This window comes from Ruditapes philippinarum, unplaced genomic scaffold (genome assembly GCF_026571515.1).
Source record: "Ruditapes philippinarum isolate M1 unplaced genomic scaffold, ASM2657151v2 ctg603_1_1_1_1, whole genome shotgun sequence".
Taxonomy (NCBI): domain Eukaryota; kingdom Metazoa; phylum Mollusca; class Bivalvia; order Venerida; family Veneridae; genus Ruditapes; species Ruditapes philippinarum.
Window position 1 is genome coordinate 21,538 of NW_026866219.1, and position 72,089 is coordinate 93,626.

The window sequence follows — 72,089 nt, forward strand, 5'->3', positions numbered from 1 at the left end:
TGTTCCTTTAATCTGATTTTCATCATCATAATCGGGGGCGTCCGTGGCCGAGTGGTTAAAGTCTATGACTTCAAGCCACTTGCCCCTCACCGCTGCGGGTTCGAATCCCTTCATGTGAGGAAGCTATCCAGCTTGCTTACGGAATGTCGGTGATTCTACTCAGGTGCTCGTTTGTGCCTGAAAGAATGCACGGAAGGGCATCTGAGGTCTTCCTCCACCAGTAAAGCTTGAACGTCCACATTTGACCTAAACTGTGTCGGGGTGACGTAAAACTCAATTAAACAAACAAACAAACATTATAATCGTTTAATTCAGACTCAAACAAGATTGCGGTCATTGGAAGCAAGCCTGGCTGCGGCAGCTAGTGACAGAGATTCCATGCAGGTAAAGTGTCGTCTGCTAGAAAACATTGTAGAAGAACTGCAGTCTAAGTTATCAGACGAGAGTACTGGACGAAGACTGGCGGAACAATCTGTAGGAACACTCCGGTTACAGCTAGAGGATATGAAAAATGACAAGGTATGTACATTATGTGATATATTGAAATCTAGGTACTTTCTTTTTCTAACCCCTAGTTTTGTCAGCAACGAAATGTACAAATGTGACAAGCTACCTGATTATGGTCTGCACTGTTTTCTATTTGTCCATTCTTATTTTGATATTTTACCTAAAATTCATGAATGATTTTGTCCAGATTAAAGATATTAGATATTAAGCCTTGGTAGGGTTGAAAAATAAATCTTTGGTAGGGTTAAATAACAGATTTTGGAGATGAGGAACAGATTTTATTCATTGAAAATTTGTATTTCTTTGGGTAATTATTCCTTCAATTATTATTTATAGAACGTAATTGAAGCTCGCTTTGTTGAGATGAGGAACCAGGTTATGAAGGCAGAGGAGAAGTTGAGGATAGAAGAGGAGAAATGTGTGGCTACATCAGCACAACTTCAGGAACTAAACGCTATCTCTAATACCAACAAATCAACGGTTAAAGCCAAGTCAGAACAAGTAGAAATTTTACAGGTTCATATTTCAAGATGTTCAGAACTGTTCACTCTTTAGGGGAGAAGATGTGTATACGGCTGGATAGCTTAGTGGGTAGTGCCGCGGGACGGTGTTCAGAGGATCCGGCAAGCTGCACATTATTCTCCCCCAGTGACCTATTTTGGGCCATGACTGGATATAGTTTTGAGTTTAAAATTAACTATGCCCTGTAACTGTGACTGAATAAATCTTTGAGCCTTAAAACTCAGTAAAATTTGAGGACGAATTTCATTTGCATTTGATGATTAGATGATTCTGAAGTGTTCACTATTTTGGGCAGAAAGATATGTAAGTGGCTTCAAAGCTCAGTCCGTAGAGGTGCGGTACGGTAATCTTAAGCTCCCTGCATCAAGTCCCGGTTAGGCTGCACATCTTCGCCCCTAAATAGTGATCAATTCTGCACTGTGGCAAACTCCTCCAATCCGCTTTATATTCATCCTCGAATTTCTAAGTGTTACAGAGCAATGTGAAATTCTGAGGTATATGTAGTCACGGTGCCAAACACTGACCACCAATACTGTATGGTCAAAGTATAAATGAACCACTGAATAAGTCAAAAAGATACAGATTTCTGGCATAACCCATAGAAACCATATTTACTAAAGTGCAAATGCCTGAGATTGTTTGTCTGGCATGATTGTAAAAACTGAGGTCCAGCATGCAAATTACGTCTAAAAAATATCAGTAATTAGTTGATAGGATGTATAGGTGATGAATTGGAAATAATATAGGATGGTGACTTGTATATCGGACCTTAAAGAAATATATCACATATAAAATAACATGACAATTACACAAGATAACAAATACTAAGAAAAAATGTAACATAAGATGATACTTAATATAGAATCATATATCAAATACATGACACATGTTCATTTTAAATAATTTTTGACAGTTACAATTCATCTGTATGTCGCATTATTTACATAGAATACAAAAAGAGTTTCCTCCTCAGAATACCCTTGCTTAAACCCATAGTTAAATGTTTAACTTGATATTTATACATTTCAGAAGGAGATAAGTAATTTAAAACAGATTATAGAAACACAGATACAGAATCTTAATGGTAAAATCAAGAAGTCAGCTCTAGAATATAAACAACAAATTAAGTACCTAAGGTTGGAAGTAGCGATGTGGTTAAGTTGAGGATTTTAGATCGGAGCCTAAAGGTCAAAACCATCTTCCTTTTCTTTCCTTTTATGACATCATTACTGGCTAGTTTCAGTCAGTTCAAAATTTTACAGATTTCTATATCAAAATTTAAAAAAGTATAGTTACAAACAGTAAAGAGTTTGGTCACGGTACATTGATGTGCATGCTGGCCTGGCTCTTTGTCGATGACAAAGGCTATTCACTTTCATTTATTCTAAATATGTGTACTTACACCATGTATTTTATATATTACAGTGAAAACATTGAAGAAGAGAAAGATAAACTTCAGTTATTAAATCAACAATTATCTACAGATCTTGACTCATGCAGGAAACATATTGCCAGCAAAAATAAAGAAAATCTTAAGGTAATGATAAGTAACTGATTTTAAAATGTTTTCACAGCTATCAATGTTCACCTCCTGTCCTACTGCAAATATATCTTGACTATTAGCGAATTAGTTAATAATTTTATCATTGTCTGGTACAAAATTGATTAAACCCAAGCGAGGTTTAATGTTGTGAATTACTTCCCTCATGAGCTTGGTGTTCTGATTGTGCCATAAGTTGTTCAACTATTCACCACCCACTGATTTATATAAGCTTCAGTATTTTTTACAATTGAGATAAAAAAAACTTATGTTCAAAAACTATCGAATATGAGTTATTGCCTTTTGTAATGTTATTATCAATGTTATACTGTTTGTTACTATAGCTACAGGAAGAGATATTGGTGCTAGAGGATAATGTTAGAGAATGTAAGGTGAAACAGAAACATGCTGAGGATACATTAACGATAGAGGCAGATAAACAAATGGAGCTACATGCTAGGTACAGTCTTTTATTTCTTTGCTGTTCCTCTTACAACATGTCTACATGTATAAATATTTCATCTGACTTCATTGTCGTCTTTTTATGTTTAAAAGCTTTCCATGTAACATTAATGTCTGTTTTGTGTTTTATTATCAAAAAGCCAACACTGTGACTTGCTTCATTTCTAAAATGCATGTACAATTTTTTTGGTGTGTTTTATTTCTTTATAATTTTCACTTAATGGCGACTAAGGCCAAAATTTAATCATTTTGGTTAAATTATTTTTGACAATTGATGTAATTGGCCTCCTTGTGTTTCCTCAGTTATCATGTCTCTTATGTTGATAGTTTTCCTGTAATTTAGAATACCCGCTGGCTCTGATAATTGTAAGAATTTTGTCAATAAAACTATTTTTAAGATGGCAAATATAATGATTGCCATATTTGTGGAGGCTCCATGCATTTGATTTTAATGCACATTTTGAAATCATTTCTTGTTACTACAAATATATAGCTTGAAAGTCATATTTTGTTATATATCTAGCTTGGAAATGGTAGGAAAATGGTAAGCAATTAGCAACTGGGAATATCTGCCACTGCATTTTCTTTTTTTTTATAAATACAACAACTTGTTAGCTTTTCCAAGAGAATGGGTGTAATCAAATACAGTTTTTAGAACTTAGGTTTCTCATGATTTTAATTTAGTACGCAAGAAATAATCTTTCATGCTGACTGATAAATTGAATTGAATAACTATAATATAACCACGAAAAGATTAATGTTACTTTCTATTTACAAAATTTGTCTAATGTTAGAAGTGAAAATGGTATAAAAATCTTAGTTTTTAATGATATTTAGAAAAATTGACAAGAAATTAGCTGTTGTTTTACTACATGTATAATACAGGCTTCAGCTTGAAGAGAAGAGGTGAGGATTTAGAAATGTGGTGCTCAAATATAAAACATCACAAAGTTTTTTTACTGATTGAAGTCATACACATTAAACTAACCTGCACTTGTGTGGAACTTTCTTGTTTTTTGTTGACTCAATTTTTGGGTGTTCATATTTTTATAGAAAAAAAGTTCATTTTAGACAAAAATACACACCATTGCATTCATTATTATATATATTATATTATATAGAGTGTGGCTAAGATTGAAGTGTTACCAGTATTTTTTCTGTGTGTATATTATACATTTACAGGTATTAAAAGATTATGACAGAGAAAACTGATTTTGAAAAGATGGGTATAATTATGGATTCAAACCTGTACAAACTTTATAATTTATTCTGAACACAGTGTGCACTCACATGTCCGGATCATTGTGCCTGAAATAATGTTCAATACATTGCAGCCCTTCCTTGACCAGTAAAGAATGAAAACCTTTATACAACTGTGATAGAGGAAGTGTTACCTGAAACCTGAACCAAATATTTTACTTTTTTCAAAGGTTTTATAGCAATTTGTAAAGCTGTTCTGTAATTTTAGCTATAACTATAGTCATATTTTATGGACTAGGGATTTAGTTACTATGGTTGATCTTACAATTCCTTTCAATTTCTTATAATATCTAGCATCTTGTAATTAAAAAAGTCTTAAAATAACAATTGACTATTTCAAAATTTAAAGGAGCACTTTAACAATATTTAAACATATTTTTGAAAACCAGTTTTCAGTCCTGCAAAAAATATAACAAGAAATTCATGAAATAAATAGAAAATTTGTTTGTTTGGCATATCAAATAATATTTAGCTCACAAACACCAATATTAATATTTCATTTTTGGATATGCCACTTTATTAAATAATGCATCTGGTGTTCTAAACTTTGTTTTTCTTTATGCAAAACAAACAAAAATGTATATCTGTAGAATTTAATGTCATTTATTTTAATTATATACCTGTTAAAACATAATATTCAAAATATGTTTCACATGAACAGGTTTGAAGCACAGGAGGAAGAATTGAAAAGATTACGTAATTTTCTAGCTAGGAAAGTAGAACAGTCGGGTGACTCGGATAAAACCATGTGGTAAGTTACCTTGTGATTTGTATTTTAGTATTATACATTCAATTACATGATCATTTGTTTCTTAACGTGATACAAAATAGGAACATACACAGTATAAAACAATTGCAATATATATTCCATGGTCAGATTGAAGGTTTTTATATACTGAAATTTCAGAAACATTTACTGTTAAATGTATAGGTTACCATCGTTATTGTTAGATGTATTGGTAACCATTATTATTGTTAAATGTATGGGTAACCATTATTTCAGGCAGGAGATGAATCGAGTAATTCAAGATCTGAGTCGTCAAATGACTACACATCTAGACTCAACAAGGGTGGAGACAAAGAGAAGAGTCCCGAGTCCCTTGTATCTAGGTTACGTAAACAGGTAGCTGAAGTTCAGGTGAACTAAGTACAGAGAAATCCCTACATCAGATCACTAAGACGTCGTTGGTGGCGCTAGAAGAGATTGTCAAAGGTTACGTAAACAGTTACATCATTATCGGAGACGTGATCCACCTTCCGGAGAAAAGTAAGTAAAATATCTTGTCTACATAATATAAATTAAAACCTATGTTAAAATGAGGCTTTAAAATGCCTGCTTTATCAATTCTCCTCTTTGTAATATTAACTAAATCAACGTTAATATGAGGATTTAAAAATGTTTGCAATATAAATTTAAAGAGGAATATCTGTCTCTGTCTTTGAAAATTGTTTTTAACACTTTGGCTGACTTTCATCTACTTATTTTTATTTTTACTACTCTGGAGAAATCCTTGCATATCTAAAATAAGAGACCTTCTTTGCAGAGTGGTTTAAACATATAAGATATTTTAGGGGCAGACACCTGCCTTATCATTTTTTTAGGTTTAAATACCTTATGGAAGGTTGGTAGTTTCTATACTTTAAGTAATTCATATATTGACTCTGAAGTCTTCTCTCATCCATAAAGCTGGAAACTTACCATAATAGTGTATTAGTGTCAGTTTGACCTTAAAATAAAAATATTATTATATGAAATATTTCATTTCTTGGTTATGTTTATTAAGTTTAGAGAGTACACCAATTATGCCAGTTGTGAACAGGTAACAGAATAAATCACCTTGTTGTTAACATTTGTCTTATATTATATACCTGATGCAATAAACTAAAACATGACACAGTAGTTAAAGCATGGTCCTGTTTTATTAAAAGTTGATATTTAACAAAAAAAAACTCTAATTAAAAGTTGATAGTTTACATTAAAAAAATGCCTATTTAATCACATTTATAGCACATTTAATTGTAATGTTAATATGTAAAGCTAGTAATATGTAATTTAGACAGTTTTTGATGTATTTAATTTCTATAATTAATAACCTTTTGAGAGTAATTGATGGCACTAAGTTTTGTGTGGCCAGGAACATTTAGGAATTTCTTATTATCCATTATATACTGAACGCCACTTGTTTTCACTTTTAATGACATATTAATATTCACATGTTACATTGTTCATGTTATTTATTAAATGTAACTTAAACCCTAATCGTTATTATATAAAACTTAAAACTCACAATACTCACTTCGTAACAGATACTTTAACTTTTGTATTATTATAAGAAGTAAGTGAATAATATATTTATCTTAAAAAAGATACTTATAATGTTCTCTTTCATGAATTTGTTTTTAAAGATAAGTATATTTTTACAAAAATTACTTTGTTATGTAAAAATCACTTTGTTTCTTACGTTAATTATTTGTTAGTGAAAGTCAGTATATTTTATGAAAATAACTTTGTTATGTAAAAATCAGTATATTTTATTTAAATGACTTATTTATGTAAAAATCAGAATATTTATTTGAAATTTTCTTTAAGTTTATTATATCATAATTCTCAGCCATTATAGATTTGTGATGACTGAAACCCTGAAATCGTGCTACAAATTAATAAAAAATTCATTTTGAGTTAAAATATGTGTAACAGTTGCTTTGTTTTTCTTCTTCTTCTTTTTACAAGCTAGCCGAATCAACACATGTTTAAGTGATTTTTTTTTATATATTCACTAGAAATTATAGAATAAATTAAAATTATAATTAATTCTAAAAAAACATCTTTTATTTTCCACAGAAAACACAAAAACAGAATGGAATCAATAAATGCTATAATAGCCAGGTCACAGTCCCAGGCGCAAGCTCTTCTGTCTTCAGGCGGTTACTTTGATGACAGTATGGTCAGCCCTAGAGTCCGCACACACCAGGCCAGTACCAGAGTTGGATTTCACAGTCCACGTCATGCAGACTCCCCGGACAATTCCTACTGCGAAGATTTGTCAGTTGCTAGTTTACCACCAATGCATTATGGGCTTCCGTCTTCAAAATCATAGTAAAGCTTATGCATTTTGAACTGTATAGTAGCATATAGCTAGTACATACTGAATTGTACAGTAGAGTATAGCTAGTGCATACATGAACTGCACAGTATAGTATAGTAACTGTACAGTAATATGGTCATTAAGTTTAGTTAATGGATATTGAAATGTCTTGATTAATAAGTTATTTAGTTGGTGCATATAATACACAAGTATTACAGTTCAGTGTGTTTAATTAATTTTAGGCAAGACAAATACTGTGTACATTACCATTGTAGTTTTTCACAATTCATACAGTATAGACTTATCTCTATGGAATATTGTAAAAGTATAGCCTATACATACTGAACTGTCTTAAAACATTGTATCAAATCTTTCTATGCATTATTTATACGTTAGCTGATGATAAATTAGTATGATATTTTCAGAGAATATAACTGCCAGTATTTTATTTCGATATTGTCAGTAAGTATGATATTATATAGTTTAATAGTAACAGTAACTAGAAAAACATACCGAATATATAAATGATTATAACTTGTTATATGTTTTATATAATTATTTACTGTAGAAATTAGTCACAAACATTCCGTCCTTGATGCTTTACATGACTTAATTTTCATAATCATTAAATTATAATCAAAACCACAATACCAGGAGAAATTTATAGATTTAGTGATATATTGACTGTATTTTATGTTTGTTACCATGGCAATGTATTATTCCTATGATATGTTAGTTGTAGTTGTCCGTCCATGATATTAACTTTTATCTACATAATCATACATGTCTATATTATTGTATTTATCACAAATCTTGTATGTATAGATGATATTTGTTTTCATTGATGTGATATAGTTTATATCTCACTGAGGCTAGAAAATATTAAAATATTCTCAAATGATAAAAGTTATAGGGAGTATAAAGGGAGATGCAATATGAAAATGTGAAAACCAAACACATTTTTCTATTCATGCTATTATTTTGGCAACAAGTGTTCAATACACTTAACATGTATATTAAAAATGTAATTGCAAAAGGGTCATCATAATTATAGTTTTATTGCATTTCAACTGTTGGCCCTCCCTTTGATACCAGATTGAAATATTATTATTTTAACGAGGTACCTCTATGTTTGAGTTTACAAAACAGTTAAGTATTATTTTGAATAATAAAGGAATTTGAATTATAAATATTTATAAAGTTAGAAAACAGATGAATAATATTATAATAATAAAAGGAAGAAAACAATATAGAATTTAACCAAGCACTGCATAAATCACCTAACAATATCAAAACTCTTATTTTTAAAAGATTTAGGCCTACTCTTATATTTTTTATCATACGATATGATGTTATCTGCAATATTTGACTGTCTGAAGATTTACAGAGAAAATATCTGGGCATTTTTTGCAATATATTGAAATAAAGCAGTAATAAATATGTGTTCATTACCATTCAAGTCATTGTTATCATTCATTATCGGCAGCAATCAGGCTCATTCTAGTTGTACATTCCTGGGTCTGTCACAATCACAAACTTTTCCATGATGATTTGGTTCAAAATGATTATGTTCTAAATGATAATGTATAATTTGCATTAGTTTTTCACAGCCTTTACTCAATTACTTCCATGCTTTTATTTTTGGGGGGGGGGGGGGGGGGTGGGGTTGGGCGGGGGTTTAGTTTAGATTTCGAAAATTTGGCATTTACTTGCAGAAAACCAAAAAACAAAGTCTTATTTAAAAATAACTCGTAAGGAAATGGCCAACATGTTGATGACTTGTATAAAATTGTAATCAGACATAAAACCAAACAAACATTGTTATTACATTAGAATCTTTTTAATCTGAGCATATAAATCCAGCTAATTTGATGTATTATATGTATTTTTTATGTCTACACGTTTCTGTGATACATGTTTTAAGCACACACCAAAAATGCATTTGGATTATTTTAAAGATATGTTTTAAAACATATTTATTTTATTTTAATTGTATTATATTGTGATATATTTGTTATCTGTGAATTTGAATCTATTTTGTCTATTCATTTATAAACATTCAAGATGTTTATTGAATCAATATGTAGCCTTTTAAAAATTTCAAATTTTAAAAATAAAAAAATATTTTCAAGACCCCTGAAAAATTTTCTTTTTTTCAGGGGTTTTATCCCCAAAATATAATCCCTTAAAATTGGAAAGTTTTATAAATAAGTAAGTTAAAAAAAGCATTTTTTTTTAAAGTATTATTTTAAATTTTCATTTCTTTAAAATTTAAAGGGATGTACTGAAATTTAGAAATTTTATTTATTCTATAAATTTTCTTACCCAAAAATTTTCAATAAAAACGAATGCATATTTTAAAAAGTTTAAATTATTGCGAAAAAACTTTCCCATTTTTTAAACTTTATTCGGGATGTTTGAACTTGTTTTTTAAAGTTTTATCTTATTAAATTTAAAAGGGTCGTCACCCCTTTAAAATATTAATACGGGTTTTTTTAAGCTCCCAAATTTGCCGTGGGGAAAATAAGTCTATCCGGGTTCTTTGATCATTATTCAAGACTTTATTGTTAATTCCTCTTGTATCAAGGAGTGAGAAAAGTTGAGGACACTGTCTTCTTCATTAATCTTGTTTAAAAAGCTTGGTCATATTGAAATTCAAAAATTCAACATGCAAAAAATGTAATTGTAACATTTGTCATACAAAAGTTTTAGTAGGGTATAAGCATGTTGTAATTTGAGAACAGAATGATGTTGTATAGATGTTTTCTTCTTTTTAATGTTAGTATAAATGTTTTTTTTTTCGATTTTTTAAACTTAGTTCAACAGGGAAGTACAACAGTATAGTGGTTTGACTAGTAGAATCAAAATGAAATTTTTATTGTAATTTTGCTCGTCTGCTACTACATGAAGTAACAATTGTGGAAAACTCTTAAATTTGTCAAAGAAAATGTTACAGAATCCCAGTAAGTAAGCAAAGTTTACTTTAAGCCCTATTTAGATTGTATGGTAAAATGGTAACTTTATTTAAAACTTGTGCTTCACTCAAAACCATAATTTCTGAAACTCTCGTAGTAAGATTTAGTAACTCACAAATGAAAGCATTCTTTCTTACAGATTATATAAACCAATATCTATGTGATGTAACATTATTAATTATTTATATACAAATTACAATATCAGCATTCAACTGACTCAAATTCTTGCCAGTATGGTAGTTCTGTTAGTTGTTGTATGTATGTTGCTGGTTGTCTATTTTTCACATTGAAGATTTCAGCAAATTCTGAATCATTACATTTTCAAACGTATTTCCATATAATATAACAAATGGATTTTATAATATTTGTACCAATATATATGTTGCTGTTTGTCTATTTTCACATTTTAAATTACATCAAAATTCTGAACCATTCCATTTCTCAAAATCTATTTCCATATAGTATAACAAATGGATTTTATAATATTTGTAAAAGTTTATATGTTGCTCTTTGTCTATTTTCACATTTAAAATTATAGCAAAATGCTTAATCATTCCATTTTCATTTATTGCAAAACTCTTTTCCATATAGTAGATGTCAATTGTATTTTATAATAAATGTACCAGTATTTAACTGTAATTCTATTATGCGAAGCTGAATAAAGCATTAACTGAAAGAAATCTGTGTTGATATATTGTGATGTGGCCCAAAACTGAAAACAGAAATCTACTTATTTGTCATTTAGCGACAGTCGAGCTTTACTGGTGGAAGAAGACCAAATGCAGTGACCCTTCTGTGCATTATTTCAGGCACAAAAGGATATTTACTAAGATTTTATGATAGGCCACTAAAGATCTTCAGTGACATGCCAAACAATTTGAATAGCAGTGTCAAACTAATTAAACAAGCCCTGTATCAAAGTTTTGGGGTCAAAGGTCAAGATTGCAACAATGAATATTGTTTGTACCTTTATATTAAGAAAGACCTGGCATACTGCTTCCAATATTTTAACGATCTCATATGGTAAGCAAGAAAATCATTGTGGGATCAATAAGTAATAGATGAAGAAAATATTTCTTGTAGTTCTTCCAATCTTAGTATAACAAATCAGGAAAGATGATTTTGGCTAACGTTGGGTGTAACAAACTTGAAGAAAGCAATACCAGGGGATGAAATCATATCACTTAATGGGGCTAAGAGGTGCATATACTCCAGTAATTTGAACCCATTTAGCCGCCACTTATGATCCTGCAGGGTTAAACATTGGCCGCAATTCTGATTCCCAAACCCATTAAGGCAAATTCTCAGCCACACAGGACACAAACATTTTCATTATAATGGTACTAGTGTTGTTGACAACTGAATGGTTGCTGACAACTCTGTTAATTTTATGTTACACTTTCATAATGATCATAATCTTTTTTACATAGTGACCATGCAAGATCTAGAATAAACACAGTACGTGTGTCTCTTCTTTGGACGTATATTATTACCTGTATCATACTACTTGAGAATGGCATCTTAATACAAGAGTCCCCATCTAACTGACCCCTTCTACTAAACAAAAATCTACTAATGCCAATTAAAGCTCCCACGGTTAAACGTTTAAACGGATTCGTTTCGATTTTCATTCCTAAACGTTTACGATATCTTTTACCGTTTAATCGAAATAACCATATTGTCTTACGGAATATCTTAATCATTGCCTGTAATCACGGCTTTTATCAATTCCAATTGGTTTATTCCAAAGTAAAAATGAAAAATGGGTGTTTTACAACCCTCCGAACAGCATCACCGTTCAATAATCGCTTGTGGCATAATATATTTTTGGTAAAGTTGATTTTCCTTTGATCTTTCAAAAGAGCGAAATTGGGACACAATGCAGAAAATGTGTGCCGACACAATCGTGATGAGCCCTGGACATTATTTATTTGTATATGTATTAAAAATAGAAAGGATGTCATCATTTGCCGACTCGAATACATGGTGTAGTATAGTACATAGAAGTACCACCGTTTAAACGGTATCGTTTCGGTTCTTAGCAATCGTGTAAACGTTTACAGAAAATTGTAAACGTGGGAGCCTTAATGCCAATGTGCCAATGCCAATGTGCTTGGCAAAACAGATGAAATACTGATTCCATCAACAGAACAAAACCTTTATTTCATGTGAACAAAATTGGAACAAAATAAAATAACAGGCATCTTTTCCATATTGCAATTTATGCTTAATGGAAGTTTCATTGTATTAGATGGAGATATTCCTTGTAATTTAAATCTGATTAAATAATCATCAAAGGAACCAATTATTTCGTACTAACCATTGTTCATGTACGAACTAACATGGTACGAATGCCTATCAGTTGTCCCCCTTTCAGTAACCAGCCATTTGCAATGTGCTTTTTACCGTTTTAGAATTTTCATACAAAAAACATGCGAATAAAGGCTCAAAAAGGTAAGTTTAAACACTAATAACGTAAATAATTATTATTAAGGTTTTCCTAATTATGTGTCACCAATCACTGATTGGTGTATTTTACGAATCTTAAGAGATTTTATTTGTGTCATGTATATTCGCGATTTTATTGAATTTGAACTCGAACTGGTAAAAGGTCAACTCGGCCCTATACCAACTCGGCACGGGTCAACTCGGTACAGGTCAACTCAGCGCTGTATTAAAAACCTAGTTCATAACAATTTTAAGGAGTAAATTACTATAAAAGTATTCAGATATATGATCACTAAAAAATAGAAAATGAAAAAGTTGGCAGTGAATTGTATACATGTACGTATTCACGGTAATAGGACATTTCGGACCATGGACGTTTCGGACCAGACATTTCGGACCAGATTTTGGGACACTTCGGACCATTTTTAGGGACATTTCGGACCAGATTTTTGGACATTTCGGACCATGTGTTGGACATTTCGGATCATGCGTTAGACACTTCGGACCATTGTTTTGGACATTTCGGACCATGCGTTGGACATTTGGGATCATGTGTTAGACACTTCGGACCATTATTTTGGACGTTTCGGACCAGAATAAATATTTTTTATATGTTATGCATCAATTATTCTATAAACTAAAGTGTAACTTTAGAATATATGAGACACCATAGAACGATTTACACCTATCCCGATTTAGATATAATATATTTTACACTATAAATGAAGAAAATTATAAAAAAAAACACAAACAAACAACGTTTTAATGACACGTTTGCAAAAAAAAATATCAATTTTTTTTACAATTATAATCAGTTTGGTTATTGTTAATTTAAACTGTACTTTAATTGCATTCCAATCAAATCCAATCAATTTAAATATTTGTTGTCAAATTAGGTGAAAATTGCATACATATGCTTCTTTAATTGAGTGAAACTTGTGAAAAACTGCATTGACAAGGATGTCGTTGTTCTTTAATACCCGCTAGAACACGATTTAATTTGGTTAAAATTGACTTTAAATAGGTATATTCTGCGTGTGTATGTGTGTGTACTTATTGAACATATTATCAAATAGTTGATGAAACAGGTATGTATATCAATTTCAATTCCCTTAGATAAATTAAACATAGCGTATCATTATCTCTATATTTTGTATGAATATATCCTACGCTTACCAATATAGTTCTAAAGGTATTCTATTATTTTTTTTTTTAAATTCAATATTAAAAAATTGTCAATTGGTAATATAAGCTTGTCAGAAAATGTGAAAATCTCGTCGGACAGGTCATTACTGCATGCATTTTGAATATCATAAAATATAACAATGACAAATATTTGTTGCATTTATAATTAGAAAATATATTAAATACATCCTGAAATAACAAATAATTACATATAAAAAGGAATATATGTGCTGGTCCGAAGTGTCTCCATCATGGTCCGAAATGACCATCACATGGTCCGAAATGTCCCAAAATCTGGTCCGAAATGACCAAAAAATCTGGTCCGAAGTGTCTGGTCCGAAACGTCCGTGGTCCGAAATGTCCGAAATTCGTATTCACGAATTCGAAAACCTAGCTAAACGCCGTTTTCCGGTACTTTCTGTACATAGCTCTGGGGAATTCACATAATGGAGTGTAATAGCGAACTCAATGTTTTCTGCCTTATTTAAATTAAATTGAAATAAAACAGTTATCTCTTTTATAAGAAAATAATTAAATATCATTGTATGAATATTATCATACAAAAAATAAAGTAAATGCACAAGTTTACACAGAAAATAACCTTATTTTAATATGGAAGATTCCACTGCGTCTGTTTGAATTTTATTGATTTTCATTATAAATGATTTATTTTTTTGAATAATTTGCAATAGATATTAAAGGAATATTGATAATTTTCAAAAACATCATTTTTTTCACCTTAAACGGTTAAAAAATGATAGAAAATAGAAATATCACGTAACTGTGTTATGTACTTCATTTGGTGTAATTCCCCAGAGCTAACACGGTAATGTACCGGAAAACAGTGTTTAGCTAGGTTTTCGAAAAGGTCAATTGTTTGAAACTTTGTTTGTTTAGGAGAGATATCAATGCCATATGTTAAATATTGATCCATAAATAACTTTTTTAGATTGAATTTTATGACAAATATAATTGTAATAATACTTATAAAGATTAATAAAAGTAACCATGATTACCAGTAGTAGTTATATATTATTATGGGCCGAGTTGACCCGTGCCGAGTTGGAATAGGGCCGAGCTGACTTGGGGACTGAGTACGTTTTAGGGCCAAGCTGACCCTGGTTCACTCGAACTAGATGCATGTAAACTAAGTAATGTGTTATACTTAAGGCCTGTAATTATTAAACATTTCAGTTATGACATTAGTCCTATAAATATGACAGTCTTTTGAGATATTTGTACTTGGCAAAGCAACGTCATATCCAAAGATCATTTTGGGTTGCAATTCCAAAATACTCGCATGTGTTACTAAATTGTTTGAATGTTTTAACTATTTAAATAAAATATTATTTGCCCTAAAAAGGCTCCTATACTATAGTATATATACATATCAAAATAATTATTAGGTAACAAAAACACATACAGTACACTACAGTAAAAACTTACTAAATAGAACATATTTGGGACTGGACTATATTTTGGGATAAGTGAGGATTTTAAGTGAGGATTTAACATCTACATTTACATGTTACTCCCGAACTATCAATTCTGACTATGACTATGAGTTCTAGGGAAGTAGGAATTAAGATGATATTGGGTACGGGACTGGGAGATCAGGAAGTTCAGATTTCTAGTTGGGGTCAGATGGTTATGGTCAACATATACAAGTTTTTATTGGATTTTATAGAATACTACAAGAGAGGACTTGAGTCTGTGGCTTTCTAGGGAAGACATGGACATTCTAAATTTATAAACTGGTAGGGTAATTTTTTATGCTTTCTGAAGTTTGACTTTTTAGCTCACCTGTCACAAAGTGACAGGGTGAGCTTTTGTGATCGCTTTTCGCTCGTCGTCCGGCCGGCGTCCGGCCGTAAACTTTTACTTTAAATGACATCTCCTCATAAACCACTAAGCCAATTTCATCCAAACTTCACAGGAATGTTCCTTTGGTGGTCACCTTTGAAAATTGTTCAAAGAATTTAATTCCATGCAGAACTCTGGTTGCCATGGCAACCAAAAGAAAAAACTTTAAATATATTCTTCTAAAAAACACAAAGAGCTAGAGCTTAGATATTTGGCATGAAACATCTTCTAATGGGTGTCTACCAAGTTTATTCAAATAAAAGCCCTGGGGTCAAAATTGGCCCGCCCCAGGGGGTCATTGATTTTCCCTATATGCATATAGTAAAAACTTAAAAAATCTTCTTTTAAAGAACACAAAGAGCTAAAGCTAAGGTATTTAGCATGAAACATGTTCTAATGGATGTCTACCAAGTTTGTTCAAATAAGAGCCCTGGGGTCAAAATTGGCCCGCCCCGGGGGTCATTGATTTTCCTTATTTGTATATAGTAAAAACTTAAAAAATCTTCTTTTAAAAATCTCAAATAGCAAGAGCTTTGATATTAAGCATGAAACATCATCTAGTGGATGTCTACCAAGTTTGTTAAAAAAAAACAAAGCTCTGGGGTCAAAACTTGCCCCGCCCTGGGGTCATTGTTTTTCCCTATATGTGTATTGTAAAAACTTAAAAAATCTTCTTTGAAAAAACTCAAATAGCTAGAGTTTAGATATTAAGCACGAAGCATCTTCTAGTGAGTGTCTACAAAGTTTGTTCAAATAAAAGCCCTGGGGTCAAAATTGGCACCACCTCAGGGGACATTGATTTTCCTTATATGTGTATAGCAAAAACATAAAAATCTTCTTTGAAAAAAAAACAAATAGCTAGAGTTTAGATATTAAGCTTGAAACATCTTCTAGTAAGTGTCTACAAAGTTTGTTCAAATAAAAGCCCTGGGGTCAAAATTGGCCCCACCCCGGGGGTCATTGATTTTCCTTATATGTGTATAGCAAAAACTTAAAAATCTTCTTCGAAAAATCCGAATAGCCAGAGTTCAGACAATTATAAAGCATGAAACATTTTCTAGTAAGTGTCTACAAAGATTGTTCAAATAAAAGCCCTTGGGTCCAAACTGGCCATGCCCCAGGTGTGTCATTGTTTTTAACTATATGTGTAAAGAAAAAACTTGACCAGCTAGACCTTAGATGTTTAGCATGAAACATCTTCTAATGGGTGTCTACCAAGTTTGTTCAAAGAAAAGCCCTGGGGTTTAAACTGGCCCCGCTACGGGGGCCTATATACAGGTGAGCGACTTCAGGGCCATCATGGCCCTCTTGTTTATTTTGATTTTTATGTATGCTGCTGTAATAAACAATAATGAATTACTGGTTTTCAGGTAACTATTAGAGGAAAGTGAAAGCCAGAAATGAGGATTTATCTACAATAAAGGACGAACTTCATACTTCATTTCAGTGTTGTACATTTTGTGGTCCTTGGGGAACACTGATGCCATCACTAATAAGTATTGAGAATTAAATACCGCTCAAGCAGGTGCTAGGGGGCGTGAGGGATGTTGCACTTATTCATTATTCTTCATGTACAGACTCAATCAAATAGAGTCTGCAATTTTCATTTAATTTTTTTGTGATTAATGCTTCCAAAGATATCACTTTGTTTCCAGATAAGTAACAAGAATGTCTAGATAGCAATAAAGGTCAAGTACTTATTACCATGGACATGGTACAGAAACTTACACAAGAATCTGACAAGACGAAGAATCTATTTATCAAGGTAAATAGAAAGTATCTACAACGTTTTATCCTGTGGTCATATTTAAGTATATTAATGACAATACGAAAGCATTTTAGAGACTTTAAGTTTTATTGCCATCAAAAAATTATTTTCAGGGGGGTCGCTTATGAATGACTTCATATGTAGGCCATATTCTAAGTGGGTATAGGGGTAAACTCTTCCCCCTCTTTTTCTTGAATTGCTTGTTCCAGCATCTCTCCATACAGACGGCAAAGGCCGATTACTTTCGGTTCTTAAATGTTAAAGGTTAAATAGATAACTTGTTTTTTTCTTTAAAACATTTTGTGTACTTCATTTTGTTTACTTCATAGTTTTCCAATAAAATGCCAATTTTTTTGCAGAGCATTATTTGTGTGGTCTTTCTGTTTGTTAGTCTACATTTGTTTTATTTTGTCACAAACATTGACCTTTAATATTTTTTTACATTTACAAATTCCTTCCATCCAGAGCTTCCAAACATCAAAGGTACATTCACCTTACACACCTTGATGTGCTCTTCTTGAAGTTCTGGTCAGATTCCTTATGGAGTTCATGGGGTCAAAGGTTTATGTCATTAAGGCACAAAAACACCAAATAAAATAACCTTGGTAATAACATATTGTCACGATCTAGGCACGTGACGTTGCTGTCTTCACCGTATAATTGGCTATGTTGATAAAATATGTCACAATCTGGGCACGTGAAGTTACTAACTTAGTCGAATAAATTCTAAGTCTTGATTATAAGACTTATTAAAATATGTCACGCTTTGGACATGTATCACTGCTGCTGCTATGTTGAATATATATTGGGTTAAATTAAACTATACCTATTATTTATAGTCATACATCACAAAGGAGAAAGTCGTTGTAAAGTTTATAACTTTTAATAAAGCACTTAGCTCAACAATTATAAATCAATAGTAAAACATGAAATATTTCTAACGTATTAATATCAATTCCTAATGTTCTTCACAGATTGATAATGTAATCATACAATTCACACAAGAGAAAGTCAATTAATAATGTAATCATGCAATTCACACAAGAGAAACTCAATTGATAATTCACACAAGAGAAATTCACTCTTTAATTAAATGTACTTATTATTAATATAACTAGTTGCTTTTAATCAGAAATATCACTTAAAACTTGTGTTAACAATTCCTAATAATTGTTGCCTTAAGACTTAAATAATTCTCAACGCTTTCCTAATTGTCAACTTTCTAATTTTGATAACAGCATAAACGACTTTTCACAGTTAAAAATACGCGCGAACAAAATGGCGCACCAGTGAACCGTGATAAAATAGCAGAAATGTTTATCACTGACAATTACAAAATATGTGTAAATATTAGTTTAAAAATGTAACAGCTTATCAAAACTCTGAAGTGAATAAAAATGTTTATCTAGATAAAATAGCCCGCTTACATTTAGTGTAAAATTAATTTTATTAAGGCTAACGAAAATTTAACCGAGCGTAGCTTTACGTTAGAAATTCTGACTTATGACTCCTCGAAATGCGGCAATCCCAGCCTATTTATACTAAATCTGCAACCGCAACCAAAATGCACCCCAAAAACTGACTGATCACCCCAGAAAATGGTTGCAGGTTAATGCACCCCAAAAATAGTCTGCTTGCAACCAAAGTGCACCCAAAGAAATGGTTGATCACCCGTAAAATTGGTTGCAGTCTTAGAGAATTTACAGAGACTGATTTACAAGAAATAATGGCCATCTCGGTAAAGTCTACGCTACTGGTTTAAAGTAGAGACTATATAACAGTATCATGTACCTGAGACAGGTTTAAATTATCGATTTTCCTCTTGTACATAGTAGATTTACGCTTGGTAACCAACAACAATACCACAATGCACTGCGAGTAACATGGCGTCTATGTAAAACTAAGGTAGCACACCACAGTATTGTAAGCCACAGCTTCGAATGGCCAGGGAGGATTTCTTGGATATAGTGAATATTCTGGATTTAAATGACTGGTTGTCTTTAAAATGCATTTTCAGCATAAAATTTGTTTTTGTGACATCTAATATGATCACTGGCATATTCGAAAACATGGCCAGAAATCACATGCTGTTGATTATGAATGTCAAGGCCGCCATTTTTTGTAAACATTGCTTTTATACAGCATGCACGGTTAAAAGAAGTCATTTTACAGGGGGGTACAAACTTTTAGCAGTAGCAAAAAATCTACAAGGTTGAGGACTAGTTTCTTTGTGATATTTTGCATGTATAGGGAGTTGCTAAAGCAGTGACAGTGTTCCTTTAGCCTGTATATTTGCAGATATTTTTTGCCAGAGGGTCGAAATGTGTTGTTTTGGGTCTCGGGCCACTGTAGATTTTGGGCTTCAACGGAATGAATTGCAAATTTTTTGACTGCCTGCCTATTGCAGATGAGATAATTTCTTTGTAGATTTGCAATTTTATGTCATATATGTTCTCAACAAAATGTGTTTTCTTTTCCAGGTTGTGTAGTTTGGTATCAGAATTATTAGACGTATTGCTTGTAGGACATTGACGGCAGGAACTTGAAATTAACTGTGGAGTGCTACCCTAGTGAAATGTGTTTACAACAATTCCCAACATTTTGAGTTAATTACATGGATTTAAATCAAGTTACATGATGCTTAAGAAACACAAGACTTTGCTCATATAGTGCAATAATGCTTCAGCGCAATATTAAAGGATTTACGCATGGAAATAAACAAACAATTGAAAATATACATGTCCGAAAAATTCGGATACATATTCAGACTGAAATAAAGGATCAATGAGGATTTCCACAAGAATGTACAGGCTAAACAAGTATAAAGCTACTTGTATGAGTGTATGTTTTGTCATTCTAAAGCGAAATATGCCTCATCTTGTGTTTTATAGCTGGTTTTATCACCAAACATGTTTGTCAAGAATTAATGAAATATGCCTAATGTCAAAGTACCAAGATCGGTAAGTATACATATTTTAAACTTGTAGAACAAGTTGTAGTACAATATTAATGCTTGAATCAAAAGCCAATACATTTGATAATGATAATTACTGTAACATACTTTTGCTGCAGTGTCAGGATAGCTATTTCGAAAATATCCCACATCATCAGTGCCAAGAATTACTAAGCATCAATTTATAAGCTGAACTTTTTTTTAAATTATGTATAGTACAACACTATGTTGGTTGTGTTGTTACTTGTTACATTTTGTGCTTTCAGATTTCTAAAAGCAAATGAAGATAACGGTTTGGTTTAATATTTCTTAAAAAACAGGCTATGCCAGTATCAAATATATAATAACATGAAATTTGCCAGCTCTTAATTGAGAACAGTTGCTTATTCAAGTTTAATCATAATTAAACTAGCATTTAGGAAAATGGTAACCTATTTAGATCTTGTATTGACTATCTGATAGAATTTAAATAATGGCGTCTTTCAACATCATTTGCTGTTCCCTGACCAATGAGAAGCGACATTCTACATAAAATGTATTTATAACCTTTGAGCGATTTAGAAAATTAGTATAGGATTTTCGAGTAATCAAATTTCACTTAGATTTAAGCCAATCAAAAATTGGTCAGGAACCCCAGTCATGAAATGAGTATATCGTATCAACTGGTTATAATTACAAAATACAAAGAGAAATACAAAAAATTTTATTCATCAATTTTTGAAAAAATTAAAAAACCTCAAGTAACAAATTAAAATTTAAAGCAACAAAACGGAAATTACGATTTTTTTTATGGGTCTAAATCAACTATGGGAAAAATAAGATTAGTACCCTTTTTATAATTACAAAACTAAACCATAAAAGTTAATTTCTTGAACAATTGTTGGCTTACATATTACAAATACATATTATGCAGTAAAGCTTAATATGCTTCGATTAAGTACGAAAATATAAATATAATTATGCACCTACCTAAAATATGACGGCTCTAACAAACATTTTAGGAAAGTGTAAGGAATACAGATATTTGTAAAAATGATTGAATAGATGATGATAAATGAACAATTACTGATTATTTCATGTGAAGATAATGAATACTACAAAAATGTTGGGAATCAGACATATTAATTCAAAGTGAAGTTATTATCTTACTTTGAATTATCAACACTCAGACATGAAAACCAGGCTATATGACAAGTTGCTTGATCTCTTTCACATATGGAATTATGGATGACATATACAGATGTATTAAAAAGTGTTTCTTATGACAAAAAATCTACTATTTGAAAAATATAAGATGATGTTGAGCATGAATGTTGCTGTCACAATCTACTCATTTCTGTTACTGTCTTGCTTTTTCCAAAGTTTTGTCATACCTTTTATGTCCTTGCATTTATCTATACAGATAAGAGCGCGTTGATATGAATCTTTGCAGCATTATTTCTACCCCTTACATTAAGTGACATCCAATAACACTGTAAAGCCTCTCCAGCTCTACCTTCTTGTTCCATGCATTTTCCTAGAAGATTAAGAGCTGTTTCCCGATGTCCAAGGTTTGGTTCCTCTTTTATGGTTCTGGTAAGTTTGAAGAGAGCAGCTTGTTTCTGGTCATGTCTTCCTAAATGGCTGTAAACTTTGTATTGTAGAAAGTAGAGGTAAGGGAGGGAATCCACCACAGCACAATCCATCCAGTCGTTGTCTCTTTTTGTTCGAAACACTCTGTCCTCTTTGGTAGATCTATTCATTTCATACTTGAGTTCTGTTGGTACACAGTGAATTTCACATGGCATAAATTTAACACATGATGCCGTTATATACTGTAAGGCTGTTTCATTATGATTGTCACATAATTCTTTGAATTCATCTCTAATTGTTTTTCTCACAAACGGATTACATTGACAGACAGGCTCAACAATTTGTAAATCATATCTTTTTTCAATCTCACTGAGTATTAGGTCAGTTTTTTGTACTTCTCGCACACAGTATAAGATGGAAGCTAATTTCAGTCTACTTGATGCAACATCTGAATTCAAACCAAGTGAGATGAGTTTGAGGGCGTCTGCTGATACATTATTGTACTGATGGATGTTTAATGAAGCCAGGACAGATCCAAGTGTTGTACAATACCATGGTAACAGAACCAGACTGGCTGCCTTATCCAATCCTTCATATTGACTGTTGAATGTTTTTGACACAAAGTTCTTTAATATTTCTACAGCTTCATATGGACTACTGTCCAGAATATCGTCATAAGTATATTTCAGTGTTTCAGATGTAAATACAGCAATATTGACTAATAGTGCTGGTAAAATGAAATCACTTGCCTTGTATAGAGATAAGTTATAAAACTTGTGATGAACCCTTGAACCAAGATCATCACATTTAATCCCAAGTAGTGCCACTCCTTCACTGTTGATGACATTGTTGAGTATTTCGAGGATATATGGTTTAAATGCGGATGAAATTTTTCCCCTCATTAAATTGTTCTCAGGTATCATAAAATGTGGACAATTTTCATTAATGATATTGTTGTACAGTAGATATAAACACAGTGACAGACAAGTAAGTAGGTTGTTTTCCCTCCAGATGTTAGAATGTGTATTGGAAATACAATGGAAGAGTACAGTTTTACACATGTAACTGGATATAACATCTGGAAAAAATGGATTTATTAATGATTTTATAATCATTTTCATTAAGACATAACAGCGAATCTGTGTAATATTCAGGTTGAACATTAAACACCGTTCTGCTAAAGATGTTGAAATTCTCCATTCAAGTTGCTCATGTTCACTGCCTTTACATCCAACACCAACAACAAAACATCCAGTTCTGCTGCAATATTGTTTCATTTCAGCAGACGGCCATTGACCTTCACCTTGTTGAAGTAACCATTGTCTAGCTTGTTGTGGCCATGTTGTACAATGTAGAGCTAAAACTTTATCTACATCCATAAAGCCTGGTTGTCCGTGTTGTGCATATGCTGGCCCATGTATTTCTTTATGGCCTCCAATTGCCCACGATAATATAGAATTCTTTAAAAGTAATTTTCCTGTTCTGTCCTTGAAGAAGAATTGACCAGATTCACCATTTTCAGGAAGAGGAGCATCAGGTCTCAGACTTTGAAGTAAACAATATCCAGGAGATACATAATTATCTTGAATCATCAGTAGATTAAGCACACCAGGTACCCAGTCACTCCAGTCTTGTATCACAGGGAGTAGTTTAGTACAAATAAGACGATCTGTGTCTGAATGGATTCCAATTGTAGTTGTGCCTTCTGATTGACTCCCAAAAAAGTATGTTATAAAACTTCCATCAATTAGTTGGTAATTGATATTTTCTATTACTTCTATCAGAAGAAATGTTCTTCTCCTCTTCATCACTATTCTCTCATCAACACCTATATCAGCCAGAACCTCTGATAGCTTCATTGACACATTCTGGGTGTAATTTGGTACTTGATACATTCTGAAAATATCAATGTTCTTAAAATATTATAAAGTTTCTGACTTATTTAATTTCTTTATTTTCTTATCTAAGATCACCATAATCAGATTATTATTGTTTTTTGTTAAATTTTCCTTTAGATAAAATTGTTTTGAAATAAGTTATCATCAGCTTCATCATAATTATTTTTTGTTATTTTTAAAAAAATGTTTTAGATGATTTCTGTTTTGTGAAAATTGATTTATACAGTTACTTTTAATATACCCTCTGAAACAATTTTTTTTATAAAACAGTTTAATCAGACCTTTGACTTATTTTAGTCAACACTCAGTAATATAATTGAATAGCCATTAAATTTTCACCTTTTTTTATATTTGCAGCAGATTTAAGATCATGAAGTCACTAGATGTTCAATGTTTAAAAAGTAATACAAAATACTTCAGAAATTTCCCAGTTGCTAACAACAATTAGAGTATTGGGTTTTCTGTATTTATTTTTAACTTCCTCTTTCTCTTTCAATCTTAAGAAAATAACTATGTTAAGCAGGTATTATATATCTGACATTTGTTGTCTCCTTTTGTGGGTGAAAACTCAGATTGACAAGATAATACTTCATGCATGTATGTTAAAGGGACTCCACTGAGGTATTTTGTCATGCCAGGACTGAAAATGATTTTTCAAGATTAATGTTTCATTTAATAAAGGTCTAGAACAATAACTTTTGTGCCAAATATCAGATCATTGGTTCAGTGTGTTTTTCCAGAATTCCAGAAAAGTTATTCTTATTGTGAAAAATGACCCAAAATTGTTACTCTTTACTATGCTTTTAATTTAAATCGAGCACTGAAATATGATTTCTCGATTTGATAATTTTTTTTGTTGAATTGTTAAAAAATAATTTTCCTGTTCTGTCTATGAAAATGTATTAACCTGTACCAGTCAGAACATTTGGTACTTTCTGAAAATATTAATATCATTGTTTTAAAGTAGTTTAAAGTTACTGGCATATTAAATTTCTTTACTTCTTTTGATCACAATCAGAATATCATTGTTGTTTATTGTTAAATTGTGATTTTTTTCTTTAAAGAGAATTGTTGAAGTTTAAATTGAAATAAGTTTTTATCACCATTTTGATCATAATCAATATTTGTTGTTTTAAAAGAAGTGTATTATTAAATGTTTTACACGACTTTTGTATTAAATTAATTTATACTGTTTTGTATATATGCTGTGAATCGAAAAATTCAATCAAAACAAATTTTTACTACTTTTTGAAGTAAATTTTAATGAAACTTTTCAGTAGTATAGAATAATCATTAATTTTTTACCTTTTCGTAGAAGAGGATAAGGACATTAAGTCACTAGATGTTCAATGTTTGAAAAGCAAAACAAAACACGTCAGGAATTTCCCAGTTGCTAACAACAATTAAAGTAATGGGTTTGCTGGATTTATTTTTAACTCTGAAGAAGATAACTCTCTTGAGCAGGTATTTCATATGACTTTGTTGTTTCCCTTTGATGATGAAAACTGATTGACACAAGATATGTGCACAAGACTATTTGTATTATTCTTCACAAGTAAATTCTGATCTGCCTTTATTAATTTGTTTTGAATTTGTTAACTAAAGTTGTTAATGAGATTTGATTATAAAAACATGCATGTGAATGTTATATACAGATGTAATCTAGCTTAATTTTGTATGACAATTTCTTTTAATTCATAAAAACATACTAACTTAAATACAATAAAAACAAACAATTTCAACAAGGTGTCATGGTACATTGATACTTATAAAACAAGGGTATCAATTAAATAAATAATATATTTTCATGCCCATCTTGATCTTGAATTTATTATAGCCAGACAGTGCAGCCTCAAACTGTTCATGAGTTGTCTGACATATTATACAGGGTTTCTTATTGCCCTTTTCATTTAAACGTTACAGTTGTGAATGCTATCTATTTTCTTCAGTTGGTATTGTTTCATGTAAATGCAGTCGAAATATGGGTGCAACTTGATAATAACAGTAGCGAGTAATAGCATGATTTTGTTGGAAATACTTGTCCCATCCAGTTTTTTTTGGCACTTCTTTTGGTCATTAAATAAGAAACTTATTACCTGCTTTCTGTATTTACAGATTATGAGGGAATGTGCCGCTCTCTGACGGAGAAAGAAAGGCAGTTAACAGAGCTAAGGGAGAGAACTAATGAGAAAATAGAACATCTGAAAAGAGAACACGCTCAAGAAAAGTTACGACTGGAACAAGATAGGACCACAGCTGTACAAGAGCAAGATTTAGCCAAGTAAGTGAATATAACCTCTACATACAGAAGAAGTCTCTCTCTTTGGAGATGAAAATTATTGGTTATTTAAGGTTTGTTAGCTTCTAGAGAGGTTAAGATTAGTGTTAAGTCTATCTTTGTTTTGTTTGATTTTAAGGTGAGTAAGGTAATTACATGTACTGGTATGTGTATAAAATAATGTATAAATGGGGCTTATTCAGAGTCCCCCTCAGTCAACAAAGACTTAAAGTTGATATAATTAGGACTTTTTGATATCATATTCAACAACAAATAAAAAAATATCACCAGAAAGAATATTGATGACATCATTTTGGAGAAAATTTATTTTGTTTCTTTTGCTCAGGTTAATAATAACATAGATCAATAGTGTTTTATGAGAAATGTTTCATCATGTATTTTCTGTATATTTTAGAAAGGAGAGAGACAATATAAATGAGCAGTTAAAACAGAAGGAGATACAGCTGAACACATTTGGTAAAACTTTACAAGAGTTGGAATCTGTAACAAGGCAAGTAATATTTCTGTCAACCCTTTTAGCTTGATTACAAGGAATAGTGGAAGCAGCCTACGTAATCTGGTATCGGTGTCTTTTTGAACTAACACAATTCCTTGTAAGGTTGTACATACAAATTCTTTCTGCACAAATATAACTTGAACCTATATGTTATATTTTTGTCATATTTGAAGAAAACTTGCAAAGGGCCATAACTGTAGTGTGAAATTTTACTGAATTATTACATGTTTAAGGTTGCAAAAAAAATCCTGGTCATTTCTCCAAATAGATACAATTGATAATGCTTGAAAATTGACGTAAAACCTGAAAGATCTTAAAGGCTGGCAAATAGAAAATGAACAAGACCCATCTTATGGTACATTTATTAAACAGAAATAAGGATTATTAACTGTAATTCATGTTTCACTTGACAGAGAGAAGAGACAACTTGAAGCTCATGTTCAGAAATTGGAATCCTCAACTGGGGACTCCAAGGTGCTACTTGATGGCCAGAGAAAAGAGTTAATGGCCCTAAATGAAGCTCTTGCCAAACTACAGGAGAGAAACACTCGTCTAGAAGCCGAAAACCATACCATTCATGCTGATCTGAAGGCTCAAAAGGAAAATGGGAACCGCGAGGCTCGGGAATTAAATATTGCAATAAATGAATTAAAATCTCAACATGAAAATGAACGACACTACCTCAATGATAATCTTTCACAAGTATGTTCATTACCTCATATAAAACTGTTTATAAATTTAATTTCATATTTGAAAATTCTTTTTTTTTTTAGATTTGTGTTTCTTCAAACAAATTTTTATCATGATAATCTTTTAATGTAGACACAAACAAGATTACGGTCAGTGGAAGCAAGCCTGGCTGCAGCAGCTAGTGACAGAGATTCCATGCAGGCAAAGTGTCGTCTGCTAGAAAACACTGTACAGGAACTGCAGTCTAAGTTATCAGACGAGAGCACTGGACGAAGACTGGCGGAACAATCTGTAGGCACACTCAGGTTACAACTGGAGGACATGAAAAATGACAAGGTATACAAATCATGTGATATTTAATATTCTAGTTATTTTAGCAATTGAATCTACCCATGGTACAAGCAGCCTGATAATAGTGTACACTGTTTGTTATTTACTTACTTAATACTTATTTTGAAATTTTATCTTACAAAAATGAATGGTTTTGTCCAGATTAAGGATGTCAATTGAAGATATTTGGCCTTGGAATGGTTAAGAAAAACGCATTTTGAAGAGACAGACATATGTTATTTATTGAAAAATGTTATGTCTTTGTGTTAATTTGTATTTCTATGTGTAATTATACCTTCATTTTTATCTATAGAATGTAATTGAAGCTCGCTTTGTGGAGATGAGGAACCAGGTAATGAAGGCAGAGGAGAAGTTGAGGATAGAAGAGGAGAAATGTGTGGCTACATCAGCACAACTTCAGGAACTAAATGCTATCTCCCATACCAATAAATCAACAGTTAAAGCCAAGTCGGAACAAGCAGAAATGTTACAGGTACAGTTTGCCAGATGTCATGGTTCAGAACTGTTCACTATTTAGGGGAGAAAATGTGTAAGCGACCAGATAGCTCAGTGGTCGGACACGCGGAATGGTGTTCCGAGGGTCCTGAGTCCTAGTTCTGATCCGGCTAGACATTTTTGTCACCCTTTGACATTTGGCCTAATGTTGAGCTGTGACTAAATATAGCATAGAGTTTAATTTCATTAAAGCAGAGGAGTATTTCGTGGAACTGTTCATTGTTTAGCGGAGAAAGATGTGTTAGCGGCCGGATAGCTCAGTGGGTAGAGCTGCAGAGCGGTATTCCGATGGTCCTGGTCAGGTTGCACATATTTATCCCTAAATAGTGAACAGTTCTTAACGGTGATGATCACTCCCCCACTATATTGAAATTCCCATTGAAATATTTCAGAATTACAGGTCAATGTGAATTAAACTCTGAGAGATATATGCAGTGCGCTTGCTTGTTTGTAAAAACTGAGGCACAGCATGCAAGTTCTGTTTAGATAAAATATAAGTGATTGGTTGCTAGAATGAATAGGTGAGATGAAATGGTAATGACACTTGTACTTGTATATCGGACTGTAAAGAAATATAACACATAAATAACAAAATAATTACACAAGATTCAAGGACAAAATAAAACATAAAATGATATTTTTAATAAAACGAGTAGTAAAAACATGGCACATATTTATCTTTTGGCAATTACAATTCTTATGTATGCCATTATTTGTTTAGAAAGCAAAAATAACTTCATACTCTTAATACTTATACTTTAATTTTTAACTTTTTATATTTTTACATTGCAGAAGGAGATTAGTAATTTGAAACAGATTATAGAAACACAGAAACAGAATCTTAATGGTAAACTCAAAAAGTCAGCTCTAGAATATCAACAACAAATGTAAGTAAAAGGAAGTAGCGTTAAGTCAAAACAATGTTTCCTCATATGACATCAGTACTGGTTAGGTCCAGTCAATTCAAAGTTTTAGAGATTTCTATTTTAAAATTTCAAAAAAGTATAGCTACAAACAGTATAGAGTCTGGTCTGAGGGTATGCGGATGTGCATGCTGGCCTGGTTCTATACTAATGGCAAAGACTAATATTTTTTGTTTATTCTAAATATGTGTATTTACGCTAAGTAATTTATATATTACAGTGAAAACATTGAAGAAGAGAAGGATAAATTTCAGTTATTAAATCAACAATTATCTACAGATCTTGACTCATGCAGGGAACATATTGCCAGCAAAAATAAAGAAAATCTTAAGGTAATGATAATAAACAGCAGTAACTGATTTTAAAATGTTTTCACAGCTATCAATGTTCACCTCCTGTCCTACTGCAAATATTTCTTGACTATAAGCGAATTAGTTATTAATTTTATCATTGTCTGGTACAAAATTGATTAAACCCAAGCGAGGTTTAATGTTGTGAATTACTTCCCTCATGAGCTTGGTGTTCTGATTGTGCCAAAAGTTGTTCAACTATTCACCACCCACTGATTTATATAAGCTTCAGTATTTTTTACAATTGAGATAAAAAAACTTATGTTTAAACTATCGAATATGAGTTATTGCCTTTTGTAATGTTATTAACCAGGTTTTCAACGAAAACCGGGTTATTGTAATGCCGAAGTCAGCGGGCAGGCGGGCGGGCGTCAACTTTTGGTTTCCGCTCAATAACTTTAGTTTGCTTTGGCCTATTGACACCAAACTTGGTGTATGGATAGCTTATATCAAGAGGCAGCTTGGGATTGCTACCCAGGTGTCTGTGATCAAGGTCAAGGTCACTGTTACTAAAAATAGAAATTCAGTTTCCGCTCAATAACTTGAGTTTGCTTTGACCTATTGACACCAAACTTGGTGTATGGATAGCTTATATCAAGAGGCAGCTTGTGATTGCTACCCAGGTGTCTGTGATCAAGGTCAAGGTCACTGTTACTAAAAATAGAAATTCAGTTTCTGCTCAATAACTCGAGTTTTGCTTTGGCCTATTGACACCAAACTTGGTGTATGGATAGCTTATATCAAGAGGCAGCTTGGATTGCTACCCAGGTGTCTGTGATCAAGGTCAAGGTCACTGTTACTAAAAATAGAAATTCAGTTTCCGCTCAATAACTTGAGTTTGCTTTGGCCTATTGACACCAAACTTGGTGTATGGGTAGCTTATATCAAGAGGCAGCTTGGGATTGCTATCCAGGTGTCTGTGATTAAGGTCAAGGTCACTGTTATTAAAAATAGAAATTTCAGTTTCTGCTCAATAACTTGAGTTTGCTTTGGCTTTTGACACCAAACTTGATGAATGGGTAGCTTATATAAAGAGGCAGCTTGGGATTGCTACCCAGGTGTCTGTGATCAAGGTTAATGTATTTAGTTTTCATGTTATAACTTGAGTTTGCTTTGACCTTTTGACAATAAACTTGCTGAGTGGCAGCTTTGGATTGCTACTTAGATATCTGGGAGCAAGTTCAAGGTCATTTGCTTACAATAGAATTTTCAGCTTCTACTCATTAACTTCAGTGTACTTTGACTTATTGATTGCTGTCACATCAAAATTTGGTCGTTGAAAACCTGGTTTTCGTCGCATTGCGGCGCTTCTTGTTATCAATGTTATACTGTTTGTTACTATAGCTACAGGAAGAGATATTGGTGCTAGAGGATAATGTTAGAGAATGTAAGGTGAAACAGAAACATGCTGAGGATACATTAAAGATAGAGGCAGATAAACAAATGGAGCTACATGCTAGGTACAGTCTTTTATTTCTTTGCTGTTCCTCTTACAACATGTCTACAAAATAAATTTTTCATCTGACTTCATTGTCGTTTTTTTAGCTCGACTATTCGATAAGAATAAGTGAGCTATTGTAGTCACCCGAGCGTCGGCGTCGGCATAAACACTTATGTTAAAGTTTTTGTAATACCTCAAATATTTTCAAAGTCCATTGACATATGGCTTTGAAACTTTGCACACTTGTTCACCATCATGACCCCAACATGTAGACAGGAGGAGGTAACTCTATCAAGCATTTTGACAGAATTATGCCCCTTTTTTGAATTAGAATTTATGTTAAAGTTTTTGTAATACCTCAAATATTTTCAAAGTCCATTGACATATGGCTTTGAAACTTTGCACACTTGTTCACCATCATGACTCCAACATGTAGACAGGAGTAGGTAACTCTATCAATCATTTTGACAGAATTATGCCCCCTTTTCGACTTAGAATTTATGTTAAAGTTTTTGTAATACCTCAAATATTTTCAAAGTTCATTGACATAAGGCTTTGAAACATGTTTAAATTTTATACTCTTCTTTGAGAGCATAATAGGACTCTCTCCAAGGCCTTTAACTGTAATATGGCTTTAAAGAAAAATTTTGCCTTTTTCTTTACTTAGAAAATTTTACCTTTTAATCAAGGCTTTTTTTACTATCAAGCACTAAGAATAGTCCAGCGTTGCTGTCCTACCGACAGCTCTTGTTTATGTTTAAAAGCTTTCCATGTAACATTAATGTCTGTTTTGGGTTTTATTATCAACAGGCCAACACTGTGACTTGCTTCATTTCTAAAATGCATGTACAATTTTTTTTGTGTGTTTTATTTCTTTATAATTTTCACTTAATGGCGACTAAGGACAAAATTTAATCCTTTTGGTTAAATTATTTTTGACAATTTATATCATAGTTGTAATGTAATTGGCCTCCTTGTGTTACCTCAGTTATCATGTCATTTATGTTGATAGTTTTCCTGAAATTTAAATTTACCCGCTGGCTCTGATAATTGTAAGAATTTTGTAAATAAAACTATTTTTAATATGGTATGGCAAATATACTGATTGCCATATTTATGGAGGCTCCATGCATTTGTTTTTAATGCACATTTTGAAATCATTTCTTGTTTCTACAAATATATAGCTTGAAAGTCATATTTTGTTATATATCTAGCTTGGAAATGGAAGAAAAATGGTAAGCAATTAGCAACTGGGAATATCTGCCACTGCATTTTCTTTTTTTACAAATAGAACAACTTGTTAGCTTTTCCGAGAGTATGAGTGTAATCAAATACAGTTTTTAGAAGTTAGGTTTTTCATGATTTTAATTTAGTACGCAAGAAATAATCTTTCATGCTGACTGATAAATTGAATTGAATTAACTATAATATAACCACGAGAAAATTAATGTTACTTTCTATTTACAAAATTTGTTTAAATTTTAGGAGTGAAATTGGTATAAAATCTTAGTTTTTAATGATATTTAGAAAAATTGACAAGAAATTAGCTGTTGTTTTACTACATATATAATACAGGCTTCAGCTTGAAGAGAAGTGGTGAGGATTTAGAAATGTGGTGCTCAAATATAAAACAGCACAAAGTTTTTTTTTACTGATTGAAGTCATACACATTAAACTAACTTGCACTTGTGTGGAACTTTCTTGTTTCTTGTTGACTCAATTTTTGGGTGTTCATATTTTTATAGAAAAAAAAGTTCATTTTAGACCAAAGTACACACCATTGCATTCATTATGTAAATATTATATTATATAGAGTGTGGCTAAGATTGAAGTGTTACCAGTATTTTTTCTGTGTGTATATTATACATTTACAGGTATTTAAAAATTATGACAGAGAAAAGGATGGGTATAATTATGGGTTCAAACCTGTACAAACTTTATAATTTATTCTGAACACAGTGTGCACTCCCATGTCCCGATCATTGTGCCTGAAATAATGTTCAATACATTGCAGCCCTTCCTTGACCAGTAAAGAATGAAAACCTTTATACAACTGTGATAGAGGAAGTGTAACCTGAAATCTGAACCAAATATTTTACTTTTTTTTCAAAGGTTTTATAGCAATTTGTAAAGCTGTTCTGTAATTTTAGCTATTACAATAGTCATATTTTATGGGCTAGGGATTTAGTTACTATGGTTGATCTTACATTTCTTTTCAATTTCTTATAATATCTAGCATCTTGTAATTAAAAAGTCTTAAAATAACAATTGACTATTTCAAAATCTAAAGGAGGACTTTAACAATATTTAAACATATTTTTGAAAACCAGTTTTCAGCCCTGCAAAAAACCAATAAAAAAGGACAAAATTTAACTGTTAAGAAATTCATGAAATAAATAGAAAATTTGTTTGTTTGGCATATCAAATAATATTAAGCTCACAAACATCAATATTAATATTTCATTTTTGGATATGCCACTTTATCAAAAAATGCATCTCTTGTTCTAATCTTTGTTCTTCTTCATGCAAAACAAACAAAAATGTATATCTGTAGAATTTAATGTCATTTATATCAATGATATACCTGTTGAAACATAATATTCAAAATATATTTTCACATGGACAGGTTTGAAGCACAGGAGGAAGAATTGAAAAGATTACGTAATTGTCTAGCTAGGAATGTAGAACAGTCGGGTGACTCTGATAAAACCATGTGGTAAGATACCTTGTGATGTGCATTTTAGTATTATACATTCACTTACATGATCTTTTGTTTCTTAACATGATTCAAAATAGATATAAAACAATTGCAATATATATTCCATGGTCAGATTGAAGGTTTTTATATACTGAAATTTCAGAAACATTTACTGTTAAATGTATAGGTTACCATTGTTATTGTTAGATGTATAATGGTAACCATTATTATTGTTAAATGTATGGGTAACCATTATTACAGGCAGGAGATGAATCGAGTAATTCAAGATCTGAGTCGTCAAATGACTACACATCTAGACTCAACAAGGGGTGGAGACAAAGAGAAGAATCCCGAGTCCCTTGTTTCTAGGTTACGTAAACAGGTAGCGGAAGTGCAGGGTGAACTAAGTACAGAGAAATCCCTACATCAGATCACTAAGACATCGTTAGTGGCGCTAGAAGAAGATTGTCAAAGGTTACGTAAACAGTTACATCATTATCGTAGACGTGATCCACCTTCCGGAGAAAAGTAAGTAAAATATCTTGTCTACGTAATATTAATTCAAATCTATGGTAATATATGGCTTTAAAATGCCTGCTTTATAAATCTCCTCTTCGTAATATTAACTGAATCAACGGTAATATGAGGATTAAAAATGTTTGCTATATAAATTTAAAGAGGAATATCTGTCGCTGTCTTTGGAAATTGTTTTTACACTTTAGGCGAATTTCTTTTACTTATTTTTATTTTAACTACTCTGGAGAAATCCCTGCATATCTAAAATAAGAGGCCTTCTTGGCAGAGTGGTTTAAACATATATATATTTTAAGGGCGGACACTTGTCCTATTCTTCTTTAGGTTTAAATACCTTATGGAAGGTTGCTAGTTTTATACTTGAAATAATTCATATAGGGACTCGGCATAAAATCCTCCCTCATCCATAAAGCTGGAAACTTACCATAATAGTGTATTAGTGTCAGTTTGACCTTAAAATAAAAATATTATTATATGAAATATTCATTTCTTGGTATGTTTATTAAGTTTAGAGAGTACACCAATTATGCCAGTAGTGAACAGGTAACAGAAAAAATCACCTTGTTCTTAACATTTGTCTTATATTATATACCTGATGCAATAAACTAAAACATGACACAGTAGTTAAAGCATGGTCCTGTTTTATTAAAAGTTGACATTTAACAACAAAAAACTCTAATTAAAAGTTGATAATTTACATTAAAAAAATGCCTATTTAATCATATTTATAGTACATTTAAATTGTAATGTTAATATGTAAAGCTAGTAATATGTAATTCAGACAGTTTTTGATGTATTTAATTTCTATTATTATTATTACCCTTTTGAGAGCAATTGATGGCACTAAGTTTTGTGTGGCCAGGAACATTTAGGAATTTCTAATTATCCATTATATACTGAACGCCACTAAATGTTTTCACTTTTAATGACATATTAATATTCACATGTTATATTGATCATGTTATTTATTAAATGTAACTTATAACCTAATCGATATTATATAAAACTTAAAACTCACAATACTCACTTCGTAACAGATACTTTAACTTTCTATTATTGTAAGAAATAAGTGAAAAATATATTTATCTTCAAAAATATACTTCTTATGTTCTCTTTTATGAATTTGTTTTTTAAAAATCAGTATATTTTTACGAAAATTACTTTGTTATGTAAAATTCACTTCGTTTCTTACGTTAATTAATTGTTTTTAGTGAAAGTCAGTATATTTTATGAAAATAACTTTGTTATGTAAAAATCAGTATATTTTATTTAAATGACTTATTTATGTAAAAGTCAGAATATGTATTTGAAATTTTCTTTAAGTTTATTATATCATAATTCTCAGCCATTATAGATTTGTGATGACTGAACCCTGAAATTGTGTTACAAAGTAAAAAAGAATTCATTTTGAGTTATAATATGTGTAACATTTGCTTTGTTTTTAGTCTTCTTCTTTTTACAAGCTAGCCGAACCAACACATGTTTAGGTGACTTTTGATATATATTCACTAGAAATTATAGAATAAATCAAAATTATAATTAATTCTAAAAAAAACATCTTTTATTTTCCACAGAAAACACAAAAACAGAATGGAAGCAATCAATGCTATAATTGCCAGGTCACAGTCCCAGGCGCAAGCTCTTCTGTCTTCAGGCGGTTACTTTGATGACAGTATGGTCAGCCCTAGAGTCCGCACACACCAGGCCAGTACCAGAGTTGGATTTCACAGTCCACGTCATGCAGACTCCCCGGACAATTCCTACTGCGAAGATTTGTCCGTTGCTAGTTTACCACCAATGCATTATGGGCTTCCGTCCTCAAAATCATAGTATAGGTAGTGCATTTTGAACTGTATAGTAGCATATAGCTAGTACATACTGAATTGTACAGTAGAGTAAAGCTAGTGCAATCATGAACTGCACAGTATAGAATAGCTACTGTACAGTAATATGGTCATCAAGTTTAGTTAATGGATATTGAAATGTCTTGATTAATAAGTTATTTAGTTGGTGCATATAATACACAAGTATTACAGTTCAGTGTGTTTAATTAATTTTATGCAAGACAAATACTGTGTACATTACCAATGTAGTTTTTCACAATTCATACAGTATAGACTTATCTCTATGGAATATTGTGAAAGTATAGCCTACACATACTGAACTGTCATAAAACATTGTATTAAACCTTACTATGCATTATTTCTACAGCAGCTGATTACAAATTTGTATGATATTTTAAGAGAATATAACTGCCAGTATTTTATTTTGATATTGTCAGTCATATGATATTATATAGTTTAATAGAAGCAGTAACTAGAAAAACATACAGAATATATAAATGATTATATCTTTTTATATGTTTATATATAAGTATTTACTGTAGAAATTAGTCACAAACATTCCGTCCTTGATGCTTTACATGACTTGATTTTCATAAACATTAAATTATAATCAAAACCACAATACCAGGAGAAATTTATAGATTTAGTGATATATTGACTGTATATTTTGTTTGTTACCATGGCAATGTATTATTCCTATGATATGTTAGTTGTAGTTGTCCGTCCATGATATTAACTTTTATCTACATAATCATACATTTCTTTATTATTGTATTTATCACAAATCTTGTATGTATAGATGATATTTGTTTTCATTGATGTGATATAGTTTATATTTCACTGAGGCTATAAAATATTAAAATATTCTCAAATAATAAAAGTTATAGGGCCAATAAAGGGAGATGTTATAGGAAAATGTGAAAACCAAACACATTTTCTATTCATGCTATTATTTGGGCAACAAGTGTTCAATACATGTAACCCTCCCTTTGATGCCAGATTGAAATAAACTTAAATATTATTATTGCAATGAGGTACCTATATGTTTGAGTTTACAAAATAAATCAATGTTTAGTTAAGTATTATTTTGAATAATAAAGGAATCTGAATTATAAATATTTATTTGATAAGAAAACAGATGAATAATATAATTTATATAGTAATATTAGAAAGAAAACAATACAGAATTAAACCATTAGCACTGCAGAAATCACCTAAAAACAAGACTCCTCATATATTTAAAGGAACAGGCCTACTCTTATATTTTTATCATACTATATGATGTTATCTGCAATATTTTAATGTCTGAAGATTAAGAAACTAAGATATCTGGGCATTTTTTGCAATATATTGAAATAAAGCAGTAATAAATATGTGTTCATTACCATTTAAGACATTCTTATCATACATTACCAACAGCAATTAAGTTAATTCATTATTCTAGTTGTACATTCCTGGGTCTGTCACAAACATTTTCATGATGATTTGGTTTAAAAATGATTATGTTCTAAATGATAATGTATAATTTGCATTAGTTTTTCAAAGCCTATAATCAAATACCTGGATTTTCATGCTGTTGTTGTTGTTTTTGTTGTTGTTGTTGTTCTATTTTTAGGGGGGGGATGGAAAATTAAGCATTTACTTGCAGAAAACAGAAAAATATGAGTATTGATTAAATTATAACTTTTAAGGAAACTGCCCTTTAGTTGATGACTGATATAATATTGTAATCTCACATAAAACCTAACAAACAAACAAACAATGCTATAACATTAAAACCTTATTTATCTATCCATATAAATCCAGCTGATTTGATGTATTTTATGTAATGTATATTGTATGTATGTTTTATTTCTACACGTTTCTGTGATACACATTTTAAGCACACACCAAAATTGCATTTGGATTTTTTTAAAGATATGTTTTAAAACATACTTATTGTATTTTGATTGTATAATAGTGTGATATGTTTGTTATCTGTGATTTGAATCTATTTTGTCTACTGATTTATAAACATTCCAGATATTTATTGAAAAAAAATATGTACCCATAAACGAATACTACTGATTTTTTTGAAGATGAAAAATAGATAAAGATCTTGTAACTCAAATTTTTTATTGTTATAACATAAACGCGATGCTCAAATGAAGATTCATCAATATTGTAAGTTCCAAAAAGCAGTTTTTGTAAAGATATTACCAAATTTACATTTCATGTAAATAAAGGGAGATAATTAGAAATTTATTTTCTATAAAGTCTTAGCCAAAATTTTCAGTAAGAAACAAATGCATATATTTTAATGAATATATACATATATATAATGCAGATAAACATTTGCACTAATATTTAACATATTCTTGGATGTTTGAAAATTGTTTTAGCAGCATAATTTTATACATACTTAAAATTTCACTTAAATGTTGTTACATCCTGAAATACTACATACAGGAGCTTTAAGACATACTAACTGTCTGTGAGGAAAATAAGTCTATCCGGGTTTTTTTATCAATATTCAATACTTTTTGTTAATTCCTACATTATCAGGTCTCTTATTTCAAGCAGTGAGAAAAGTTGAGCACACTGTCTTCTTGAGAGCTCTTGTTTCAAAAGCTTGTTCATATTGAAATAGAAAAAAATCCAATAGGCAAATTGTTCTATACAAAAGTTTTAGTAGAATATAAAAATGTTGAAATTTTAGAACAGAATGATGTATAGATGTTTTCTTCTTTTTAAATGTAGTATAATGTACACATGTTATTCTTTTCAAGTCTTTTAAAAAACTTAGTTCAATAGGGAAATAGTTTAGTGAAGAGGTAACAAACAAACAAACAAAAAGAAAACACAAATGAAATCAAAATGATATTTTTATTTTAATTTTGCTCCTCTGCTACTACATGAAGTAACAAATGAGGAAAACTCTAAAATGTCAAAGAAAATGTTAGTAAGCAAGGCTCACTTCAAGCCTTATATACATTGTATGATAAAATTGTAACTTTATTCAAAACTTGTGCTTCACTCAAAACCATAATTTCTGAAACTCTCGTAGTAAGATTTAGTTACTCATAAATGAAATCATTCTTTCTTACAGATTATATAAACCAATATCTGTATTATATAACATTATAAAATATTTATATACAAATTACAGCATTAAACTGACTCAAATTCTTGCCAGTATGGTTGTTCTGTTAGTTGTTGTTTATATGGCTGTTTGTCTATTTTCACAATCTATTTTCATAATTTTAATTTCCCAAAAACTGAATCACTCCATTTTTCAAAATTATTTCAATAAAGTTTTACAATTGAATTGTATAATATTTGTACAAGTATATATGTTGTTCGTTGTCTATTTTAACATTATAAATAACATCAAAATATTGAATCATTCCATTTCTCAAAACCTATTTCTATATAGTATAAATAGTTGTATTTTATGGTATTTGTACCAATATATATGTTGCTTTTTGTCTATTTTTCACATTTTAAATTAAAGTAAAATTCTGAATCATTTCATTTTTCAAAATTTATTTTCATATAGTATAACAGTTGTATTTTATGATATTTGTTCCAATATGTATGTTGCTCTTTGTCTATTTTCACATTTAAAATTAAAGTAAACTTCTGAGGGATGTTGCACGTATTCATTATCCCTAATGTACAGACTCAATCAAACCGAGTCTGCAGTTCTCTTGTAATTTTGTTGTTATTAATGCTTGCGAGGGATCACTTTATTTCCAGATATTTTTTCTGAATCATTCCATTCTTCAAACCTATTTCCATATAGTATAACAAATGGATTTTATAATATTTGTACAAGTGTACATGCTGCTCTCTGTCTATTTTCACATTTAAAATTATAGCAAAATGCTTAATCATTCCATTTTCATTTATTGCAAAACTCTTTTCCATACAGTATATATCAATTGTATTTTATAATATATGTACCAGTATTTAACTGTAATTCTATTATGCGAAGCTGAATAAAGCATTAACTGAAAGAAATATGTGTTGATATATTGTGATGTGTCCCAAGAACTGAAAACAGAAATCTACTTATTTGTCATATAGCTACATTCAAGCCTTACTGGTGAAGGAAGACCTCAGTGACCCTTCCGTGCATTATATCAGGCACGAATGTAGATTTACTAAGATTAGATGAAAGGCCACTTAACTTGAATAACAGATGCCAAAAACATTAAACAAGCCCTGTATCAATTTTTTTTCGGTTGTCGGGGTCAAAGGTCAAGATTGCAACAATGAATATTGTTTGTCCCTTTATATTAAGAAAGACCTGACATACTGCTTCCAATATTTCAATGATCCTATATCGTAAGCAAGAAAAGGCAATGTGTGGCCTTGAGAGTTTAATCAGCCTCCGAAAGAGCATTGCAATATTTGACAGTTCAAAGGATCAGGTTGGTCAAGTTGGTAATGAAATATTTCTTGTAGTAATTCTTTCAATCTTAGTATACCAAATCAGGAAAGATAATTTTGGCCAACGTTTGGTGTAACAAACTTCAAGCAATACCAGGGGTCGAAATTACATCACTTATTGGGGCTAAGAGGTGCATATACTCCAGTAATTTGAACCCATTTAACCGCCACTTATGATCCTGCAGGGTTAAACATTGGCTGCAATGCCGATTCCCAAACCCGGTAAGGCAAAACCTTAGCCACACAGGACAAAAATTTTTTTTCAGTATAATGGTACTAGTGTTGTTGATTACTGAATGGTTGCTGACAGCTTTGGTAAGTTTATATTACACTTTCATAATGATCATAATCCTTTTTACATAGTGACCATGCCAGATCTAGAAAACTTATAGGGAAACTGATTAATCTGAACATATATCATTACCTGTATCATACTGCTGGAGAATGGAATCTCCTTGCATCTTAATACAATTGTCCCCCTAACCGACCCTCTTCGGCTTAACAAAGATCTATTAATGGAAAAACAGATGAAATACCAAATTCTATCAACAGATCAAAGCTATTTCATGTGAACAAAATAAAATGGCAAGCATCTTTTCAATATTCAGTTGCGTATCTACCGATAAGCCAATAGGCACGGGCGTATAAAAAGAAGAGAGTTTCAAAAAAATAAATTATCAAAAATGAAATCAATAATTTTGGCGTAGATTGATCAACATATTCATAGCTGCTTATTCATTCTATAGGTATGCTTAAGATGTTACCTTATTCGATTATGCGTTAACAATCCAGAAATCAATTAAGCACATATGAGCAAATTAAAATAAAACAATTACTTGGGTATATCAACGGGAAGCCATATTAGAGACAATAATGCTAATAAACCTCGTCAAAATCAAAAAAAATTATAAGAAATTGTCCAATATATTACAATCATTTTTTTTCCAGAAGAATAAAAATCAGTGAAAACTAAACATTTATTTCATTTTTTACATCTAGATCTATATGATTAAGATCTTGTCTGCAACTTGGAGTTTGCAGTCAAATGGAAGGGAGTTAGCTGTATGGAATTTACCTTGTAGCTATAAGTCAGTATATAATTTGTTAATTTAGTAACATTCGTTCATCTTATATTCATTTCAAATTGTGTAGAATAATTTGGGTCCTATGAATCAGATCTTTGCCAGCATCTATCGTTACAAACCGAACTCAACTTCTGTTTATTATACCGTAAAAATGAATACATGTATTTACAAAATATACCACTACAGAAAGATGTTTCTACTGTATTATTTTATTGTGTATAGAAATAAGTTGCATACTTCTGCAAACAATGACATATATACGTAGTCTCATCTATACATATTTAAAACATAGACAAATATACAACGAAAACAATGTATAGCCATATAAGACACATCATGTACGTCACAATTCTTTTATTTTCACCAACTTTAGATAACGAGTTGGCGAGCATCCTTTTATGTGCGTGAGGCATTTAACTTCTTGATGAAATATCTTAAATATTTTGAATGGAAACTGAAATAGTAGAGGTGAGAATAAAAACTGTTAAAGACAATATTTATTTTCTTCAACATTGACATAATACGCATTTAAAAATATTTTAAGGGACCTAAATGATCGTGCAATACTACATCTTAGCTGATAAATATGATAACATTTTGTTATACTAAAACATTAAAGCTGTTGTGTTTGTATTAAAGTCATACAGATCACTTTAAAGCAATTTTTTCCTTGATTGTATCTTATGTTAAGTTACGATGAAACAAAAGAACAATGACACAGAAAAAACTTGTTAAACATTTTTTATTACAATAGAGATACACCTGACTATGTATTGTTTTTCTAATAGTAAATAACTTTAAACTTTTTAAAACATTGTCAATGTTAGACTTCGTGCAATTTCTCTTACATTCAATACATGTACATGTACCTGATGTTATTTTCATGAATATAGATAAAGACAATAGAAGTACAATTAGCTTAGATGTCCCCTAAATTCCTTATTTTAGCACATCTAGATTTATTTTATGTATATCACTGGCGACCCTTCTGCCAAAGACCTTCACTCGGCGTACACTCAAAATAAGCCGAGGTACGCCCCTGATATTGCATTTTATGCTTATTGGAAGTTTCATTGTATTAGACACGTTTTTGAATTACCACGGTATAAGCTCTTGGCTGATGTCCATGGTCCGAAATGTCCTATTACCGCATATTCTCAATACAGCCATCTATGCATGTTTCAAAACTTTCAACTTTCATGAAGATATTCCTTGTATTTTAAACTAACTATTGTTCATGGAATTCAATTTATGAAACCAAAGAAGAAATATATAAGTTGGTTATTACATTATATGATACCAATTCTTCAATATATGGTACCAAAGTAGCCATATATGGAACCAGATGTCCTGTAATGGAACCGAATTATCAATATATAAATTCATTTTTACAATATATGAAACCAATTTATCAATGTATGGAACCAAAGTAGCAATATATGAGTTGGTTATTACATTATATGATACCAATTCTTCAATATATGGTACCAAAATTAAATAGCCATATATGGAACCAGATGTCCTGATATGAAACCGAATTATCAATATATTAATTCATTTTTACAATATATGAAACCAATTTATCAATGTATGGAACCAAAGTAGCAATATATGAGTTGGTTATTACATTATATGATACCAATTCTTCAATATATGGTACCAAAATTAAATAGCCATATATGGAACCAGATGTCCTGATATGAAACCGAATTATCAATATATTAATTCATTTTTACAATATATGAAACCAATTTATCAATGTATGGAACCAAAGTAGCAATACATGACTTGATTATCACTTTATATGATACCAGTTCTTCAATATATGGTACCAAAGAAGCCATATATGGAACCAGATGCCCTTATATGAAACCGAATTATCAATATACTATGTCATTTTTACAATATATGAAACCATTTCATTAATGTAGGGAGCCAAAGTAGCAGTATATAAGTTGATGCTACATTCAATGATAGCAATTTTCTTTATATGGAACCAAAATAGCATATTTTCAAGTCAACAAGTCAAAGGCCGAGGTAACTGGGTTCTGTTATTACAGTGCATACACTTTTTCATGAAATCAATTATTATTTGACTGATTATTTTTAAACTTTGTGAGTAGATTAACCTTGATGTGTCCTACTGGCCTTGCCCATTTTTGATCAAAGGTAAAGGTCGAGATGAACTTATTTTTTAAATATGTTTTTGTTAATAGTCAGTACGACTCAATAGCTTAAATTATGACATACAACTCGTACATGTGCAGTATGCCATCAGTGAAGCACGCTGGTCTTTTGACAGTTCAACAATAAACATTGGCGCGAAACTGTAATACCGGTGCAAGGATAGAATACAGCCTTTAAAAAAAGTCCCGTCAATATAATGACATTTTGGTTCTATATATTGCTACTTTGGTATCATATATTAAAGAACTGGTATCATATAATGTGAAAATCAACTTATATATTGCTACTTCGGTTACATACATTGATAAACTTGTTTCATATATTGCAAAATTGATTTAATATATTGATAATTCGGTTTCATATAAGGGCATCTGGTTCCATACATGACTTTCTTGGATCCATATATTGAAGATCAGGTATCATATAATGTGATAATCAACTTATATATTGATACTTCGGCTCCATACATTGATAAAATGGTTTCATATATTGTAAAAATGAATTAATATATTGATAATTCGGTTTCAAATAAGGACATCTGGTTCCATACATTGCTACTTTGGTACCATATATTGAAGACCTGATATCATATAATGTGATAATCAACTTATATATTGATACTTTGGTTCAATACATGGATGAAATGGTTTTATATATTGTAAAAATGAATTAATATATTAATAATTCGGTTTCTTATAAGGACACCTGGTTCCATACATTACTACTTTGGTACCATATATTGAATAATTGGTATCATATATTGTGATAATCAACTTATATATTGAAAGTTCGGCTCCATACATTGATAAATTGGTTTCATATATTGTAAAAATGAAATAATATATTGATAAGTCGGTTTCATATAAGGATATCTGGTTCCATACATGGCTACTTTGGTACAATATATTGAAGAATTGGAATCATATATTGAGAAAATCAACTTTATAGTGCTAACTCACTTTCATATCATACACTGACGGTATGGTTTCATATATTGTAACTGTGGATTAATATAAAGGATTCCGGTTAAATAAGAAGGTGTTTTCAAGTCATATATAGTCGAAGTGAACTTATATATTATCCAAATGGTTAAATAAATTGAAAAAGAACAATATCAGACAGCAATGGCTTTCCATAAGGAAACGTCAGGAGAGGAACTGGTAAGGTAAGAATAGTCTGACAACTTTGTTCATGAACGAACTTAAAGAGTACGAATGCCTATCAGTTGTCCCCCTTTCAGAAACCAGCCATTTGCAATGTGCTTTACCGTTTTAGAATTTTCATACAAAAAAAGGCTTAAAGAGGTAAGTTTAAACATTAATAACATAAATATAATTATGTTTTTTTTTAAAATTATTTGTGATCACTTACGGATTGGTATATCTATATATTTAACGGATTTTAAGACATTTTATTTTAGTGTCATACACAGGGGGCCTACAGGCTACACAGTGTTTGGATGGTATATACTGTTTGATAGTGACCTTAAAATGAGATTTAAGTCATAACCTTATAGTATGTATATAAAAATATAGACATATTATAAGGTTATGACTAAGGTCATCATCAAGCAGGGTAGACAGACGTTTCACTATTGGGATGGTTCACACCAAGACGTTTCACACGGTCTTGAAGACGTTTCACTTCCTTTTTATACCAAAATTATTCTGATACATACTAAATTAAATCAAATGAAAATAAATAAACTTTTCTAATAAACATTTAAAAAATGGGAGTGAAAAGTCCATATAAAAGTGAAACGTCTAGGTGTGAACCGTCTTGGGAGTGAAACGTCTCAATAGTGAAATGTCTTTGGAGTGAAAATTCTGGCATTCATCAAGCAGTATATACCATCCAAACACTGTGTGGGCCCCTTGTGGTGTCATGTATATTCGCGATTTATTTGAACTCGAACTAGATGAATGTTAACTTAGTACTTTGTTATACTAATGGCCTGAAGTTATTGAACATTTCAGTTTAGACATTAGTCTTATAAATATGGCATTGTTTTGAGATATTTGTACTTGGCAAAGCAATGTCGTATAAAAGCTTATTTTGGACTGCGATTCCAAAAATATTCTACAGTAGCATTTGTTCACTGCGGTATACCGTACCCCGGATATTGCTCGATATTATGAGGACTTTCATCCCATTTCGCGACTTTGAACGGGGAACAAAGGTAAGTTCAGCGACGATATTTTCCAAACTAATGGCTATTTCATTTATCTCAACAGGTTTTATATATCTAGAGGTATTTTTGTAGCTCTAAAAGACATAAAAGTATTACAGATATTTGTAAAATTGATTAAACTATCCCTAAACGATCCGTTGCTCTCTAGAAAATACTGACCACGATACTGTAGAATCGTTAGAAATTATTATATTACCAATATAAAAACAATTGAATCGAGCACTTTTTTTTATTTACAATCCAAGTATGCTTTGTGCAAATTTCAGGCAAAAAGTGTGAAAGTACAAAAAGATATAGGCCAAAAAAAGATACAAGAAAGTGTACAGAGTACATGTATTGCAAATTAGCCCAACTTTAGTGTACAGTGTATTGCAAAACAGAATGAGCACATTAGTATGGAAAATCGATATTTTTGTCTAATTTGTACGTCTGTTTATCGATTCCATTTTATTTTGCTGATAATGTACTGTTTATATGCTATTTATTCAAATATTTCAGATTCAACAACGCATTTTCAGTTTTATTACTGTTCTTTTTCTACGGGCAAATACAATTTCCCATTTGATTGAAAATCACACTATCGATGAAATAAAGTGTGTGCAGGGTCGGAAACAGGGTCGGGAGCAGGGTAGAACGATAAAAATCTTTAAATACACGTCTCAAGAGACTGTGATCAAGGAGACCCATCTCTGAAAAGAAGGACAAAAAACATATTTAGATGACATTAATAATAGGATTTTACAGGGCAAAGTTGTCTTAAGAAACATATCGACACACTAAGTAAAATATTGGCACGAGGGATTATGCCGTCCAAGCATGACGGTATCGTCTTAACCTTTTACTGCATGAGCATATTGCGAAAAATGGCTGTTTTCACTGTAACAAGTTCAACTGCTATGAAATTATTAAAAAAAATGCTTCAATACTGATCAAACTGGGTCATCCCCGCCTGTGGCACCCCCTTGATGTACCTTTTTAATTTGGATGGCACCGAAAAAGTGGTCACTCTTTTGAACAACATTTCTCAAACGAAATAAACAGTGTTTGGGACCTAAAGAGCGCATGTTTTACACTATTTGAGGCCTCAAAAGGGGTGGGGTGTAAAGCCTTCAAAACACGCCTTTATGAGGTAAAAGGTTATAAGGAACATAACCTTTTTATTGCATCTGCTGCCCTTTATCATAATCTTATCAAAATCCATTATTCGGTTTTTTAGCTGTACCCGCTCGGCAGTCATACGGTAACTCATTGCTAATGACGTAACAAATTTCACGTGCAGACGGTCTGCCGTTGCTAGAGTGCAGGTGCAAAATGACCGAAAGTTACCTTTATATGGATTTTTGGCTTAGTAGGAAGTCGGTTGATATTAGATATTGGCACACTTGCTCAATACCGTCTAATATTGACAATCTTGAGGCAGCATTAATGCACTTTGGATGCATTTTTTTACTATTTAAAGTAAGATATGCAATAATTATTAACAAATTCTGGAAAGGTTGATCCTTTGATAGCAACGAGAACTTTGTAAACACAGAAAATTGCTGAGTTCGTTCGACTGAGATTTTTCATAAGCAGGAATGAAATCTGGATTTTTCGCAGATGTTTCCAGTAAAGTACCTCCGAACTCTGCACATATACTGTAAATAAGTATACACAATAAAAAATATTTAAGATTAAATGTGGTAAATACTCTGTGTTTACTACTTGCATTTACTCTATATTGATAACTAATACTCGTAACACTAAAAAGCAATACTCGTGACACCGGCGGGTAACTCCGACGCAATACTCGGTACACTGACATGTGTATTTATTCTCAAAATGCGCTGTCATCTGAGGTTCTGTTGTTGATTGAACATTTACAACATAAACATTATCATCATTATCACATTTCACTCGATTCAAGTTTTTCTTTTAAGCAAGTATATGCACAAAAACATCAAATTTGACTGATGTGAGCTCATTTATCACGTGAGCAAAGAGACGAATTTCACCTCCTAATTACATTTCAAAGCTATTTCTCAACATTTTCGGGTTTTCAGTAACTAGAGAAATTATCGAAGTATTTGTTTTTCTATAAAATTTATATCAAACCAATTCAAAATGACTAAATATCATCACTTATCTTACCTTCTTTCCTCGTTCAAAGTCTCGAAATGGGGTGAAAGTCCTCATTATATCGAGCAATATCCGGGGTACGGTATAGCGCAGTGTTGTTACTAAATTGTTTAAATGTTTGAATTATTTGAATAAAATAATATTTGCTAAAAAGGCTTGATTACTATACTCTAAATACATTTCAAAATCATTTTTAAATAACAAAAACACACACAGTACATAGGTGTTCGGCGCATTGATTGGTCATTACCCCCCCCCCCCCCCATGTCCTTACCCACGCTACAACCCTCCTACCTCTCAAAACCATGTAAACAAACTGCAGTATTTTTCATTTGAAACAAGTTTTAATATTTGGTATATGCTTGTAATTCAATATCTTTCGTATCCCACAAAAATAAAATATTGATACATATATATTTAGGTATGCAACTCGCTGCTCATTTTCAGCACACACTTAATATGAACTCCATAACTCCAACATTTTTTAACCAATTTTCAAAATGTTGGTAACAGATAGTAGGGAATTGATTACTCTTAAAGGAAATAAACGAAAAATGCCCTATTTAGGCCCCAAACACTGTTTTTTGTTTGAGAAGTGTTGTTTAAAAAAGTTATTACTTTTTCGGCGCCGTCCCCCATCAAAATGATAATCAGGGGGTTGCCGGAAGGGGGTGTGCCCCCATCTGTTTGGGAGGTCTGAAGGGGGGGGGGGCGGCAGTCCCCCTCATCGCCAAGAAAAGTTTGGACATGTGACAGGCTAAAAATTGCCTCAGGTCGATTTTAAGGTAACGCGTTACCAACGCTGAAAAGCATTTTTTTATTTTTACTATATTTTAATGCATTGAGAAGTTGCATCACTTTTAAATCAGTTTTGCTGGAAAAAAACAATGCAAATTAGTTTTTTTTCGCAATTTGGAGTAGTCCTTCGTTGCCATGGTAACAGGAAATTTAAGATTCAGCATGCTGTTACAAAAGTTATGGTTCAGTCAACAAATGTGCCAAGTTTCATCAGTATTGAATCATTTTTCATAGTTTTATAGAAGTTTTAACTTGTATCAGGAGGCTTTTCAATGAAAACGGCCAGTTTTCACAATATGCTCATGTGGTAAAAGGTTAAGGTATGGACGTTCTAAACTTACTTAAGACTGGTGGGGTGTGGGTTAAATTTTTATGCTTTCTTAAGTTTAACATTTTCTTTTTTTACTGATTTGAAGGCCTCAGCAATCCAATTTTTTTCAATTCTTTAGAAATGTGAATTTTGTGTTTTATTATGTATTATTAATATATTAAGAGCATAAAAGTTGTTGAACAACTAAAGAAAGTAGCGCAAAATGTGCAGTAATGTGTTTCTAAGGCAGCAAAATGTAAACAAAGTAGTACAAAACACTTATTCACTATAACTTTACTGATTGCCAACATAGCCTGTGACTTTTTCAATTTTCAAAACAACCTGTGGCTTTCCGAAGGGGAATTAAAACATGATAGATCAGAAACGGGGAAATCAAATTCCAAAAACTGAGAATGGAATCTACCCACACATTTTATAAAAGTTTCAATTTCAATTCAATTAAACATGCATCGTATATAGCAGGGCTATCTATGGGGACAGTTTTCTGTCTTCTAGCTAATATAAGTCAGCTGCTGTTAAGTGGTTCTGGTGAAGAATGTGCACAGGGCATTTTAGGGGAAAATATTTGTATTTTTTTGGGAAAATATACCTATTAATTGGTAAGGGGAAACAGCCTTTATTGGGCTATTAAATACAGGAAAAAAATCACTGATAGCAAATGAAGAATGAAGTAAAAGACAGTTCATATTTGAGGCAAATGAACTTTTTAGAAACTGTACATTAAAAAGTTTTTAAGAAATAAAATTGATAGCATTTCTGAGGCACAATGGGCCTTTAAAGTTATAAACAATAATAGATTACCGGTTTCAATATGTAATATGTAGAAGAAAGTGGAAGCCAGAAAGGAGGAGTTATCTACCATAAAGGACGTTCCTCGTGCTAAACTTTAGTGTTGTTACATTTTTTTGGTCCTTCGGGATCATTGATGCCATCATTTTTTAGTGTTGAGAATTGAGTACCGCTCAAGTCGGTGTTAGGGGGCGTGAGGGATGATGCACTTATTCATTATCCTTCATGTACAGACTCAATGAAACTGAGTCTGCTATTTTCATTCAATTTTGTTGCGATAAATGTTTCAGAGGAATCACTTTGTTTCCAGATTAGTAACAAGGATGTCGATAAATCAATAAAGGTCAACTACTTATTTCCATGGATACGGTACAGAAAATTACACAAGCATCTGTTAAGATGAAGAATCTATTCATCAAGGTAAACAGAAAGTATCTACAACGTGTTATCCTGTTGTCATATTTAATTATACAAATGGCAATACCAAATCATTTTAGAGACTTAAGGTTTTATAGCCCATCAAACAATTATTTTAAGGGGTGTCACTAAGTTTAAATTCATGTGCAGATAATATTCTAGGTGGGTAAAGGGGCAAACTCTTTCCCCTCCTTTTTCTTGGATTGATTGTTCTTCTCTGGCTCAAGACAGGTGGCAAAGTCTGATTACTTTCAGTTCATACAGGTTAAAGGTTAAAAAAGTAACTTGTATTTACTTTTATACATTTTGTATACTTTATTTGTATACTTCATAGTTTTCAAATTCGCCAATTATTTTTGGAGAGCATAATTCTTTTGGTCTCTCTGTTTTTAGAAGTCTCCTTTTGTTCATTTGTTCTTCCATCAAGAGCATCTAAACATCAAAGGTACATGTACTATGATGAGCTCTTCTGGCCAGATCCTTATGAATGTCATGGGGTCAAAGGTTTATGTCATCAAGGCCCAAAAACACCAAATACTAACCTTGGTCATTACATATTAATGCTTGAATGAAAAGCCTCCGAATTTAACTGCATTTACTATCTGTTTTCAATAAATACTGGATGTTGGTTGTTCTTGCAGTGTTATTTGATGTCACTTATTACTTTTTGTGCTTTTAGATTTCCTAAAGCAAATGAAGATAACCCTTTGCTCTTTTTTATATTCTTTGGTTTAATATTCTTTCTTAAAATAGAGTTAGATATTCTTTCTTAAAAACCGGTTACGCCTGTATAGAATTTATAATAACTTGAAATACGCCATCTCTTAATTGGGAACAGCTGCAGGGTGCCTGTTTGACCATTGAAATGACTCTTTGACCATTCAAATTTCCAAAAAGTCTGATTTGACCCTCAGGATTTTAACTGGAGGGTCAAGTTTTGTTAAAATCACAGGGATTTGACCTTGTAGTCGGTAAAGCTTACTCAAAATGACCCTCAGGATTACATGGCTATTTTTTATTCAAGTTTAATCATAATTACTAAACTAGCATTTAGGGAAAGGTAACCTACTAAGATCTTGTATTGACTATATAATATAATTTAAATAATGGCGTCTTTCAACATAATTTGCTATTCCTTGACCAATTGACAAGCGTCGCTGTAAATAAAATGTATTTATAACCTTTGAGCTATTAAGGAAATTAAGAAAGGATTTTCGAGTAATCAGATTTCACTTAGGATAAATCTAAGCCAATCAGAATTGGTCAGGAATCCCAATCCTTAAATGAGTTTATCATATCAACTGGTTAAAATTATAAAATACAAAGTCAGCATACAAAATTTAATTAATCAATTTGTTGAAAATTAACACTTATAGTAACAAATTAAAATGAATAGCAACAATTACTGTAAATTGACAGGATTTATTTACTTGTACTCAATTCAACTATTGAATAACCAAATTAATAGTACCGTCTTCTTTTACAAAACTAAACCATACATTTTTTTAAAGTTAATTTCATCAACAATTATTGATACAGATATTATATATACTACAAATACATATTATGCAGTAAAGCAAAATATGCTTCAATTAAGTACGAAAATATGGATATTATTATGTACTAACTTATAACATGGCAGCTTCGAAAACACTTCAGGAAAGTTTAAGGAATAAAGATTTTTGTAAAAATGAGTTCAAAAGATGATAATAAATGAGCAATTATTGATTATTTCATGTGAAGATAATGAATACTACCAAAATGTTGAGAATCAGACATATTAATACAAAAGTGAAGTTATTATCTTACTTTAAAATATCAACAATCAGACATGAAAACCAGACTATATGGCAGTTTGGTTGGTTTATCCTTTTCACATATGGAATTATGGATGCTATTTTAAAAGTGTTTTTTATGACAAGAAATTGCTATTTGAAAAAATATCAGATGATGTTGAGCATAAATATTGCAGTCATAATCTACCTTGTAGCTACCACTCATTTGTCTTGCTGTCTTGCTTTAGTCATTTCCACAGTTTTGTCGTACCTTTTATGTCCTTGCATTTATCAATTCAGATAGGAGTATGGTGATATGAATCTTTGCAGCATTGTTTCTCCCCCTTATATTAAGTGACATCAAATAACACTGTAAAGCGTCTCCAGCTCTACCTTCTTGTTCCATGCATTTTCCTAGAATATTTAGAGCTGTTTCCCGATGTCCAAGGTTTGGTTCCTCTTTTATTGTTCTGATAAGTTTGAAGAGAGCAGCTTGTTTCTGGTCATGTCTTCCAAGATGGCAGTAAACTTTGTATTGTAGAAAGTAGAGGTAAGGGAGGGAATCCACTACAGCATACTCCATCCATAAGTTGTCATCAAATGTACGAAACATTCTCTCCTCTTGTGTAGATCTAAACATTTCATATCTGAGTTCATTTGGTACACAGTGAATTTCACATGGCAGAAATCTAACACATAATGCTGTTGTATACTGTAACACTTGTTCATTATAGATGTAACATACTTCAAAGAATCCATGTCTTACTGGTTTCCTCTCAAATAGATGACAATCACAGACTGGTTCAACAATCTGTAGATCATATCTTCTTTCAATCTCACTGAGTACTTTGTCTGCTTTTTGTATTTCTTGAACACAGTATAAGATTGAAGCTAGTTTCAGTTTACTTGATGCAACATCTGTATTCAGACCAAGTGAGATGAGTTTCAGGGCATCTGCTAATATTGTGTTGAACTGATGTATGTTGATAGAAGCCAAGACAGATCCAAGTGTTGTACAAAACCATTGTAACAGAATTTGACTGGCTGTCTTATTCAGACCTTCATGTTGAAAGTTGAATGTCTTTGATATAGTGTTCTTTAATATTTCCACAGCTTCATTAGGACTACTGTCCTTAAGATGATTATAATTATTTTTCAGTGTCTCAGATATTTTTAAAGCCAGATTAAATAATAGTGTCCCTGAAATGATATAACCTTTCTTGATTGGACATAAATTATAAAACTTGAGATGAAGCCTGGAACCAAGATCATCACATTTAATCCCAAGTAGTGCCACTCCTTCATTGTAGATGGTATTGTTGAGTATTTCCAGGATATATGGTTTAACTGCATGTGAAATCTTCCCCCTCATTAAATTGTTACCAGGAATGATAAAATGTGGACAGTTTTCATTAATGATATTGGTGTACAGGATATATAAACACATTGATATACAAGAAAGTAAGTTATTTTCTCTCCAGATGTTAGTATGTGTATTGGAAATACAGTTGAAGAGTACAGTTTTACACATAAAACTTGAAAGAACATCTTCAAACAATGGATTAATAAATGTTTTTAAAATTAATTTCATCAAGACATAACAGCGAATCTGTGTAATATTCAGATTGAACATTAAACACCTTTCTGCTAAAGATGTTGATATTCTCCATTCAAGTAGCTCATATTCACTGCCACTGCATCCAACACCAACAACAAAGCATCCAGTTCTGCTGCAATGTTGTTTCATTTCAGCAGATGGCCATTGACCTTCACCTTGTTGGTACAACCATTGTCTAGCTTGTGTTGGCCATGTTGTACAATGTAGAGCAAATACATTATCTGCATCACAGAAGCCTAATTGTCCATGTCGTACACCTGCTGGCCCATGCATTTCACGGTCACTATTTATATAAGATACTAGAGAATTTTTGTAAAGTAATTTTCCTGTTCTGTCTTTGAAGAAGTATTGATTAGATTCACCATCAAGAGGAAGAGGAGCATCAGGTTTCAGAGGTTGAAGTAAACAATATCCAGGAGATACAGAATTATCTTGAATCATCAAATGATTATATAAACCAGGTATCCAATCACTCCAGTCTTGTATCACATGGAATTCTTTATAGCAAATAAGGTTATCAAAGTCTGAATTCATACCTATTGTAGTTGTACCTTCTGATTGACTCCCAAAAAGGTATGCTTTGAATTTTCTATCAAGTAGTTGGTAATCTATATTTGTTATTGATTCCAGCAGAAGCCATGTTCTTCTTTTCTTCAGTATAATTCTCTCATCAACACCTATATCAGCCAGAACCTCTGATAGCTTCATTGACACAGTCTCGGTGTAATTTGGTACTTGATACATTCTGAAAATATCATCAATGTTTTAAACTACTATAAAGTTTTTAACATATGTGATTTCTTTACTGATAAACTGATTTTCCTTTTTGAGATCACCACAATCAGATTATTATTGTTAATTGTCCTTTAGAAAAAATTGTTTTATAATGAGTTGATATCATCAGCTTCATCATACTCAATTTTTGTTATTTTTAAAAGAAATATATTATAAAATGTTTTAGATGATTTTTTTTTTGTGAAAATTGATTTACATAGTTTATTTTTTATAAAACCTATGAAATGAAAATTATTATCAGATACAAAATTTTGACTTAAATTATTTTATGCCCCCGGCATATAGTAATTGAACCGTCCGTCCGTCCATCTGTCCGTCCGTCTGTCCGTACGAGGTTAACCTAGAACGGCAAGTTGGATTTTTCTTAAATTATACCTGTACCATGGCTTCTTAGTTAACACTCTTACTAATCAATACAAAGTACATGATCTGGTCAAGTTACATAACTATAGCTTCCATATTTACCAAGTTATTGCCCTTTTCAGCACTTAGAAAATGAATAATGGTTAACCTAGAACGGCAAGTTGGAAATATCTTAAGTTCTATCTATACTAAATGGCTTCATAATTTCCACACTTACTTATCAATACAAAGTACATGATATTGCCAAGTTATATAACTGTGTCATCCATATTTCCTAGTTATTTCCCTTTTTTCACTTTGAAAATAGGGCTTTGTCTGGTTAACCTATTCCGGCAAGTTGGATTTATCGTACATTTCTCTTAATTGCTTAATTTATTTAATGATATCTTGCATATTTGGTAGGTGGATACCTTTAATGGTCTTCTAATTTTTTGTGGAGTAAGTGGTCTCTAGGGTCAAGGTCACTGGTTTAGAAAATAAATTTTAACATTTTTGCTCATACAGCCTTTATTTTTTGGTTGATGTCTTTCATGTTTAATACAAACATGCCAATGGAGGTCCTCCTTGTTTGGGTGTAGTAAGGGGTCATTTGGGTCAAGGTCAATGTCACCAATGTCAAGGTCACCAATGTTAAAAATAAATTTTTACATTTTTACAGGTGTATTAACCATATTCTATAGACAGATGTCATTTACAATTGATAGGAACATAAAATTTGATGGAGTTAGTGGTCAGTTGGGTCAAGGTCACCAGTGCTTAAAATAGATTTTAACACTTTTGTTCATACAGCCTTTATTTATTGACAGATATATTTCATATTTGGTAGGAAGATAACTTGCATGGTACTCATCCTTTTGATAGGGGTAGGGATCATTGGGTCAAGGTCACTTGTGAAAAATAGATTTTTACACTTTTGCCCATACCAGCTTTATTTATTGACAGGTGTATTTCATATTTGATAGGAAGATAACTTTGTATTCTTCCTTTTGATTGAGTTAGGGATCAGTGTGTCAAGGTCACTAGTGCTAAAAATAGATTTTTACACTTTTGCCCATACAGCCTTTATTTATTGACAGATATATTTCATATTTGGTAGGAAGATAACTTGCATGTTATACTTACTTTGGATGGAGGTAGGGGTCAGTTGGGTCAAGGTCACAAGTGAAAAAATAGATTTTATACACTTTTGCCCATACAGCCTTTATTTATTGACAGATGTATTTCATATTTGGTTGGAAGATAACTTGCATGGTATTCTTCCTTTGAATGGAGTTAGGGGTCAGTTTGATCAAGGTCATCAATGCTCAAAATAGTTTTTAATATTTTTGCCCATACAGCCTTTATTTATTGACAGGTGTATTTCATATTTGGTAGGAAGATAACTTGCATGATATTCTATAGGTGTCAGTGGGTCAAGGTCAAGGGTGCCAAGTATAGATTTCTTTCATTTATATTTGATAAATTTTAATATTTATCACTTCACAAGTCATAGCAATGACTTGGAAACTTATATATTTCACAATTACAAAATGCAATGACTCTGTCAAGCTATATAACTTGTGTTTACAATTTTTTGGCAATGTTTCTGTCCATAACTGAGTGAATGGGTAAACATTTTTTTTAAATATTGCTACTGACAAGAATCGGAGCCGGGGGCATTTGTGTTTAACAAACACGTTCTTGTTTTAAATTAACATAAGTGTAAAACAATAATATTATTGAATTATTACCTTTTTGTTTAAATCAAAATATCAGAATAAGTTTTCATTTTGCCAAAAAATCATTTCAATTTAATAATTAAGTTTGCATAAACAATAAATAACACACAGATCGAAATGATATTTCTGTTAATATCCATTAGAACTTACCTATAACTCTCAGTTTATAAAGAGTGGGGCAGTCTTTTTTTAATTTAAGGCAAATTTACAATTTTATCCTTAACATTTTCCAATATCAACTTTTAGTCAAACACTATTTTGACAGACAATCTTCTGAAATATAAAGTCAAGTCAGCTCAATTTGACAATGAACATATGAGCATAATGTAACTTTAATATATAAGATGTTGTTTTTTTAGAGTTTTTTGTGATTGTTTTTCTTCCGGCGTCCGTCCGTCCGGCGTCCGTCCATCCGTTTTCTTTTAACGACATATCCTATTAAACCGCTTCGCCAATTTTATCCAAACTTCACAGGAATGTTCCTTTGGTAGTCAACTTAAAAAAATTGAAAGAATTTAATGTTAAGCAGAACTCTGATTGCCTTGGCAACCGAAATATCTTCTTTCAAATAAAAACCGAAAGAGCTTAAATATTTTGCATGAAACATCATCTAGTCAGTGTCTACCAATTTTGTTCAAATAAATGTCCTAGGGTCAAAATTGGCCCCACCATGTGGGGTCATTGATTTTCCTTATTTGTATATAGTAAAAAAATTTAAAAATCTTCTTTTAAAAAGCCAAAATAGCTAGAGTTTAGATATTAAGCATGAAACATTTTCTAGTGGGTGTCTACCAAGTTTGTTCAAATAAAAGCATGGGGTCAAAATTTGCCCCGCCCCAGGGGGTCATTGTTTTCACCTTTATGTATATAGTAAAAACTTCAAAAATCTTCTTTAAAAAACCCTAAGAGCTAGAGCTAAGATATTTAGCATGAAACATCTTCTAAAGAGTGTCTACCATTTTTGTTCAAATAAGGGCCCTTGAATTAAAATTGGCCCCGCCCCGGGGATCATTGATTTTCCTTTTATGTATATAGTAAAAACTTAAAAAATCTTCTTTTAGAAAGCCCAAATAGCTAGAGCTTAGATATTAAGCATGAAAAATCTTCTAGTGGGTGTCTACCAAGTTTGTTCAAATAAAAGCATGGGGTCAAAATTGGCCCGCCCCGGGGATCATTGATTTTCCTTATATGTATATAGTAAAAATTAAAAAATCTTCTTTTAAAAAACCCAAAGAGCTAGAGTTTAGATATTAAGCATGAACTATCTTTTAGTGTTTGACTACCAAGTTTGTTCAAATAATAGCCCTGGGGAAATAAATGACCCCGCCCAGATGGGGGGTCATTGTTTTCCCCTATATGTGTATAGTTAAAGCTTAAAAATTTTCTTACAGCTAGAGCTAAGATATTTATATTGAAACATCTTCAAATGGGTGTTTACCAAGTTTGTTCAAATAAAAGCCCCTGGTTTAAAATTGGCCTTGGCCCAGGGGGCCTATATACAGGTGTGCGATTTCAGGGCCATCATGGCCCTCTTGTTTGTATAAGTTCCCCTTTCACTCTAAATGTTAAAAAAAACCTCTGTTCTACCCTTGACATCTAACATTTGTTATCTCCCTTTGATGATAGGATAATTTGTATTATTCTTCACAAGTTAATTCTGTTCTCTCTTTTCAGCTCACCAGAGCCGAAGGCTCAGGGTGAGCTATTAGTATCAAAAGGGGATACTCCTGCGGCCGTCGTCCGTCGTCATGTGTCAATAATCATCTCTGAAACCGCTGGACAGATTTACTTCAAATTTGGTCTGTAGCATCCTTGTGACAGTCACACCTAAATTTGCTCATATGATTTCAATTGGCCCCTTTTAGGGGTCAAGAGAGCTAAAAATAGAAAAACCTTTAGACATCTTCTTCTACAGAACCAATTGGTAGATGATCACCAAACTTTGTCTTTAGCATTCTTAGGTAGTCTTTTATCAAATTTGCTCATATTAATTTGATTTGCCCCTTTTAGGGGTCTATAGACCTAAAAATAGAAAATCCTTTAGGCATCTTCTTCTACAGAACCTAATTTATGGATGATCACCAAACTTTGTCTGTAGCATTTTTAGCTGGTCTTTTATCAAATTTGCTCATATTAATTTGATAGGCCCCTTTTAGGGGTCAAGAGGGCTAAAAATAATATAAACCTTGAGACAGCTTTTTCTACAGAACTTACAATGATTTATTGATGGATGATCACCAAATTTAGTTATTAGCATTGTTATAGTAATTTTTTTATAAAAATCGCTCATATTTATTTGTTTGGCCCCTTTTAAGGACTGCTAAAGCTAAAATAACCCAGACCATGGTAATTCTTTAAATTATAGTTTAATGAAAGGGAAACAACTCATGTTGGAATGTCTTTTATATTTGCTGATGAAATTATTTGAGGTCATGAGCTCTGGCAAGAGCAAATAACTTTAGCACATTATACAGGATATATCAAGCTTTATTTGGTTTCATTCATATTCACCTAATTACATCACTACATGCAGTGTTTTCTCTAGAGAGCGTTTTCTGCGTTTTTGACGCAGGACTTTTGCATTTGACGCGGTAATATTATAGCCGTGCGTTTTCCATGACGCATATTTTTGCGAGCGTCGTAGTGTATATTTTTAGCTCACCTTGCACAAAGTGCAGGTGAGCTTTTAGGATGGCCAACCAAATGGCGTCCGTCGTCTGTCGTCCGTCCACATTTTAAATATTCTAAGGACATCTTCTATGATACCGCAAGGCCAATGTTAATGAAACTTGGCAGGAATACTCTTTGTATGAAGCTCTATCAAGATTGTTCAAAGAATTCCATTTCATGCAGAACTCTGGTTGCCATGGCAACCGAAAGAAAAATCTTTAAATATCTTTTTGTAAAGAACCGTAAGAGCTAGAGCTTAGATATTTGGCATGAAACATCTTCTAATGAGTGTCTACCAAGTTGGTTCAAATAAAAGCCCTAGGGTCAAAATTGGCCCCGCCCCAGGGGGTCATTGATTTTCCTTATATGCATATAGTAAAAACTTAAAAAATCTTTGTTTAAAGAACCCAAAGAGCTAGAGCTTAGATATTTGGCATGAAACATCTTCTAGTGAGTGTCTACCAAGTTTGTTCAAATAAAAGCCCTGGGGTCAAAATTGGCCCCGGCCCGGGGGGTCATTGATTTTCCCTATATGCATATAGTAAAAACTTAAAAAATCTTCTTTTAAAGAACTGTAAAAGCTAGAGCTTAGATATTTGGCATGAAACATCTTCTAGTGAATGTCTACCAAGTTTGTTCAAGTAAAAGCCCTGGGGTCAAAATTGGCCCCGCCCCGGGGGGTCATTGATTTTCCCTATATGCATATAGTAAAAACTTAAAAAATCTTCTTTTAAAGAACCCAAAGAGCTAGAGCTAAGATATTTAGCATGAAACATCTTCTAATGAGTGTCTACCAAGTTTGTTCAAATAAAAGCCCTGAGGTCAAAATTGGCCCTGCCCCATGGGGTCATAGATTTTCCCTATATGCATATAGTAAAAATTTAAAAAATCTTCTTTTATAGAACCCAAAGAGCTAGAGCTAAGATATTTGGCATGAAATATCTGCTAGTGAGTGTCTACCAAGTTTGTTCAAATAAAAGCCCTGGGGTCAAAATTGGACCCGCCCCGGGGGTCATTGATTTTCCCTATATGCATATAGTAAAAACTTAAAAAATTCTTCTTTTTTAAAGAACCGTAAGAGCTAGAGCTTAGATATTTGGCATGAAACATCTTCTAGTAGTGAATGTCTACCAAGTTTGTTCAAATAAAAGCCCTGGGGTCAAAATTGGCCCCGTCCCAGGGGGTCATAGATTTTCCCTATATGCATATAGTAAAAACTTAAAAAATCTTCTTTTAAAGAACCCAAAGAGCTAGAGCTAAGATATTTAGCATGAAACATCTTCTAATGAGTGTCTACCAAGTTTGTTCAAAATAATAGCCCTGGGGTCAAAATTGGCCCCGCCCCAGGGGGTCATTGATTTTCCCTATATGCATATAGTAAAAAACTTAAAAAATCTTCTTTAAAGAACTCAAAGAGCTAGAGCTAAGATATTTAGCATGAAAACATGTTTCTAATGGGTGTCTACCAAGTATGTTCAAATAAAAAGCCCTGGGGTCAAAACTGGCCCCGCCCCGGGGTCATTGATTTTCCTTATATGTGTATAGCAAAAACTTAAAAATCTTCTTTGAAAAAACCCAAATAGCTTGAGTTTAGATATTATACATGAAACATCTTTAAGTAAATATCTACAAAGTTTGTTCAAATAAAAGCTCGGGGGTCAAAACTGGCCCTGCCCCAGGGGTGTCATTGTTTTAAATATATGTGTATAGTAAAAACTTAAAAAATCTTCTTTTAAAAAACCCAATGAGCTAGAACTAGATGTTTAGCATTAAAAATCTTCTTATGGGTGTCTACCAAGTCTGTTCAAATAAAAGCCCTTGGGTAAAAATTGGCCCGGGGGGGGGGGCTATATACAGGTGAGCGACCTCAGGGCCATCATGGCCCTCTTGTTTTCTATAACTAGCAAGAATTTCATCAGCTGATCGGACACATGATTTATTTTATATTACGCTTTAGTGATAATTACACGTTAAAAGCGCTCAGACGTTTCAGATTGTGACGTCATTATCCGGGTTAATTCACAATGTCTGCTTCGAAAAAAAAGCAGCGAACATTGTCTTCATTCTTCAATAAAGACAATGTTAACGTTGATGGGGCGACATAATCTAACGTAAACAACTTTACGCCTATACCAAATGAGGTTTCCCAACCAAATCAATCGGCGAATGCTAAAACAACTGAGAAATCCAAGCAAAATGATAATGCTCCGAAGCGAGTTTTTCGTACCGAGTGGCTTGAAAGCAATTTTTGGTTGCGGTATGACGGTAATCAAATGTTTGCACAGTTTGTATAATTGAAAATAAAAACAATCCATTCTTATCGGGATGCACACACTTTAGAGCATACGGAACTGCCTCGGCAATTATATATAATAACCTCGGAAACAATACGGATTGAAAGTAGTTCTACCATAAAAAGAAACAGAGATAATGTAAAACGAATGTATATTTTTAACATCTAATGTCTGTTCCGGTAACTCTTGTGCTTGAAAATATGTCTGACAACAATTTGCAATTTAAATATGCCCACTGATGTTCAATTTTAAGCAAATCCGACGTTGGTTTTTTTGTACTTTCGGTTTCTACAACCATAATAACAAATATATCAATAATGTATTGTTTGTATTGTACCTATGAATTCAATTATTTTAGGTGGACTTTAATAACATAATATTAGAAATGAACTTGTCAACAACTCCCAGCATTAAATTACTATTGTTTACATGTTTAGTTTCTTAGCGTAGGTTAGACCGAAATACCGCATCCGTTCTGTGTATTCATACTATTGTGATCGAGGTCCTTATCCGAAGACTGACTGAAAGGGCCGAGTAGTTGAGATTGACTTTAGAGTTTTGTAGTACCGTATGGTACTGGTTACGAGAGTTGACGGAAGTTAACGGAAGGTTCCGGACCAACCGGAACTAGTGTGTTTGGCCTGACAGTTGGGTGCCATATAAGTGTAATTTATAACTAGAAGAAGTAGGCAATTCCTAGCTTGGCTACGATCCAGACGTGGAAGGTAAGTCGATTGTTTGTATTGTCAATCCCTTTATAATCAATCGCGACAGTTCTATATTGGTGGCAGCGGTAATTTTTACGAATTCCGCTCCGAAAGATAGATGCTACCAAAGCTCCATAATTTTACCAATTGTGCACGAATTTGCCCCCAAATATAGGGTTTGTTGTCCCATACTGTAAATACCTTACATATTTTGCATGTGACATTTTGTGTATTCATTCACAAAAGTTATAAAGAAAAACTGTTCCATCAAAATTGACCCTGCTGTAGTGGTCATTTATTCTGCATTATTTTATTCTACATAGTCTCATGGGAACACACTTGCAACATAGATATTTTTAACAAAACCTCCAAAATATTAGGGCAAAAGATTTCAATAACTAGAAGGGCAAGTAAAAGTTGAGCTGGACTGGTCTTTCAGCAAGTTCATTTGAAAACTAACACTGAAAAACAGTTGTTTCTGGTGAGCGACTCAGGGCCATCATGGTCCTCTTGTTTAATTTAACATGCCTTTGAATTTGTTAACTAAAGTTGTAATTGCAAATTTATTAGCAAAAACATGTATGTGAATTTAGAATACTGTTGCATACAATTAAGTTATTCAACACTGTACTAGATACATACTTCATGTATGTTTATCCACTAGTGTCAAATTACTTTGAAGAAAAAGGTTATTCAACAACGGTTACTTTGTATGACAATTTCTTTTTATTCATACTAAAACTGACTTACCTATAACATCACATACGATAAAAACAATGCAATAAAAAGCAACAATTTCAAATAGGTGACACCTTGTCAACGTACATTGATGATCAACACATTATGCTTATCAAAATAAAATAAGTGTATCCAAGCGTATCAATTAAAGAAATAATCCTTTTTCATATATATTCGCCTTGATCTTTATTTGATTATTACCAGACTAGGCAGCCTCAAACTGTTTTATGAGTTTTCTGATGTACACAATGTACTTATCAGGTACTCATGTCCTTTCCAACTCAAAACGGCATGCCTCCAGATTCATGCTTATTTTTATGAAAATTTGAAAATGTGTATAAGTGAATAATATCGTCAAGAAACCAAAAAGGGAGCAATCTACACATTATCAATGGCACTTAAAACCTATGTTAATAACAAAAAGAGTTATGATATACTAAAATAGCCCCTATTGCGTTATTAGAAAAATAGTTACAAATACTGAAAAATCAGTCATTAATTGCTCAAAACATGTAAATAATTGCTTGAATCTGGAATATTTTTTCATTTCCTAAAATCTTAGTACATGTTTGTCAAGTTTAATTTTATTGAAATATTTTTACTCCTATGGAGGCAGGTAGCTTTTACATTATACACTTTTGAACAGTTATGAGAGCTGATTATTTTCCGCCCATAGGTATTGTTTCTTGTAGATGCAGTCGAAGTATGGTCGCAAATTCAAATTTGAGCATAACGTATTATCTTTAATTAAATACAAAACTTTACCTATTTCTAAAATAAAAGTTATTAAAATTTGTCAGTAGTATAGAATATTAATTAAATTGTTACCTGTTGTTTATATCTTCCGTAAAAGATTAAAGATCATGAGGTCACCATTTTAAAGCAAAACATTTTTTTTGAGAAATTTCACAGGTATTAATATCTAGGATGTTGGGATTTCTGAAATGATTTAACTTCCTCTTTCTCTTAAGAAGACAACTCTGTTCTACAAGCACCTAACCATCTGACATTTGTTATCTCCCTTTGATGATGAAAACTGATTGACAAAAGTTATTTGGACAGGATAATTTGTATCCTTCTCAACAATAAATTCTGATCTGCTTTTATTAATTTAAGATGCTTTGAATGTGTTTACTTTAGCAGTAATTGAGAATTGATCAGCAAATATATGTATGTGATTTTGGTATACTGTTGTAATTAATGGAACTGACTAACCTAAAACATCCAATACGATAAAAACAATACAATAAAAATCAACCATTTTAACAAGGTGACACCTTGTCAAGGTACCTTTATAATCAACACATTACAAAATAAATTTAAGAAATAATCTTTTTTCATATATATCCACCTTGATCTTGATTTAATTATAACCATACAGCGCAGTCTCTTAATTGTTTATGAGTTTTCTGACAAATGTATACTTTTTCCATTTCAACATTACACTTTGGTACAGTTTTGAGTACCTATTACTTTCCTTCCATTGCTATTGTTTCTTGTAGATGCAGTCGAAATATGATTACAAATTCAAAATTGAGCGAAGCATATTATCTTTAATCAAATACAAAATTTGACATCTTTTAAAAAAAAATTTAATGAAACTTGTCAGTAGTAAAGAGTAATCATTAAATTATAACCTGTTTGTTTATATCTTCTACAGAAGGTTAAAGATCATGAAGTCACTAGATTTTTAATATTTTAAAACAAAACAAAGTTTTTGAGAAATTTTCCAAGTGATAATATCTAGGATGTTGGAATTTCTGAAATCATTTTACTTCCTCTTTCTCTTTCTGTCTTAAGAAGATAACTCTGTTCTGCAATCACTTTATATTTGATATTCGTTATCTCCCTTTGATGATAAAAACTGATTGACATAAGTGCACAAGACAATTTGTATTACTCTTCACAATTCAATTATGATCTGCCTTTATTAGTTTATCATGCTTTGAATTTGTTAACTTAAGCTGCTATTGTCTCTCGCATTTTCGAAGAAAAAAGGGGGATATAGAAATAGGCCCCGTCCGTCCGTCTGTCCGTCCGTACAAACACAGAGGTACTTGTGTGAATGAGTAACAGTAAATTCTCTTTAATCCTATTCATTCCCATTGTACTTGTGTGTCTTTTTTTAAACCTTGTGTGACTAAAAATGGCCAAAAGGATCAAAGGAAAAGTCACATAAGTACCATTTTTTTAGTATGTCCATCCGTCCGCCTGTCATATTTTCGTGTCCGGTCCATAACTTTGTCATTATCAAAGGAATTTGAAATAACTTGGCACAAATATTTGTTATAATGAGACGATGTGTCATGTGCAACAACCAGATCCCTGCCTCCAGGGTCAAGGTCGCTTTTGCTCATTCAAGGTCAACATTTTCTATTTTAGGGTAGATGTCGTGTCAGGTCGAAAACTTTCTTATCTTTGAAGGGATTTTGTAAAAACTTGCCACAATTGTTTACAATAATGATACGATGTGTCATGCACAATGAAAAAATAACGAAATAACGTTAATAACGAACTAATAATGAAATAACTTGGCACAAATAGTCACAATAATAAGATGATATGCCAAGTACAACACTTGAAACCCTACCTCCAAGGTCAAGGTCACACTTAGAGATCAAAGATTTACATAGTCTGTTATAGGGTATATTTTGTGTCCAGTCTATAACTTTTTCATAGATCAAGGGATTTTAAAAATACTTTGCACAAATAATCACAATAATAAGACGATATGTCAGGCGCAAACATAGGTCCCTACCTCTAAGGTCACACTTAGAGATCAAAGATTAACATAGTCTGTTATAGGGTATATTTTGTGTCTGATCTATAACTTCTTCAAAGTTCAAGGGATTTTGGAAATACTTGGCAATAATATGATGATATGTCATGCACAACTCCTGCACCCCTGCCTCCAAGGCCAAGGTCACACTTAGAGGTCAAAGCTTAACATGAAAGATTTTTAAATTCCATGTTTCATTTTATTTCTTAAATAAATTTATTGTTGCATTTGCAGATCTAGCATTGATCATAATTTTGGACTGAAAGTGTCTTGGGATCCATACCTCAATCTTTTGAAATAGCACAATTTTATGCTTTATATAAAACTTCCCGAGGCGGGGGATGTTGGTAACTCTGTTACAAATTCTTGTTGAGATTTGATTAGAAAGAACATGCATGTTTTTGTTAAACAGTTGTTAATATATCATACCAACACTGTACTAGATACATGTTTCTTGTATGTTTATCAAAGTGTCATTATAGTTTGAAGAAAAAGTATACTAGTATTCGATAACAGTTATTTTGTATGACAATTTCTTTTTATTCATACTAAAACTGACTAACCTATTACATCCCATACGATAAAAACAATGCAATAGAAATTAACAATTTCAACAACTTGTCAAGGTATATTGATAATCAATACATAATGCTTATAAAAACCAATAAATAACCCTTTTTCACATTTATCCACCTAATTAAAGCCAGACAGGGCAGTCTCAAACTGTTTATGAGTTTTCTGACATATTTATACTTTTCCATTTCAACATTACACTTTATGTTGTTTCTTGTAGATGCAGTTAAAAATGTGGTCACAAATTCTAAATTGAGCATAGCATATTATCTTAATCAATTACAAAACTTTTACCTCATTTTGAAATAAATTTTTATGAAACTTGTCAGAAGTATAGAGTAATCATTAGATTATTACCTGTTTGATTATATTTGATCGTGAAGTCACTAGATTTTCAATATTTTAAAACAAAACAAAATTTTTGAGAAATTTTCCAAATGTTAATAATTATCTAGAATGTTGGGTTTTCTGAAATGATTTTTCTTCCTCTTTCTTTTTCAATCTTAAGAAGATAACTCTGTTCTGAAATTACTTTATATTTGACATTTGTTATCTCCCTTTGATGATGAAACTGATTGACACAAGTTATTTGGACAAAATAATTTGTATTAGTCTTCACAAATAAATTCTGATCGTCTGTTAGACATTTACCATGCTTTGAGTTAGTTAAAATCAGCTGTAATTGAGAATTTATTAGCAAATACATGTATATGATTTCTGTATAGTGATGATATTAAGAAGTTTCTCAACACAGAACTAGATATGTACGTTAATCTAAAAGTGTCATAATAATTTAAAGAAAAAATTTATTAAACTACAGTTACTTTGTATGAGATTTTCGTTTCATTCATACTAAAACTGACTAACCTATCACACCCAATACAATTAAAACATTACAATAAAATCAACAATTTCAACAAGGCGACACTTTGTCAAGGCAAGGTACATTGATAATCAACACATAATGCTAATCAAAATAAAACAAGAGCATCAATAAAAAAAATCCTTTTTTATATATATCCACCTTGATATTGATTTTTTTTATAGCCAGACAGCGCAGTCTCAAACTGTTTATGATTTTTCTGACAAATCTATACTTTTCAATTTCAACATTACACTTTGGTACAGTTTTGAGTGCTTATTACTTTCCTTCCATTGGTATTGTTGCTTGTTGATGCAGTTGATAAATGGTCATTATTTGAGCATTATATTATCTTTAAATAGATAAAGACTTGACGTCTCCAATAATCTTAATCATTAAATTTTTACCTTTTTGTATAACTTCTGTAGATAATATAAGATCATGAAGTCACTAGATTTTCAATATTTGAAAAGCAAAACAAAACACTTCAGGAATTTCCCATTCAAGTAACTTCAGGAATTTCCCATTCAAGTAAAGGGTTTGCTGGATTTATTTTTAAAGAAGATAACTCTTGAGCAGGTATTTCTGACTTTGTTATCTCCCTTTGATGATGAAAACGGATTGACACAAGATATTTGCACAAGACAATTTGTATTATTTTTCACAATTAAATTATGATCTGCCTTTTATTAATATAACATGCTTTGAATTTGTTAACTAAAGCGGTTATTAAGATTTGATTGGAAAACATGCATTTGAATTTGGTATACAGTTGTAATCTAGTGACACAAAATTGTACTATATTCATGTACTATGTTAATCCAAAAGAAGAGTTACATTTTGAAGGAAGAGTTTATTCAACAATGGTTACTTAAATTTATATGACAATTTCTTTTAATTCATATGAAAACATACTAACTTAAAAAAACCTATACAATAAAAACAAACAATTTCAACAAGGTGTCATGGTTGGTTCATTGATAATCAACACAGTATGCTTATAAAACAAGGGTATCAATTATAAAATAATAATTATATAAATAATATATTTTCATGCCCATCTTGATCTTGAATTTATTATAGCCAGACAGTGCAGCCTCAAACTGTTCATGAGTTGTCTGACATATTATACAGGGTTTCTTCTTGCCCTTTTCATTTAAACGTTACAGTTGGGAGTGCTATCTATTTTCTTCAGTTGGTATTGTTTCATGTAAATGCAGTCGAAATATGGTTGCATCTTGATAATAACAGTAGCGAGTTATAGCATGATTTTGTTGAAAACACTTGTCTCACCCAGTTATTTTTTTTTTGGCACTTCTTTTGATCATTAAATAAGAAACTCATTACCTGCTTTCTGCATTTACAGATTATGAGAGAATGTGCCGCTCTCTGAAAGAGAAAGAAAGGCCGTTAACAGAGCTAAAGGAAAGAACTGATGAGAAAATAGAACATCTGAAAAGAGAACATGCTCAGGAAAAGTTACGACTGGAACAAGATAGGACCACAAGAGGAAGATTTAGCCAAGTAAGTGTTTATAACCTCTGTATACAAAACTCTCTCTTTGAAGATAACGATTTTAATTGTAAATAGGAGATGTTAGCCCCTACAGAGGTTTAAATTAGTGTTAAGTGGAACTCTGTCTGTTTTGTTTGATTTTAGGTAAACATGTATAAAGTAATCAATTTACAGTTGACATCATTATGACCTTTTGATATGATACCCAACAATAACACATAACAATATAACACCAGGAAGAATAATTATGACATTCTGCTTGAGAAAATTTACTTTCATTATGTTACTTATTATGTTAATACTCAATGAAATAGGTCAATAGTTCTATATAAAATGTTTCATCATATTTCTGTATATTTTAGAAAGGAGAGAGACAATATAAATGAGCAGTTAAAACAGAAGGAGATACAGCTGAACACATTTGGTAAAACTTTACAAGAGTTGGAATCTGTAACAAGGCAAGTAATATTTCTTTCAACTCTTTAAGCTTGATTACTAGGAATAGAGGAAGCTGTATCAAGGCAAGTAATATTTCTGTCAACTCTTTTAGCTTGATTACAAGGAATAGTGGAAGCTGTATCAAGGCAAGTAATATTTCAGTCAACTCTTTTAGCTTGATTACAAGGAATAGTGGAAGCTGTATCAAGGCAAGTAATATTTCTGTCAACTCTTTTAGATTGATTACAAGGAATAGTGGAAGCTGTATCAAGGCAAGTAACATTTCAATCAACTCTTTTAGCTTGATTACTAGGAATAGAGGAAGCTGTATCAAGGCAAGTAATATTTCAGTCAACTCCTTTAGCTTGATTACAAGGAATATTGGAAGCTGTATCAAGGCAAGTAATATTTCTGTCAACTCTTTTAGCTTGATAACAATGAATAGTCGAGGACACCTACTCAACCTGTTATCAGTGTCTTTTTTAACTAACACAATTCCTTGTTAAGGTTGTTCATGTTTGTTTCACATTAGTTTTCAACAGCCTATACTCAATTATTTCATGCTGTTGTTGTGTTTGGAAAAAATGGATTTTACTTGCAAAAAGCAAAGAAAATACTAGTACTTAATTGATAACTTGTTCGATAAGTGCCAGTCAGTAAATGATTTACAAAATTTTGAAATCTGACATAAAACCTAACAAACAAGGTTATTACATTAAAACCTAATTTATCTGTCCATAAAAATCCAGCTTATTTGATGTATTTTATGTAATGTATTTCATATGTATTTTTTAATTTTTACAGTTTCTGTGATACACATTTAAAGCAAACACCAAAAATGCATTTGAATTATTTTTAAAGATATGTTTTAAAACATACTTATTTTATTTTAATTGTATGACAGTGCGATATATTTGTTTTCTGTGATTTTGAATCTGTTTTGTCTATTTATTTATAAACATTTCAGATATTTATTGAATTAATATGTAGCTATAAACGAATATTACTGATTTTAAAAGATGAAAAATAGTTAAAGATCCTGTAACTCAATTTTTTTATGGTTTTATATCAAAAATATGATGCTCAAATCAAGATTTATCAATATTGCAAGTTCCAAAAAGCATTTTTGTAAAGATATTACCGAATTTACATTTTATGTAAATAAAGATTTACATTTCATGTAAATAAAGGGAGGTAATTAGAAGTTTATTTTCTATAATGTCTTAGTAAAAATTCTCAGTAAGAAATGAATGCAAATATTTTAATGATTACGTGTAATGGGAATAAACATTTGCAGTTATATTTAATATATTCTTGGATGTTTGAAAATTGTTTTAGAAGCATATAATTATATACATACTTAAAATTTCACTTAAATGTTGTTACATCCTGAAATACTACATACAGGATCTTTAAAACATACTAATACTACCTGTGAGACAAAAAAGTCTATCCGTGTTCTTTGATCAATATTCAAGACATTTTTGTTAATTTCTACATTATTAGATCTCTTATTTTAAGCAGTGAGAAAAGTTGAGGACACTGTTCTCTTGACAGCTCTTGTTTAACCCTTTACCTCATATATACGCGAAACAACGCACTTTCGACCCCCCCCCTTTTTTTAGGCCTGAAATAATGAAAAAATGTCCTATTTGGGCCCCAAACACATGTTTTTGTTTGAGAAATGTTGCTAAAAAAAGTGAGCACTTTTTCGGCGCCGCCCCCCATCCAAAAGATACATCAGGGGATTGCCAGAAGGGGGATGTGCCCCCTTCTGTTTGGCGGGTTTGAAGGGGGCGGAGTCCCCCTCATCGCCAAGAAAATTTTGGACTTGTGAGAGGCTTAAAATGACCCCAGGTTGATCATAAGGTAACGTGTAACCAACGCTGAAAAGCCTTTGACTCTATCTCAATCCCTTGAGAAGTTGCAGCACTTGGAAATAAATTTTGATGGAAAAAATCAAGGCAAAATAGTGATTTTTGGCAATTTTGAGATGTCCCCTCGTTGCCATGGTAACAGGAAATTTAAGACTGAGCATGTCGTTACAAAGGCAATGGTCCAGTCAACATTTGTGCCAAGTTTGATTAGTATTGAAGCATTTTTCATAGTTTCATAGCAGTTTGAACTTGTAAGAGGAGGCTTTTCAGTGAAAATGGCCATTTTTCACAATATGCTCATGGGGGAAAGGGTTAAGAAGCTTGTTCATATTGAAATACAAAAAAAAACAAGAAAAAACAGGCAAAAATGTACTAATAACATTTGTTATAAAAAAGTTTCAGTAGAATATAAACATGTTGTAATTTGAGAATAGAATGATGTTATATAGATGTTTTTTTTTTCTTTTTAATGTAGTATAATGTACATATATGTTATTGTTTTCAATTTATTTAAAAACTTAGTTCAATAGAGAAAGAGTTTAGTGAAGAGGTAACAGATAACGTGATTAGTGAAATCAAAATGATATTTTAATCACTTATAATTTTGCTCCCTTGCTACTACATGAAGTAACAAACATGGAAAACTCTAATATGTCAAAGAAAGTGGTTCAGAATCCCAGTTAGTTAGCACGGTTAATTTTCAGGCTTATAAACATTGTTTGATAAAATGGTAACTTTATTCAAACTTGTTCTTTACTCAAAACCATAAATTCTGAAACTCTCGTAGTAAGATTTAGTTACTCACAAATGGAATCATTCTTTCTTACAGATTATATAAACCAATATCTGTATTATAT

At 31.7% G+C, this 72,089-nt stretch overlaps 4 protein-coding genes across 5 annotated transcripts; 2 read left to right on the plus strand and 2 right to left on the minus strand.

Moving 5' to 3' along the window:
• Positions 1–2,434: 2,434 nt before the first annotated feature.
• On the plus strand, positions 2,435–5,552 carry LOC132731767 (uncharacterized). Its single transcript, XM_060718019.1, has 4 exons — positions 2,435–2,566; positions 2,914–3,029; positions 4,953–5,042; positions 5,295–5,552. The coding sequence occupies exons 1-4, from the start codon at positions 2,435–2,437 to the stop codon at positions 5,416–5,418; spliced, it is 462 nt and encodes a 153-aa protein (XP_060574002.1). The 3' UTR covers positions 5,419–5,552.
• A 16,411-nt stretch (positions 5,553–21,963) lies between these two features.
• Positions 21,964–24,036, minus strand: LOC132731770 (uncharacterized). Its single transcript, XM_060718023.1, has one exon. It carries the CDS (start codon positions 24,034–24,036, stop codon positions 21,964–21,966), a length of 2,073 nt encoding a protein of 690 aa, XP_060574006.1.
• A 3,187-nt stretch (positions 24,037–27,223) lies between these two features.
• Positions 27,224–40,147, plus strand: LOC132731765 (myosin-11-like). The gene is made up of 10 exons (XM_060718017.1): positions 27,224–27,536; positions 27,657–27,860; positions 28,168–28,347; positions 29,163–29,257; positions 29,514–29,625; positions 30,988–31,103; positions 33,711–33,800; positions 34,044–34,310; positions 34,824–34,859; positions 35,891–40,147. The coding sequence occupies exons 1-10, from the start codon at positions 27,339–27,341 to the stop codon at positions 36,144–36,146; spliced, it is 1,554 nt and encodes a 517-aa protein (XP_060574000.1). The 5' UTR covers positions 27,224–27,338; the 3' UTR covers positions 36,147–40,147.
• Positions 40,148–51,836: 11,689 nt separating this feature from the next.
• On the minus strand, positions 51,837–67,023 carry LOC132731775 (uncharacterized). Of its 2 annotated transcripts, none has more exons than XM_060718031.1 (2): positions 66,898–67,023; positions 51,837–54,648 (listed from the first exon to the last, which is right to left on the minus strand). In XM_060718031.1, exon 2 carries the CDS (start codon positions 54,645–54,647, stop codon positions 52,560–52,562), a length of 2,088 nt encoding a protein of 695 aa, XP_060574014.1. In that variant the 5' UTR covers position 54,648; positions 66,898–67,023; the 3' UTR covers positions 51,837–52,559. The 2 variants fall into 2 exon arrangements, with proteins under 2 accessions (XP_060574014.1, XP_060574013.1); XM_060718030.1 differs by lacking the exon at positions 66,898–67,023 and adding an exon at positions 64,826–64,978.
• Positions 67,024–72,089: the final 5,066 nt, after the last annotated feature.

Bases quoted from the DNA above. Each gene is read 5' to 3' on its own strand.
- LOC132731767 (XM_060718019.1), top strand. From the start codon at position 2,435: ATGTATTTTATATATTACAGTGAAAACATTGAAGAAGAGAAAGATAAA. The intron at 3,030-4,952 runs GTACAGTCTTTT...TCACATGAACAG, and splicing joins CAAATGGAGCTACATGCTAG to GTTTGAAGCACAGGAGGAAG. The intron at 5,043-5,294 runs GTAAGTTACCTT...CCATTATTTCAG, and splicing joins GACTCGGATAAAACCATGTG to GCAGGAGATGAATCGAGTAA.
- LOC132731770 (XM_060718023.1), bottom strand. From the start codon at position 24,036: ATGTATCAAGTACCAAATTACACCCAGAATGTGTCAATGAAGCTATCA.
- LOC132731765 (XM_060718017.1), top strand. From the start codon at position 27,339: ATGGCCCTAAATGAAGCTCTTGCCAAACTACAGGAGAGAAACACTCGT. The intron at 29,626-30,987 runs GTAATGATAATA...TTGTTACTATAG, and splicing joins AAAATAAAGAAAATCTTAAG to CTACAGGAAGAGATATTGGT. The intron at 34,860-35,890 runs GTAACAGAAAAA...TATTTTCCACAG, and splicing joins ATTATGCCAGTAGTGAACAG to AAAACACAAAAACAGAATGG.
- LOC132731775 (XM_060718031.1), bottom strand. From the start codon at position 54,647: ATGTATCAAGTACCAAATTACACCGAGACTGTGTCAATGAAGCTATCA.